Source organism: Phoca vitulina, unplaced genomic scaffold, assembly GCF_004348235.1.
Source record: "Phoca vitulina isolate PV1807 unplaced genomic scaffold, GSC_HSeal_1.0 scaffold2, whole genome shotgun sequence".
In the NCBI taxonomy this organism is placed as follows: domain Eukaryota; kingdom Metazoa; phylum Chordata; class Mammalia; order Carnivora; family Phocidae; genus Phoca; species Phoca vitulina.
The window spans coordinates 10386485-10454265 of NW_022589705.1; the positions used below are offsets into that span (position 1 = coordinate 10386485).

The 67781-nt window shown below is 53.9% G+C and overlaps 2 protein-coding genes across 2 annotated transcripts; one reads left to right on the forward strand and one right to left on the reverse strand.

The window, feature by feature from the left end:
• Positions 1 to 26401: 26401 nt before the first annotated feature.
• On the forward strand, positions 26402 to 36587 carry ALX3 (ALX homeobox 3). Its single transcript, XM_032415917.1, has 4 exons — positions 26402 to 26678; positions 31849 to 32165; positions 34958 to 35086; positions 35475 to 36587. Exons 1-4 carry the CDS (start codon positions 26402 to 26404, stop codon positions 35781 to 35783), a joined length of 1032 nt encoding a protein of 343 aa, XP_032271808.1. The 3' UTR covers positions 35784 to 36587.
• Positions 36588 to 41785: 5198 nt separating this feature from the next.
• Positions 41786 to 59399, reverse strand: STRIP1 (striatin interacting protein 1). The gene is made up of 21 exons (XM_032421880.1): positions 59183 to 59399; positions 56728 to 56797; positions 55901 to 55975; positions 55355 to 55489; positions 55136 to 55256; positions 54791 to 54859; positions 53747 to 53853; positions 53509 to 53636; positions 52223 to 52405; positions 51635 to 51852; positions 50357 to 50422; positions 50170 to 50233; positions 48809 to 48880; positions 48263 to 48337; positions 47987 to 48084; positions 46636 to 46762; positions 46341 to 46441; positions 45537 to 45603; positions 44896 to 45000; positions 44106 to 44310; positions 41786 to 42747 (listed from the first exon to the last, which is right to left on the reverse strand). Exons 1-21 carry the CDS (start codon positions 59360 to 59362, stop codon positions 42500 to 42502), a joined length of 2514 nt encoding a protein of 837 aa, XP_032277771.1. The 5' UTR covers positions 59363 to 59399; the 3' UTR covers positions 41786 to 42499.
• Positions 59400 to 67781: the final 8382 nt, after the last annotated feature.

Consider the following 67781-nt stretch of genomic DNA (forward strand, 5'->3'; position numbering starts at 1 on the left):
TTGGACCCATGGCCTCCCAGCCCCTGGGGACTTCTTGGCGGGTACCTGGTCTGGCTCCCCCCGCCCCCTCCCAGCATAGGGAAGAATGTGTTGCTGTCATCCTATCCTCCCTCCCCGACCCTAGCCCAGTGCAGAATTGGATTAAGAACAAAAATACGAGCTGTGTTTGTTTTAATCAGCTTCAAGACATGGGGGCTTCTAAAGGGAAGGAGAGCAGGCCGGAGGCGGCCCGGGGCAGGCAGGCCGGGCGGTGATGCCATCCTGGGGTCAGGAGCACACAGAGCAGTGAGTGCATCCACGGGTCAGATCCCAGGCCAGATACGGGCTGAGAGAGGAGGACCTGGGGGCCGAGGGTTGGGGCTCAGGTAGGAGGAAAAGGATGGCGGGAGGGAGGGGAGACACAGGTTCCCCCCGACACACACACACCCCAGAGTGCTGGAGTGAGGCGGGAGGGGAGGGGAGGTGGGAGGCCCAGGGAGCCCCTGTGGAGAAGAGCAGCAGGGAGTAATTTTTTCCAGAGGAGGGGCTTCCTCAGGGTCTCTGGAATGAGGGATGATGGGAAGGAGTTGAGGGAGGGTCGACGATGATCTCCACCACCCATTGCAGGAAGAACCCCTAGCGGGGGCTGCCACAGCACCCGAGCAATGGTGTCTGGACTTGAGTTTCGTGCCCAGATGTGCCAGAGCTGGGGGGACACAGGTGCTCACGTTAAGTCAAACATGTGGAATCCAGTGGAAAATGGGAGGTGTCAGGGCCAGATTGAGGGAACCTGCCTGATCCCTGGGCAGATGTCAGATTTGATGAAGAACGGGAGGCTGCAAGGTGTGGAGGAAGGACTCCGAGGTGGGAGCCAGGAACCTGGGTGCTCTGGGACCCTGGGGCATTTAAGGAGAAGCCCCTGTGGCCATACAAACCTACACTTGCTCTATGAGTGTATGTGCTCACATTAGCTCTGTGAGCCAAAGAAAGGGGCTCAGAGAGGTTCAGGAACTGGTCCAAGGTCACACAGCTAATGAGAGAAGAAGCTGGTACAGTTACCTAAAGCTCAGGATACCAGGCCAGTGCTCCAACCCCTGTGGGTTGAACAGCCTCAACTAGTTTTCAAGTCGAAGCATCCAGATGGAAACAATGATGTCAGACAGCTGAGGGCAGAGCTCCCAGAGGTCCTTCCCAGAACCCTCCTGCTCCCCAGCCACCAGGTACCGGGAGAAGGGCCTGGATGGGCTCTGCCCACACTCCAATCGGACTCTGGTGCTTTGGGCCACCCTTGCCTGGAGGTACCTGTGAGGGGGCGGCAGGAGTCTGCGCCAGCCCTGAGACCAGAGCATGGGCTCCCTGGGACAGATCTGGGTCTTCTCATCCAGGTCCACAGAAAGGTTCTGGTCCATGACGATGCTGTTACCAGTTGGAGGTGAAGGAGAAAAAACCAATAGTGAATTCTTTATACGGTTACATTTAGTGAGCTTCTAAATTTGAAATGATATCCTTTTTCTGATTTAAAATGTTCTTTCTTTCTTGTTACAAAACATAATGAAAGCAGGACTTCTAGAAAGTCTATTCTTGGCAAAATAAAAATTGTCAAACCTTTTCCTCCCTTCAGTTAAAAGCAATTTTTAATGGGTCCATAAAAATCCCCAAGTTTGGGAACAACTGTATATTATTTATTTGGTTTTTTTTTACAGATTTATTTATTTATTCGAGAAAGAGAGTGCCGGTGTGCATGTGTGGGGTGGCGGTGTGTGGGGCAGAGAGAAACTAACTCTAGGCAGGCTCCACACCCAGCACAGAGCCCGACGTGGGGCTCGATCTCACAGCCCTGAGATCACGATCTGAGTGGAAACCAAGAGTCGGGCGCTTAACCGACTGTGCCCCCTGGGCACCTCTATTCTTTATTTGGAGACATTCTTACCTAGCCTGAGACACAGTCTGGAGCTCTGCACGCTACAAGTGCTTAATAAATGCGGATCACAGGACTTCTCACGGTCCAGGTCAGCAGGAACATGGATGGGAGGCTTGGGGTGGCTGTGCAGGCCTGAGCAAACTGCTGCATTTCCGCCTCAGTCTCCTCTTCTGCAGAGGAGGAGGCAGGAGCATCCGGTGACTGAGATGGATTTCAGCGGCAACATCCCGCAGCTCAGGGGAGGGCAACTCTGAGTTCTTGGCACATAGATGAGGCCCGTCTCAAGCATGGAGCTCGCAGCCGTGCCCCAGGCCGAAGACTTAAGGGGGAAGACGGAAGGATGGACTTGTCCAGCTGGCCCACGTGAGAGAATTTCTAGCATCAGCAGCGGAGGGTCTGCCAGCCGCGAGAAAACGGTATCACCAACAGCAGCCAGGACTCAGGCCCAGACGAAACGATGGCCCCTTGCCCACTGTCCCGAGCCTCTGGATGCATCTCCCAGCCCCTGCAGGCTGGGACCAGTCTCAGAGCCTCCCCTCCACCATGATCACGCCACCCTCTGTAGGTCAAGTCCATCGGCTCCAGTGCCGCTTAGCCCCTACTCTGATGCCAGGTGTCATGTCATGTCATGTCAGGGGGCGCACGCGTTATCCAGGAAAACAGTGCACACAGTCGTGATGCATCATTTCATGTTCAGATGGGTCTTGGTCAAGCAACAGTAGTCAAGCTTGTTAAGAGGCAGTTGGACGAAACAAAATATGACCAGTCTCTGCCCTCACAGACCAGCTTCTGGAAAACACCCCTACTGACCTGAAGAGAACCCACAGGAGAGAGGAAACCCATTCCGCCCCTGGGGAGCATTCTGGCTAACAGAGAAGGTGGGTGCTCTGCACAGACCCAGCAGTAAGGTAAACCCAGAAGCAGGAGGTGTGGACTGCTGGCCAGCCATCGACAGGGCCTGGACGAAGATGTCTCTGTGAGCGCTGGAGCTAGGTTAGAACGCCGAGGGAAAGGGCCGAGGCCATTCCACTCCTCTCTGAAGCGGGGCCCTCAGCCACTGCGGGAGGCAGGGCTTGGCCTGTCTGGAGCAGACACTGTCTCCGGGGTGTGGGTGACGTTTCCCAGCTTTGGTCTGGTTGTGACGCAGGAAAGAGGCAAGTTTGCCAGGGTCCTGGGGCGCAGGGGGAGAGGGCACTATGGCCTCCACAAAGTGCGGAAGGGACAGGGCAGCTGTGGGGGAGGGTGGGGGCGGCTCTCCTACCCCCTCAGGCAGCTCAGCTCTGCACAGTCTCAGCCCCATTCCCCCGATACCAGGGGACACCCGCTGCTGACACCATGGCATTGGGTTTCCCCTGGGCTGGCTCAGGCTACTGTCACCGGGCCTGCCAGGAAATTGCTGCTGACACTCGGGGAAGGGCCCAGGGAAGGGCCCAGGAGGTGGGAGGCCAGGATCGTGTGGTCGGTGAGTTCCGAGCAGGCAGCAGACGGGCTGGAGCAGGGGCAGACCGTTGTGGCTCTGAGAGGACTGTAGCCACAGAGCTGGGCCCTGCATCTCCATCTTGGTCCCGCTCCTCTCACGCTCTCGCCAGGAGGCTGGGGAGCCTTGGAACTTGGGGCCAGCCTGGTTGCGTGGGGCGAAAATGGAGGGGAAGGGCAGCACTGTCCAAGGTCACAGGACCCCCTCCATTTCCCCACCCCCAAGGTTGTACAAACGGGCGCCTTAGCATCCCTCTACTGCTCCACCCTCACCAGGCCACGTGCCCCTGCTTCACAGGTTCCCCTACCAGCTTTAATCTGGAGAGGAATCACATCCCCCTCCTCATGGGCTGTCCCCTGTCCCACCCTGTCCCACTGGGTCCCAGACAGCCTGCTCTTCATCCCCCCGCCCCGTGCCATCCCTTTCTCTCTCCCTCTCTCCCTCCCCTGCCACCTCTCTATTTTCTGCTGTATCTAGTAAGATAAAAACATGCGCTGGCTCCCAGGTGCTCCTAAGTATTTCAAAAAGTTGGACAGAAACTGGGGAGGGCTGGGTGTGAGTGGCAGGAGGGATCCTTGGACTGGGAATCGAGATCCTCCAACTCTTACTGCCCCCAGAGGTTCTCCACTAGAAAGCGTGTGGTTACATGCTGGGGATGTTGGGGATGGAATGACCAGGGACACACAGCACTCTGTGCTCTCAAGGGTAATACTTATAGGAGGCTGGGCTCAATCCCCACCTGCAAAGAAACATCAGTGGACTTCTCTCCCCTGTCCCACGGCTCACCACCCCCCATCGCAGATGAAAGCCCTCCGTCCGGGACTGTGACCATCCCCCAGAGCTTTGATCCTGGACTATCACCCTAGCCGCAGCCCCAGGTAGGAGGACCCAAAGGAGAAGCAGGCCCAGGGAAGTGCGGGAAGGGGCAGGCCCATCGGAGGAAGCCCCCCAGGGTGCCAGGGTAAGCGTGGGGATGGCGAGCATCCACTGTGAGTACAGGGTAGGGGCGGTGGGAGTCCAGCCAGGGACCCCCAGGAGGCAATGAACAGTAGATGGTACCATGCTAGCAGCCTGGGCCCTCGGTCTCATGGCCCCCGACAATGCAGGCCGCTCTCCGGGAACCCCACAAGGGCGGGAATGGACCATTTACTCAGATGACCCATCCTCGTCCGCGTGCACCTGTCATGGCCGTGACACTGACAAACGTGCAAAGGCCCCCAAAGGCCCACTTCTGCCTCAGTCTAGGACACCCCTTCAGAATGGGTGGGACGGGGGGGGGTCTAACTTGCTGGGTCCCAAACTGGGTATTAACAGACTGTCAAATCATAATTTAATGTTCTTACTTTTCATTTAATCACAAAAGAAAGGTATTTTAACACTTGTTTTGAAAGAAGTGGAGAGGATAGAATAAAAGACCATCCTTCCCAATATCAATTAGTGATAAAGATCCAGCGAGGGGCAGCTTTGGGGGCAAGTGACTGCAAGGGGCACCAGGAGGCCTGGGAGGCACTGGTCAGATGCGAGCCCCGGATCTGGGCGACCGTCACGGAGATACGGTGCACAGAGAAACGTACCGAGCCGTACATCTGGGAGGAGGGCACTGATGCGCCTAAGTTACACCTATGTGGACAAAGTCAAGTAAATGAGGCACAAGTCAGACATTGAGCTCACAGAAGCTCATGCACTTGGGGCCACTCTTCCAAACTCAAATTCCAGCTCTACCCCTTGGTATCTGTGTGACTTTGAACCAAGTGCCTCACCTCCCTATTCCTCAGTCTCCTCATCTCGGAAATGGGGATAATGATACTTAGCTCAAAGAGCCTGTGAGGCGCTCAGGAGTCAATGCATGTGAAGCCGGCCTGCACGTAGCTCCAAAGTCAGTGGTGTTTGCTGTTCTTCCAAGAAACTGCAGCTGCCAACTCTGAACTGAAACATAAACGAGATGAAACAACTTCAAATTAAGAAAACGTAACGTGACATTTTACAGGATCAATCACATTGTACGATACTGCTTTCTTCTACAAGCTTATTAGAGGCTCTATATATGGTTACTCATTCATTATTCAACCAATATTTACCGAACACCACCAGCTTCAGAGACTGTTCCAGACAGTGGGAATAAAGCAGTGAATTAGACAGAGTCTCCATCCTCATGAATTTACATTCTCCTGTGGGAGACAGTCAGTAAACTAAATAAGCAAAAAAATATATAATACAATGTCAACAGAGAACACCAATCAGGAGAAACACCAACAGATCTACACGTTCAAACTGCAGAAAAATCAACACAAAGAACACATCTTGAAAGAAGCGAGAAGGAAAAAAATGTTTCACCTGTAAAAATGGATAAGAACTACATCAGACTTTCTTTAGACACCGTGCAAGCAGGATTAAAGTGGAATGAAATGTTTAAAGTGTTGAAAAAAAATATATGTCCCAATCTAGAATTCCGGATCCAGTGAAATTATCCTTCCAAAGGAAAAGAGAAATGAAGACGGTCTCAGACAACCAATGTCAATAGCGGTAAGTGCTGTGAGGAAAAATAAAGCAGGGTGGGGGTGCCTGGCTGGCTCAGTCGGGAGAGCATCTGACACTTGATCTCAGGGTCGTGAGTTCGAGGCCCACATTGGACGTAGAGATGACTTAAAACAATAATAAAGAAAGCAGGGTGAAGGGTTAGAGAATGGTGGGGGGAGGCACTCTCTCAGGGTGGTCAGGAGACCTCTCTAAGGGGGTGCCATTTCTGTGGAGACCTGAATGAAGTGAAGGATGGAAGCAGGAGCTGTGTGCGGATCAGGGAGAGAGAGCCACTGGCAGAGGGGACAGCAGGGGCAATGGCCCTGAGGTGGGAGGGTGGGCATGTTGGGGCAACAGAAAGAAGTCATCATGGCTGGAGCACAACGAGCCCAGGGCAGAGGCTGTGAGGTGAGGAAGGAAAGGCACAGGGCCCGAGTCATGGAAGGACTTTGAACTGAGAGGTGATACAATCAAGATGTACGTCTTCAAACCCCACCCTTGGCTCTGGTGTGTGGAGAACGGAGAAGAGCTGCAAGGCATCGTCCAGGCCAGAGATGGTGGGGCGTGGACCAGGGCAGCAGTAGAAAGGAGGGGGAGTCACTGGATTCTGGATATGTTTGGAAGGTGGAGCCAATAGAACAATGGATGGATTTGAAATGGGATGCGAGGAAGAGAAAGGGGCCAAGTGGATATTCTGGCCTGAGCAACTAGAGAGCCGCAGTTGAGAGCAGCCTGCAGCTGAGATGGGGGACCTGGGACAGAAGCAGGTCTGTGGCTGGGTTGGGGCGGGGGATGGGGGGCAATCAAGGCTCTGTTTGGCCATGTTGAGTCTGAGATGCCTGTGAGGGCTGCAAGTGGACAGGACAACTGGACAGCTAGACATACCAGTCTAGGCCTCAGGGGAGTAGGCAGAGCTGAAAATATCGTTCGGGAATTGTCATCGGCAGGAAGTGTACAAATGCCCTGCTTGTTCTCATGCTTGGGGCTTTCTCATCCTCATTATGGAAAATTCCCCATTGCTCTGCTAAGCAAAGTGGAAACAGTCTTTCTAGGGTTGTCTCATTCAAGTTGGAACATTCCAGGCAATGTCCGAGGAGGCGAGACCAGCGCCCCTTGTCTCCAGCAACTCCGCCGGTCCTCCTCCTGTGGCCCGAAGAGCACGGCTCTGCCGAGCAGGTGTCTGCGACGTGGGACTCCTGGGAAGATGTGGTTGGAATGAGCGGAGAGGGGTGCTTCGGTTCCTGCGGGGCAGGCCCACTCGGAGCCCCTGGGCGGAACCTGCAATAATCTTCGATGGTGCCCAGAAGAGTGAGAAAATCAGTCCTCTCCAATTCCCTTTCATTTCTGATTACAATGTGTCCTTTAAATAACAGGGGCATCTAACACTGGTCACTAACAATGTGGCCAATGGGGCTCTAATGCCCTCGAACCCTTGCTAACATTCCTGTTGTAGGAAAGAAAGCAAACCTTTGGACTCAGAGCCTTCTACGGGCAACTCTAGCTACAGCGGAATCACACTGCTATGCTTTTGTGTTATTTATCTTTATGGCCACTTCCTGTTTATGACAAGTGCTACTATTGTCCCATTGATGATAAGGATATAAAATTTCCTTTTAAAAGATATCTACGTGTGTGCATATGCATACGCATGCACGTGTGTGTCGTGAGTTCCCGTAAAGAAAACCGTTAATAGTACAAATGTGGCCCAAATCATGAAGGTGCTACTTCCATGACTAAAGTCTGAAAAAAACATGGCTCTCAAAGATGCAGGAATGAGAATAAGAGCCCGGAGCCTCATGTTCATACACAGAGGTTGTAATCCCCCAAGCCGCCCCAAGATCGAGGGTGGGAACATTCTCATTTCCCTCCATAGCCCCGGCGGGCCGTACATGGATAAGACTCCCTCTTCCGTGTTGTGTTTGCCACCACCGGGTTTCACCAAAGGGGAAAAGTCTCTGAACATACAATTCTCACCATCTCAAGGCCATAAAATCGATGTTGTTACCAATGATAGCCCTCCAAGTGCTGCAAATTCAGGAAATGCCCTTTGAATCAGCAAAGCTGGGGCGCCTGGGTGGCTCAGTCGTTAAGCGTCTGCCTTCGGCTCAGGTCATGATCCCAGTGTCCTGAGATCGAGCCCTGTGTTAGGCTCCCTGCTCAGCAGGGAGTCTGCTTCTCCCTCTGCCCCCCTCTGCCCCTTCCCCTGCTCATGCTCTCTCTCCCTCTCTCTCAAATAAACAAAATCTTAAAAAAAACTTTAAAAATGAATCAGCAAAGCTTATGACGCGCCCTTTAAGTATGAGCTGCATCTGGTCACACTTCTAACTCATGGAGACAGACGTTCTGGACAATAACATCCATAAATGGGGCGAAATTCATAAGTGGGTCTGGGCATGACTCGGGGCCTTCAGCAGAGCCTGGCCCAGGCCAGACCTAAGAGGTCTCTGTGTATCGGGGGGTCCACACACAGCTCCCTGCCGAATCAGAGGACAGCGACTGTGTGGGGTCCACAGACCCAGGCAGAGAACCAGCTCAGAATGTGGATAGAAGATATTCAGAAGCCAGTCCTGCTGACCTCCTGGATCCTGTAGAAGCTGCCACTCCCCTTCCCTGGAGCCCTTTGGGCCCAGCGATATTATCCCATAAGTAGGAAGTGTGGGTCCTGGGTTCTCAGCACCTCCAGCTGCGGCTGGGCTGAAGGAGGCACAGCTGTCTGGCCTGAGGCTGTGTCTCTTGTGAAGGAGAAACATCCGGCCAATTCCATCAAGAATGTCAGTCACAGTGCAGGGGAGGAATCGGTCAGTTCAGCCGTCCTGTGTGCAGCGCTTGCATTCGGGGAGCTGGCGCCTGGACCGCCCTCAGCCGGACAGGGAGAGGCCCATCTCCCGTGGACTGAAGCCGGGTCCCAAAGGTCCGCTCCCCCATAGAGCCTAGGGCTGGTGGCCTGCAGCCCGGGGGCGGCACAGGGACTCTGGGACGGGACCCAGGATGTGGAGACTCGAAGGCTCAGGGGGGAAAGATATGCAAAGGTGAAAGGGCAAACCTGTTTCCAGTCTCCTTATCAGGAACAGCCGAGTGAAAGGGAAGCGGGCCGCCCTGGAGGTCAGGCTGGGGGCCATGGCGGGGGCAGGGCCCGGCCCAGGAGACCTGAGAGGAGACCTGCTGGGTGGGGGAGAGAGAGAGAGAAAGGGAGGATGGAGGGAGGACCAGGGAGGAACCAACCGCAAGGCCCTTTGCCAAGGGGAGGAGCCGCTAGGGTGGCCAAGCGTCCAGGTCTGCCTTCCTGCTGTACAGGGCTTCCATGCTGGAGACCAGATGGTTGGTCACCCCGGCAGCAGCCCCGGCTAGGGGACTGTCAGAGTCCCCCACACTGCACACCGTCCCGGGCTCCCCCCACCACCTTGTCTGAATGCCTTCTTACTCCCCCATCCAATGCTAAGGGCTGCCTACTCCACGCTAGGCCTGCTGCCAGGCACTGCAGGTTCGGCCCTGAAAGGACAGACACGCCCCCTGCCGTCCAGAACTTGTCCATTACGCACCTCTCAGAGCCCAGGCAGAAGGCCCACTCCCCACCCCACCACCTACCCAGCCGGCGCACCACACGCGACTCCCAGGGCGGGCATGTCTCTGGGAGACATCTTTTCTGTCTACCCCACCAAACCCCCCGGGGGGTGGGAGGGGGACTGCTTCTAGCTCACGGCTCTACCTCCCACTGTGCCCAGCATAGGCTCCTATGCAGGACAGGTGGTTTGGATTGAGGGGCTAAGGTACTGAGGACGGCTGGAAGGGGGACACCTCAGCAATCTGAACGCCCACAGCCCATCACGCACGCCACCCCACCAGCACACCCACATAAGCACATGGGGCACACCTAGCCTGTGGGGGCATTCCCCCCAACCCAGCACAAGGGGGGCCCCACCCTTCCCAGCTGGGGAGGGGGAGGGGAAACACAGCAGGCCTGAAGGCAGACGCAGCCTAGGTTGGGGAGGATGGTCCCTGAGATGAAAGGTGGGAGGATCGGAGCCAGCTTTTCCCCCAGCTGAGAGGCCTTCTTCCTGGGCCCCACCTGCAGGGAGCCCACGACAGCCGCTGTGCCCCATGTGTGTCTGGGGGCATCATGGGGAGGCAGAGCCAAGCCTAGCCTCCTTCGGCCTCGGTCCTTGCAGCCGGAGAAGCCAGTGGGGACCCTGAGGGGAGGCCAGGCAGCTGGGGCACATCAAGGACTGCTGAGGGTGGTGCTGGAAGAGGCGAGGGGTTCCACTACAACTCCCAACAGACTCAGCTGCTCACTTAAGGAGCAGGGATTTGTACCACCAAAGTCACCATGGGACTGGAAGCCTCTTGCAGGCAGGGGCTGTATTGCATTCATCTTAGTCTTCCCAACAGGGCAGTGCTTAGAGCGGGACTACGGCCAAAATCAAGCCTGGCCCTCAGAGAACAGGACCCCACGTTTCTGTCCTGCCCCCTGGTGGCAGTTTGTTGTATTGCAACTCACAGGATCTAACAAGGGGGGGCCGTTCTGACAGCCGCTGAGCTCAGCCCCCTGGACACCCCCATCTTTGAGATGGCCTGAGGTATCATTAGGATAGGGCCCCTGGGTGTTCTGGGAACAGCTGGAACCCAGCCACTCCCAACCAGCTGGGGAGTTGGAGAAAAGAGCAGGATGTGGGAAGACAAGGCCAGAGAAAACGGCAGCCTGGCACCTGATGTGCGCTCTAGCCACAGGCCACGGACAGACAGGGAACGTACAAAAGGGACTTGGCAATTTTTTCATCGAAACTCAGGTGTCCAGGATCGGATTCTGGCTTAATCACCATCTTTGGTTCCTGATGCACTCCCATGCTTTCATTATATGGTTCACTTAGCTATTTTTCCATCATGCACAAGCACCTATGAACCAGGGATTTTCTTTCTTTTAAAGCAGCACAGCCCCCCTTTTATCCCAAAGGCAATTTTATTTTTTTTAAAGATTTTATTTATTTATTTGACAGAGAGAGGCACAGCGAGAGAGGGAACACAAGCAAGGGTAGTGGGAGAGGGAGAAGCAGGCTTCCCGCTGAGCAGGGAGCCCAATGTGGGACTTGATCCCAGGACCCTGGGATCATGACCTGAGCCAAAGGCAGACGCTTAACGACTGAGCCACCCAGGCGCCCCCCAAAGGAAGTTTTACATGGAATCCCAGTGGAAAAGTGCAACTGCTCTGGCTGCAGCGGGGGTGGGGGCTGGCCGCTAAATGCTTGGCTTCCCCTTTCTCTGCCCCACAGCCCAGAGCAGCCCCTTGGAATTCTGTAGAACTTGATCTATACCAACAGTGCCCAGGAGGGCAGGAACCTGTCTCCTCCATCTCTGTGCCCCAGTGCCCAGCACATGCCCAGTTTGGTGCCGCCGCTTCAACACATGTTGGGTGAAATGAATTGAATGAGAGACATTTGCTCCAATGACTTCCCAGGTCGGGTCTGGGGAGAAAGCACCAGAAAATGCCCCTGCCTCCCAAAGTCTCGCCCATCCGCCCATCACAGTGCCTACCGTTCCCCATTACCACACAGTCTAGCCTTGCATGTCCTCCAGAACCCAGAAGAGGGGCCACCTCCTCCATGAAGCTTTCCCAGATGTCGCCAGCCAGTCATTTTGCTGCCCCTGAGCACCAAAGCCACTTCATCACCCCTCTTTCCCGCATTCTTCACATGCATTCAGCCTTCAGCTCAAGCTAGGGGCAGGCACGTCTCATTTCCCCAGCAATGCAGACGCTGCCCTCCGTAAGGGCCCAGACATGTTGGATTGCCTTTTGCATCCATCCCAGTGCCTTCACACAGTAATATTCAATAAATTTGTTTGAGGAAGAAGGCAAGTCTCCTCGTGCTCCTCAGGGCACTGTGTTTCCAGAAAGGCCTGTTAAAATTCTCCAGAAGGGGCACCTGGAATCAATTTGCCCTACTAAGACATGAGCATGGAGTGGTTTATCCACCCGACAAAGTGTCACTGAGCAGAGCGTGTGGAAGGGGATCCGGTATAGGGAAGTTTGGGTGGAAAGGAGACATTTAGGGTCGTGCTAGTGCCTGAGCCGTGTACAGAGGACGGGTCCCTGGCCCTGAGAAGGATTCAGAGAGTGTGGCCAAGGAAGAGTTGGGGGCAGGGGCAACAAGAGGACAGAAGCGCCCTGGAGAGCAGCAGAGCTGGCCTCCCCACGCCAGTCTCCAGGGCCTGGCAGGCTGCGACACTGGTTCCCTTTCTCTCCCACAGAACATCTGGGGCTGCATCAGACATAACGGTCTGGTAAAGAAAATTGTTATGGAAATATGTAACCGTGAGACGTTATCAAAGGCGTCTTTAAAGTCCCTCTTCAACCCCCAGCCGGGTGGAGGGGATTGGAAATTGGAAAACTGGGAGACAAGCACAGGACCATCAAAGTGGCCGAAATTCAATCCAATCTGCAGGGTTGAGGATGGCTAGCAGACCCCTGCCCCAGCCCAGAAGGCTGCAAACCCACTGTTTAAAAACCAAATCAACAGCATCATCAGATCCGGGTCTGGAGCAAACAAACGGCGCCCACAAAGGCTTCCCTGGATTTCCCTTGCGTTGGGGAAATCTGAGAAGCGAGGCCCTGGGGAGGCGCCTAGCCCTGGGAAGGCTCCCAGCTTCCAGGGCTTCTATCTCCTCCTCCCCACCCACCCCACCCCCAGTCTGGGCTCCGGCTCTTTGGCTCTTTGTCTCCTGTCCCTCCTGATGTCTCTCTTCTTCCACGACTTTTCGTGCTTCTTTCTCCTTCTGTCTGTCTCTTTTCTCTCTCTTTCCACATTTCTTTTTCTAAGAGTGTTTTCTCTTCTTCTCTCTACGGTTCCCTCTTGTCATCCGTCTTTTTGTGACATTTCCATCCTTTTTGTGTCTTTCAGCACTGTATCTGTCTCTACATTTTGTCTTCTTTCTCTTTCTTTTTTCTTTCTCTCTCTCTACCTTCCTTCCTTCCTTCCTTCCTTCTTTCCTCCCTTCCTTCCACAGCAACAACTTCATTTCCTTGGCCTCTCTTTAATTTTTCAGCCCCTTTCTCCGCGTATGGATTTCCTGTAATTTCAGACTACGTATGAGGTGAAATCCTCTTCGACCAGTTTATTTACCAGCGTGAGTCCTGGGTGTTTCCCCCAGGTCTCCAAACACACACTGGCCCTCCATGCATGCCCATCCCTTCTCCCAACCCCTGCACCATGAACCGTCCATCGCTGCCATATAACTGTGCCAGCTCATACAGGCACACCGAAAAGACATGTGGTTTTACCTATGAGCTGGCTCTGCAGACTTGGAAAGTTATGTCTGGAGGGGTGGAATGCTACAGCACATAAAACTGATACACGCAGAGCACTTCCTTAATTTACAGTTCTTTTTTATGGGGGATGAGAAAAAGCGACTGTAATTTTGCTACTAATACAGTTCTCCATATTTATCTTAGAGATGTGAGGGTTTATCTTCACATTTCTTGTGGCCCTAACCTTGGAAAGCTCTTTTAGATTGCAGGTTTATGATCGGACAAGAGCCCAAGTCGCGCGCCTCGCTGGAAACACCCAGGAGTTTCACTCCTGCAGAGTCTCCCAGTGACCACGAGAAGAAAGCTCCATTTTGAGTCATTCACCTTAGAAGAATCATTTCGGGAACGGAAAGGGAAACCCACAGGTCTGTTTCTGGAAAAAATGGAACTGCGGAAGGGCAGGAGAAAACGAAAGCAGAGGCAGGGCGGACGCCGCGGGAGCCCGGGAAGGCACGGGAGCCCGCAGGGCAGGGCGCGGTCATCCGACGCGAGGCAGCCATCGGGGGCCCGGTGGGACCCAAGCGGCCCGCGAGCGGCAGCGGCGGGTTCGGAGCAGCCAGCACCCGGCCGCCTGTCCGGCCGCCCGCCCGTCGGGCCATCTGTCCTTCGCGGACCCCGAGGAGCCGCGCTCTCCGCTAGCGCGTTTCCTCGGCCCGCCGCCTCCGGCTCGGCTCCCGGCCAGTCTGGCCGCGCGGCGGACAACCTATGGGCTGCTGTCAGTTTACCAGGCCTCAAGTTCACGGGCACCGCGTCCGTTCCGCCCGCATGCGCCCCGGCCGCGGTGCTGGAGTCCGAGGCCCCGGCTGGAGAGAAGAACGCGCCGCGCGGCCTGGGGCTCCATCTTCGGGGCTCCCCGGCGATCCGGGAAGAAACCAAGCGCCTGTTCCCTTTGATCTGGTTTTATAGAGATTTGATGTGGACATTAAACTTTGAATGCTTTTATCTATTTCAATCTCTCTCATTCCCATTTTGGGAGGGAATTCCTGGGCCCGCGGCAAACAGTCTCCGCGGGCGGGACGCGGGCACCGGGATCAGCAGGTCCGGAGGCAGGAGGGTGCGGGGTGGGGGAGCGGGGGGGAGGCGACGCTGGGCGCAGCCCCCACCCACAGCCTCACGCAACTCCGGCTCGCCCGGCGTCCCCCCACCCCTTCCCCGCTCGCGCGCCCGGCCGCTCTCCACCGGGCGGGCGCGGGAGGCCGGCGCGCGGTACAGGCTTGGCGGACAGACCAGGGCTCCGGGGGGCGCAGGGCGCGGAGCTGCCGAGGGACTGGGGCGCCGGCGTCGCGCCTCGGTCCTCCCTTCGCAGCCCCCAAACCCAAGCCGAGAGACTGAATTACTTTCAGGTGTGGACCACTTAATAAAATAAATCTTCCGGGGCAGGAGGCAAGTTTCCAGGGGCCCAACTCATATCAGCAGACTTCACATTCAGAAAGAGAGGCTTCCCTAAAATCCTTTAGGGTTTTTGCAGAGCAGGGGGAAAGGAGGTTCAGAAACACAGGGTGTCTCCTCCTGGGCTGATACTGTCCTGAACTTGGGGGGCGGGCGGAATCCAGGGAGGTGCTCTCTTTGTCTCTCGCTCCTTGGGCTCTGGCTCTGTCTGTTCTTGGTACTTAGGAACGGAATCAACCATCTTGGAATCAAATCACTGTTAAACCTGCCAGAGCCCCCCAGCGCAGCGGGGAGACCCAGTGGAAACAGAAAGCTGTCTCTCCTTCCTCTCCCTCACTTCTTTCTCTCTCCTTTTCTCCTTTGTCTCCATCATCCATTGCCCAACAGTTCTCTTGATCTGAGATTTCCAAATCCAGTTTTGCAACACTCCAGGGAAACTCCAATTATCTCTAGGGCTTTGTGAAATGCTCAAAACGAAATAAACTTCAATTAACTTTAATTACTTAACTGCAGGTTACGGACCCCTAGTTGGGCAGGAGAAGCCGAGGAGGATGTTGGGGAATCAAGCAAACCATCCCGGGGTGTCACCACTCTCTTGAAGTTGAGGAATTCCAGCTTCAAAAACTTCAGGGCTCGGGAAAGAATCCTGGACTCAGGCGAAGAAAAGCAAGTTCCCAGGAGGTCAGGGCCTTAGTTTAGTAAGGTTTGGGGCCAGGGAAGGCTCTCTCTGACGGAAGGGGGCCACCTCCCCCCACCCTCTTGCCAACCATCTCCACCTAGGCCTTTGGAGGAGGAAGGGAGCGCATTTCTCCCCCACTCTAATTCCACCTACAATTCTGCTCTAAGGTCCAGTTGACCCTGGACTCGGCGGGTCCTTGACCGTTTGAATTCAGACCACAACAGAAGTTTTGCATGAACTTTCCAGGAATTGGGGCTGATGTAAATATGCTATCTGTCACGGTTCTGCTCTTGTAGAAGAGTTACTCACCCAGAAGTCTCAGAGACCCCCTCACTCTTCACACCACCGGCTCCAGAAAACTGCCCTTTTCCTGAGCTCAGGGATGGGAGCCCCAAGAGGTGACCAGATGGTTGTGATGGAGGGCAACCCATTCTCCCGGCGTCTGACGGGAGCCCACATGTTTCCCGTACAGAGAACAAATCTGCCCCATTAAAGCATTATTCCGTTGGGGAAAACACGGAGGCAATATTGGAAACATGCTGGGCCCACTGCAAGAGCCACCGGAAGGGGAGGCAGGTCTTCTCGCACAGCCAGTGAAGGCCAGTGGGCGAAACTAATCCTGCCACGTCCACCCGCACTTGGCCAGGCAGATGGAGGGAGGGATTATTGACCAAAACATCTGCAGGGAGAGAGCCTGTGGGGCTGGTGGTGTAGTCCCAGACAGAGCATCTGGGGACAGACAGGGGAAGAAGGTGCTGGTGACTTGGGGGGGCAGCTGGGGGGACATGGGCGGGCTGCCTGGGCTTGGGGCCCTACTGGAGAGTCCACTTCCCAGAGCCTGAACTTTATAGCAAATAACTCCATGGTCTGAGCCCCAGCAACACTGCTGATCTAAATAGCTTATTAACAAATGGAAAATATATAAACATAACAATTGCCTCTAAGAAAAAATTTATTAAACACCCCCCCATGTTATTTGCAAAATAAATAGCTGAGAACATATGGGTGATGGGGGGATGTGGCTGTGTCCTAATTAGCTATATGCTCTTGGCAAAGCTTCCCTCTCTAGGCCTCCCTTGCCTCGTTTTTAAATGAAGATGACAGCCTAGATCAGTGGTGCTTGAGCTGAAGACGCCATCAGTAGCGCCCAGAAAAAAAATGTCAAACCAGTTTGCTGGGCCGCACCCCCAAGACTTTCTGGCTTCATAGGTCTGAGGTAGGGCCAATCATTTGCCTTTCTAGCAAGTTCCCTGATGCCGCTGCTGCTGGGCTGAGGACCATCCTTTGAGCACCTTCGGACTAGGTGAGGTTTAGGTGATGCCCATCCTGATCTAGCATTCTGTTCTATCTCCACGCCCCTGTCGTTCCCCCTCACCCCCTGGAGTGTTTGGAACCAAATACGAGAGTCTTGATGTTTCTATACCCAAGCTTGTACCCTCTGTCATCGGTACAGAATAAATCCTTCAACTGGCCAACGTGGGCTGATCGGCCTGCCCCCTGAGGGATTCCTGACCCCTCGACGCACGTATTCCAGTCTGAATTAACCCCAGCTGGCTGCCTGCGGGGCCTCAATCTCCCCACGGTGGCTAACACTGGTTTCCCTTTGTACCAAGCAGGGCGGGGCCTGGTCCTAACTAAATCCCAAGCAGGCCTGTTGTGTGGAGGGCTGCCTTCAGAGGGGCTGGCAGGAGCCCAGGGTACATCTCCGGGCCCTTCCATATAGCCTGGTGTCTGCCAAACACTTGCCCCAACACACACACACACACGCACACGCACGCACACACTTCAGCACACGCGGAACCCGCGGTCGTCAGGAGAGCTAGTTTTACTTTGATGTACCTCTCACTGCACATTTGTTTTAGCTCCTCTCCTGGAGCCCCGGCCTTATTTATCTTCTTGGCATGGGTTCTTAGAATACTTCCATTCAGGCAGCAGCAAAATCACTCAGCTCCACTGTTTTATGAAGTTTATCAAACAGCAAAATATCCGGTCTCTTTGTCCAATGGGTCTGGTGTGAATGTGCCTACAGAGCTGCTTTTCCCCAGACGTCCCGGGGTCTGTGTGTGGTTACAGACACCCTCCCCCGTACGGACCCCGCCAAATCCAGGGCTTGCCTGTTTCGGCTGCAAGGGGCCCCCAAAGCAGATGCAGGGCTTTGAGGCTTCTTCCAAAGAGGGAGACCCAGCCACACACACTCCACACATGCACACACCATGTTCACACCCCACCAACAGAGCCTCAGACTCCCACGGCAGATGCACCCAGACCCCTGGCCTGGCACAGCACCCCCAGCCCCAAAGGCAGGAGCTGCTTCTAAAATCCTCACTGTCATCTCAGTCCCAAAGTTTGGGACCTCTCTGGAGAGAGCCACCTTCCCTGAAGCCGGGGGCTTAGGCTCTCCGCTCCCATTTAAAGGGACCAAGTGTTTCATAATCTTCACGGATTGACTCAGAACAGCTGCGGGCCTGATCTTCTCCACTGTCCTCTACCCGGCGCCCAAAGCATCCCGCTCCTTCGCCAGGAATCATGCCCACCCCAGGACTGGGCTCTCTACCTCTCTACCTCTGGCCCCAGCAGAGGCCTCCCCACCAGGGCCCACACTCTCTGAGGGCCAGGACAGCCAGCCTCCAGACCCATTCGCACTCAGCACCTGGTGCGCCTGGTGCTGTCACCAGGAGGGCAGCGATCACAGGATTCCAGGGCCTGGCAAGTCCACGGGGAGCCTGCCTCCCTCTGCCCCCAAAGTCCAGAGAGTAGCCTTCACTTTGCAGTCGACAATGTGTAGGGAGTGCAGGACCCCCTTCCGGATGGACGTCTGCCTCAGAGGTTCCAGATGTCCCCTGAAGACATATCCCTGTGCCCTGTCTTGGCAGCAGCCATTCTCCGGGCGGCTGGTCATCCATACGCCATACCCCGCCCCCCCAACCATGGCAATAAGTCACTTCTTCCCACTAAATACCTCTTCCCTCTGGCCATCCCTCTTCATCCCCTCGGCCACACCCCAGTTTAGGCCTTAGTCACCGCATGCCAGGACCACTCTCTTACATGCTGTGTCCCCTTGTCCTATGTGCCCCCACTACCTTGGGCAAGTGACTGACTTCTCCATGCCCTAGTTTTCTCAGCTGTAAAACGGAGATAGTGGTACTTGCCTCGTAAGAAAGTTAGAATTCAGTAAGACAGTGTACTTAAAGAGCCCAGCCCATAGTAACTGCTCAATAAATATTAGGTATCATCATTACTATTATTTTTCTGCTCACGCCACCAAAATTCTCTTCCCAAAGCACAGCTCTCCTTCTCCTGCTAAATAACAACAACCATACTACTACTAACACTCCAAACACTTAGTAAGGGCCAGGCCTCCTGCAAGGGCTTCTCACTACTCCCCAGTGGCTCCCATTATCTAAAAGAAAGAAGGCTCCATTTTCCACACCTGCCACATTCCGGTCCTGCCCAGCCCGTCTCTGTCACACCTGCTACTCCTTCACACAACCCTCTGCTGGAGGCAGCCACGCACCCCGTGCTCAGAAGCACCGTGTCTACTCGACCTGGGCTCAGCAACTCCTCTCCATCTGTCTGGATCCTTCACATTTTCTCAGGCTGCAGCCCAGAAATCTCCAGGGACTCTCTGCACGGGGGAATGGCCCTTTGCTTTGGTCCCCAGGGCTGTGCAGCTGGGAGTCCAGCGATGGGTGCTGATATGCTCGCGACCGCACAGCGCTTTTCTTCTCTACCTGGAAGTGACTCGGAGTACACCGCGCCTCCCTGCTTATGTCTGTTCCTCCGCAAGGGCAACCCAGTCTCACACTTAGCGAACATCCTCGAATTCCTGGGTAATTGTTCATGTGTCCAAATCTCATCTCCCCAGAAGAAAAAAAAAAATCTAGTGAGAAGGATCCACCCAGAATTTGGAGTGGGGGTGCATTTTTAGCCCCTCATCTCCCGATTCTGCCCAGCATGGTCTCTGCCCACCCCCCAAGCCCCCCAGGGCTCAGATCCACTGAACAGCAGGGGGGAAAGTGCAGCCCTTGTCGGTCTGAGAAGACTCAAGGCAGCACAGCACGCTGGAGATGGCGCAAGCTGATTAGGCCACCTGCCTGGGGGTCCCTCCTGGTTCCACCATTTAGGAAGTATATGACACCTTAGACAACTGACTTCATTCTCTGAGTTCTGTATTATCAACTGGGAAGTAGAAATGACAGCATCTACCTCCTGGGTGGGTTATATGCAATTTTAAAAAGTACAGTGCCTGGTTCAGACCCAACTCAGAGTGGGCTCTCAACACTGCCCCCCGCTCCCGATCGCTCAATTCCAGGTCTAAGGCCGGGGTTCCCCTTGCTAAGCTGACAGCAATGCAAATAGGATATCCTAGTACCTGCTCAGGGAAAAGGTGCGCCTGCTTCCTTCCTTCACCCACATGAACGAAGAGCCCCGGAGGAGCCCTGAGATCAGCTCACTGTACTGAGGGAGCCCCTAGGAGTCTGTGTGCTGTGGCTGCTGACCACATAGGGCACACCTTGTCCCCATTTCCATATCAGTCTCCCTCAGGACAGGCAGTGAGTGGGGCTCTCACTGCCCACTGGGCTTTGCCACTTGCCTGCCGGGCTCCTCATCCTGTCCCTTCAGGGCCTCTTCTTAACTCTTCAATGTAGCCAGTCTTTCTGAGCCAACACGTGGCCTTCGAGCCTCCCCACGGAGTCAGGCAGCTCGAGCGTGAATCCCAGCCGCACTCCGCAGCCGTGGGATCCGGGCACTTTTCTGAGCCAGTCTGGAGTTGCCAGCCTCCACAGTGGCCCAGCACTGGTGGCATCCTCTCCGACGATCAATCAGAACCAATCAGAACTGTGTGGCCAATCCAATATGGCCGAATAGTGCGTGCGTGCGTGCGTGCGTGCGTGCGTCCCGAGGCTGGGTCATAAACGACACTGCACCTTGCACCGGGGTCTCTCAGATCGTTCACTGTGGGGGAAGCCAGCTGCCAGGCTGGGAGGACACCCAAGCAGCCAGGTGGAGAGGCCCCCCCAAGGGGAGGAACTGGGGCCTCCCATCAACAGCCAACACCAACCTGCCAACTATGGCAGTGAACCACCTTGGAAATCCATCCTGCATGCCACACCAAGCCTCAGAGCCCTGCAGCCCAGCCCAGATCTGACTTGCGGTCATGGGACACCCCAAGACAGACCACTCAGCCAAGCTGCTCCTGAATCCCTGACCCGTAGTCACCGACTATTGTTGTTCTAAGCCCACCAAGTTTTGGGGTGATTTGCTATGCAGTATTAGATAACTGACACACAGACCAATCTCCTTTCTTCATTTGTTAAAATGGGAATATTAATGTCAGCTGTGTAACAACGTGAAGACGCGATGAGATGGCGTTTGCCTGGCACGCTATAGTTTCTCTGTGAGCGGTGGACATTATTATTACCCGGCCCACTACCTCTCCTTCCCGGGTGACTCCAGAGGAGGCCAGGCAGAGGCCCTTTGACCCTTGTCATTTGCTTTTCTCCCAGTCCCTCATAAAGTTCAGACTCGGTCTTGGCTCTCTCTCTCTCTTCCTCCAGCGCAGGAGCAGACCCTGGACTAGAGTGGACGTCTCTGTGACATGGTGGTAAGCTCCTTCCAGAACTCTGGGGTGGGTCCCACTCACATCTCTAAGGGTGTTCAATGGTGTATGTTTGCATTTCCTTTGAAGGGCCCCAGATGTGCTAATTACATACTTGTTAGCCCCGTAAAAACAACAAATCTGGAATCTACACTCTGGAACCAATGGATTTCCTGCTGAAATGAGTTCAAGAGGTGCCCCGGCCAGCATTCCCTGTAAGAGCCAAAGCTCTCCTACAGAGGGGTCTCACGGATCGCCACGCTTAGCCTGCCGCACACAGCTCCTCTGCCCTCCACCAACTCTCCAACATCAGGGCGCCCAGCAGCTAGACATGTTGTTCTGCTTCTTCTCTGCTTCTTCTCTGCAGGCTTTCTTACTACCTGCCTGCTAGGTATGGGTCCTGTGCCCCCCTAAAGTCGGGGACTTCTGGGCCCTGGGGCTTGCTCCCTCTCATCTCCCACTTGCAGATCTGGTGCATGAAGCTGGGCTTGGCGGATGCGGTGCATGGTGCATGGTGCACGGATGGATGCCTGTGAAACCACCCTGCCCTCCCCCTGGAGTCTCTCTTGATTCGGGTGGACTCCTCCGCCTCTGTCTCTCTTCCTCCCACTTCAGCCCGGACTCTTCCTGCTCCAGCCCCAGCAATTCAACAAATCCACATTCCCCAAACGTGGCTTCCTCTTTCCCACCTCTGGGCTGTTCTCTCTGGATGCTCTCTCGCCTGCCCCCTCCACACCCCCTTCCCCTGTTAAGCCCCGCTCAACTTTCTACCTGGAAGTGTTCCATGACCAGCTGCCCCCAGCCCAAGGCTGGGACAGGTGCCCATCTCATGGCCACCACGGCCCCTGTGCTTCCTGCCAGCACAACACAGCCTGTGATCTAAGTGCCCATTGCCCTGTGTCTCCCCTGCCAGCCTGGAAAAGCCCTGGGAGTAAGGCTTCTGTCCTCGGACTCAGTCCTCACCATGCAGCCCCACTGTCTGGCACATGGCAGGCACTCAATACATGTTTGACGAATAAACAAATGCACCATATTAATTGATCAGAGTATTAGAATTGCCAAGAAGTCCAAACCTGCCTCCTTCTGTTTTACACCAAGAATGAGTTCACCAGAAACTCTCCCACAAAATGACTTCTGCTGGTCTGTGTTGGCATTTGCCACAGAACCCGTTTACCTTCACACAAAGGCAGTAAGACAGGCATCAGGCACTCAGGACACATCCCAGACACAGCCCCACCTCGCTGTTCACTGCCCCCATCCCAGCCCGACCCCAGGGTGGTGGGCAGAGAGCGTAAGCAGAGAAATATAGGTTCAGGGTGGAGGCAGGCTCAAGAAACATCTGTCTAAACACTGTTTTGTTCATTCCAGCAAAGCTGAACTACAAAATCATTCCTCTCGCTTTCCAGGGGAGAAATTGAGGTACGGACAGGTTGAGTGGCTGTCCCAAGGAAACAGATCAAATTAACAGAAGCGAAAAAATAGCTCCCTAATGTCTCAGAAATTTCACCCCAAAGCCCAGACTGCAGCCTGGATTGTCAGCCCAGGATTCTGGGTCTCCACAGCACAAAGCTCCCCGCCCCCTTCTTTCTTTCTTTTAAATATCATGGGTGAGGAGGAAGCACTGGATCTGAAGGTTTATTTACCATTCCTTAGCCTGACCTTCCAGGAAGAATGTCACTAATGAGAAACAATCTCCTTGGGCTCCCAAACCCAGAATTTTCATAGGGATCAATTTAGGATTTCAGAGTCTAAACAGGACAAGGGCAATACCAACTCTCTTCCCTTTGAGGAAAAAAAAAAAAAAAAAGCAACTGAGTCTTTCCTGGCTGGAAGGAAGTTTTGTATATGTCAGATCTGAGGTGACATCTTTCCCGTTGTTCCGACCCCTTGCGGCAAAAGGGAGGGGCCTTCGCCGTCCTGTGGTGTAGGCTGAGGGAAGTCAAAAATGAAAGAAAGTAGGAGTTGGGGCTGCTTCCCTGATTCTAGAACCAACCTCACAGGTGAGGCTGAGATGCCAGGAACTCTGCTCTCGAGACCAGAGTCCACCCTAATTCACATCCCAGTGCTGATTTTGTCGTGGTGGAGGAGACATTTCCACTCCAGCAAAGCGTCTGCTCCCCCAAGGCAGGAGGCACGCTTGGTACCTCAGTGCCAGTACACTGTGCCTGTCGCATAGTAGGTCCTCCTAGTGAATGAATGAATGAATGAATGAATGAAGCAATTGGCTGGTGCAAAACAGTTGCCTAGACACAGCCAGTTAGTACCATTTTTATTTTAAAGGTTTTTCTCAGCAGGTGGGAAGTTAGTTGTTGTTGTTTAAGGTTTTTCATGATAGGACCTAGAATGATCTGGATCATCGCATCAGTTCATCTCACTTACTCCATGGATAATACAGCAGTGACAAACACTATTGCGATGCAGGTGATTATCAAACAGCACACATGGTGAATTCGCAAATTCTCTTAAGACTCTGCCCCATATCTGGCTGCATCAGTGGGTCGTAAAACCTCTCAGGGGTTCGCCGCTCTGTTTCATTTGGTCGCAGCTTAGCAGAAACCACCCTCCGCCTACTGTCCCAGCCACCCCAGCATGAGGTACAGAGTGTCTCAATAAACTGCCACTCCACCATCAGGAGTGCAGCAGTGTGGCTCCACCTTGGACCACCTCTGGCCCTAGTCCACTTTGGCCTCAACTTCCTTTTCAGAGAAAACTCCCAACCTTTCTCTGGGAACACGAGGGCGTGCACTGGATGATTTCAGCTTTGTCAAGTTAGCCAAAGAAGAAGGACTGAGGGACGCTCAGTGTCAGGCGGGGGACCACGGATCTGGGCATAAATTCTGGTTCTGCCACGACGTGGCCGTGTCCACCGTGGACGAATGGCTCCCTTCTGTGGCCTCACTCTCTTCTCTGTAAAGTGGGGATAATAGTTGTGCCTACTTCGTGGAGTTGGGAGGATTAAATAAACTCTTGTCTATAGGATACGTTAGATAGTGGCTGGAACACTGTAAGAAGTATTAGCTATTGTTTTTACCTGTAAAATGAGGGCCCCTGTGGTACTCCAGGATCTCTCAGCCCTCCTAAGGGAAAACCTGGACAACCTAAGAGTGCCAATTTGTGTGTTTTCTACGCACCTCTGCCCCATCAAACTCTCCCCATATCCCACACAGATAAAGAGTTTGCACTAGTGGTTTAAAAGGGAAACAGGAAAGCGTACCCTGTGTCGCATTATCCTGGGAAAAAAGCCACCCAGAGGGCAACTCTATCTATCCATCCGATCTGAATGTAAGCTGGGGTTTTCTCCAGCCTCAGTTCAATTGACAGCATGGAAACTGGTTCTGGTCAGAGAGTGAGGAATGGCAGGAAGAGCTTCTGGGCTTGGGCAGGGCTATGGGTTGGTCCCTAGGTCTCTCTGATCAGCCCCAGCCTCTAGCCCATTCAGTCCCCGGAGTCAGGAACTTTCTGCCAATTGCCGTCTCTGGATACCATAATAGTAATAATAATCTCATGAACTAACACAGTACATCACATCCATCAAAACATAAGTGCTTCTCCAACATCCTTTGTCCGCGTGCACAGCCCATTTTTACGATGAGGACACTGAGGCTGAGAAAGATTTATCACCTGAGGCAAAACACTTGGCATTTAAGCCCAGCTGCCTTGTTTAAACTGTTGGTGATGGTTTCCTGCATCCTCCGTGCATCTCTCACAGTAAGCTGCCCGATTCCTTTGTGGAACAGAAGCGGCGTCCTGAGTTGACATTGACATCCTCCGGAAGAGTCAACAATATCCACAGCCTTAGCCCAATAACTATAAAAAAAAAACCTTACTAATGAGCAAAAGGGATCATTGCAAACTGATTGCCCAGAGCTGCGATCCACTGGATCCTAGAGAATGGATCCCCCCGCTCCCCACCATGAGGCCAGAGAGGAAAGCTTAATTCTGAGCTGAACCTCCCTCTTGGCTGGAAATCCCAGCCCCAGGTGCTCCCACCTCACTAGCCCAGTCTGCAGTCTGTGATTAGGGGCCCTAATGGCCATAATACCTCCAATGTGGTGTTTAAACCAATAAGGCTTCAGAGAAATTACGGTATGTTTAATAATGGCTTAATGACTACTTGTGAGATGCAAGGCTTCTGGTTCCTGTTTGGCCTTGATTTACAGCCCAACTCTGGCTGAGGACAGCCAAGAAACCCCCTCTAAGCCCCCAGCGGAAGAGGGAGGTGTTCACACCAGGCCTCTTGGATTCCTTTAAAAATTGAGAATTCAAATGAAATACAAATGATGTTTGACTCCCCATCCCTCTCACTAGTCTCTGGAGGCACTGAAAATAAAAAGCAGTGTAACCCAGACTTGGGGACTCCTCAATCCACAGAAGGGAGCAGGGTCCCAGGGCGCTCAGGAATTTCTTCCCGGATCTTAGGGTGGGGGCTGTTTCTCTTCTCAGAAATTCCAAGCCACCTCCCTAGTCCTATGCTTCCTTTTGGCTGGGGAGAGTCAACTCCTAGGAGATGCCACCCTACCCTCATCTCCCTGCAAAATGGCAGGCCTGGGGCAGCACAGCCCTGAGGTCTGGGCTGCAGCCAGCCTCTCTCCAGTGGATCCCCATGCACTCCCAGATCATTTGAAAGGTATTCACTCCACACCTGCTGTTCAAACCTCAAACCCTCTATGTACCCCTCCACCTGCTCCAAAGACAGCCTCTGCCGGACCCTGTTCAGTCCTCAGCTGTCCCTGCAAGTCTCCCTGAACCCTCTGGTTCTGCCTCTGCTTCTCAAACCCACCAGGAATACACAGAAAGCCTCCAAGGATTGCCTTGGTCCAGACTCCAGAGTCAGATGAAGACACCAGTGACAGTTCAAGGTCCCACAGCTAATTAATGATAGTGCCCAGGCCCAAACTTCCTAGCCCCCATTCCCGGATTAGAGCTGTTTCCACACACCTCTTCCCACACACCTCTTCCCAAGGACTCCTGTCCCAGTGAGGAACAAGGGATCTGCAAGGGAGGTGTTTTTGCAGAGGCAACGTTTTTCCAGCTCCCAGCCAAGAGTTAGGTAAAGGCCCAGCCCCTCCCCCACCCCGCCCTTAGCCCAGGCTTATGTCGGGAGACCAGGCCTAAGAGTGTTTGTTGGTCGTGCCTCACGCCTCTAGGGGCCAGAACCTCCAGGCTGGATGTCAGGCCCAAGGGTGCTGCTCTGAGCAAGGGACTCACCAAGATGGGCAGACAAAAGGGACCCTGCCGTCGAGAGAAGGTGGTTTCCTCCCTCCGCTCGAACTGCCTCTGATACGCGGCCTGGGGTGAATCAGGGGGCTCCCGGGCTCCGAGGGGTTAACCCGCGCGGGGCCGCACGTGACGTGGATGGTTCCAGCATTAAGTCAGAGGCGCGGCCCCCTCCCCTGCCCCCCGCCCCCCGCCCCCCGCGGCGCGCGCCGCTCCCGGGGGCTCCGCGCCCCCGCGCCCAGGTCCCTCCCCCTTGGCGGGCGCTCACAGGCCGCACGGGCAGCGCGAGCCCCGGAGCCCCGGCGGCCTGTGCGCCGGGAGCCGGCATGGACCCCGAGCGCTGCGCGCTTTTCGGCGTGGGGCCCGAGCCCGGTCCCTACGCGGCCGCGGGGGACGAGCCACCCGGCCCCCAGGGGACCCCCGCCGGCGCGCCTCACCTGCACCCCGCGCCGCCCCGCGGCCCCCGCCTGACCCGTTTTCCGGCCTGCGGGCCCTTGGAGCCCTACCTCCCAGAGCCGGCCAAGCCGCCCGCCAAGTACCTGCAGGACCTCGGGCCCGGCCCGGCGCTCAACGGCAGCCACTTCTACGAGGGCCCCGCGGAAGGTAACGCGCGGCGCGGGCGTAGCGCGCAGCCCCGACCCGCTCTCCTTCCCTTCCCCGGCCCGCCCGGGCCTCCCTGCTTCCCTCGCCCGCTCGCCCAGCTCTCCACTTTTAGACCCTCTAGCCCCTCGCCACGGCTCCCTCAGAAGCCCCACCGGCGCTGGCCCAGGCCGGCGAAGCCAGCGCCCCGCGGGAAGCAGAGCCCTCCGTGCCTCCCGGGACGGGAACGGGAGGCGGGAGGTCGCGCGAGGGTGGAGAGGCGACGGCGACGGCCCCGGGCCCAGTGAAGCCCGAAGGCGACCGGAGGCGGGAAGGAGAAATCATGCTTGGCCGGAGTTGGCCTGGAGCTGCCACTGACCCAGAAGCCCGGACCGGGCCCAGGGCCCCGGGCGCCACGCGGAGCCCTCGGTCCCGATGCGGGGAGAGAAGCGCGGCTTTTGTGTGTGGCGCCCGTTCGGGGCCCTGAGCTTGGGCCCCGACCTCGAGTGGCCCAGCAGGACTCAGCCGAGGGCTGCGGCCTGGCCTCCGCCGGCTTCTCCCCCCCGAGGCCCAGCCTCCGTGGGGAAGGCGCTGCCGGCGCGTTAGGCATTCGGCGGCGCGGCCGCGGCCGGTCCCGCAGTACGTTCTCAATACGGAATAACTGTGTTCTTATTTCTCAGACTAACCTGGCCTCCCCGTCGTTATGCACGGTGATGGCCGCCCTTCCCGCAGTCTTGGCTTCCTCGCACTGGATCGTCTCGGCTGGGGCCGTCGAGAGCACCCCGGGCGGGCCTATCCCCTGGGCGCCTCGGGCTCCTGGGCCAGTGCCCCATGCGCCAAGGCCAGTTGGACCGCGCCATCTCCGGAGAACGCGCCTGAACGCCGGGGCCTGCCACACGGGCCCGCAGCCTTGCCGCCGCCCAGTGCACCGGCTGACCTGCAGGAGTCTGGGCGCCCGCCCCATCTGCGCTGCCACATCCCGCACCTTAGGCCCAGGACTGGATCCTCTGAGATCGGCCCCAGCCCGCCTCCACCCACTGGCGCCTCGCCGGCCTCCACCGAGTGGCCAGGCAGCTCGGGCCTTCGCCCAGCCGGGGCAGTGGGAATGTGTTGGGGAGGGCGGGGAGGTGTGTGGGGGTCAGCGGAGGAAATGAGCGAGTCCGCGGAGCTTCGTGTCTGTGCCCTTTGAAAGAGGCTCTCCTGATAAAAACCACAGTTGGGACTTAATGAAAAGCAGTTGGCCTGGCTCCTCTGATCCCCGCCAGACGGCGGCGGCCGCGCAGCCACATGAGCACCGCCGGGGACAGGTACCCGGGCTGGCTGGGCGCGCCGCGTCGGGCGGGACCCACCCCTCGGGCCCGCGTCCTGCTGGGCGCGCGGGATGCCGCACGCACCGCGGGGCCGCCAGGAGGGGCACACTGCGGAGAGCGCTGGGGGAGAACGAGCGGCGGGGCGTGGAGGGACCCGGCGACGGCGAGGGTGTCAGCAACGAAATGCGTAAAAGTAAAACCAAAGAGTGTTAACCACCAAAAAGAAGGAAAAGGAAAATGAACAAAACAACGGAGGAGAGAGACGAGGAGAGGTAGACGAAAGTCGGCAAGCAGGGCAGAACGTCAATAAATAAACGGAGAACGAACAGAAGAACCAGAAAAAAAGCAAGTGCAGGATCAAACGATCGAACGAAGCGGGTAAATGGAGAAGGAGGGAAAGGACGAAGAAGAGTAGAAGCAGGGAAAAAAATGAAAGGAAAAAAGGGACATCCTAACGGAGCAGAAAGCAGCAAAATCAAGTGGGAGAGGAAAATTAACGATTCAAGTTGAGCGGAGGACCGACCAAACGAAAAACAGGAGCAGCGGGTGCCAGCGGAGCCTGGGACCCCGGCCGCCTCTCGCCTCGCGGGTGCCCAGGGCCGCAACTCGGCGGGCGCGGGCCGCTTGCGTCCCTGCGGCGGAGCGGGGCTGCTGGGGAGGAGCTGCCCTGGGGAACTCGGGCCACGCAGTCTACGAGGTGGGCAGTGGCGGCAAAGGGGGAACCCGCCTTATTTCCCTGCTTCTAACTTGACGGGCTCCGAGCGTTTCCAGTTCAAACCAGTGAGCGTGCAGCTGCGCCCCATCTGCGGCGCGATCTCGCCGAGGCCGGACAGTCCCGCGCTGGAGAGCCTGGCGCGCTTTCCCGCTCTTTGCGGCGCCCTTGGCCGAGAGCGCCCAGCCCTGCCCTGCACCCCGGCCGCGTCCTGGCGGTGCAGCGCGGCTGCTCAGAGGGCCGGAGAAGTGCCAGGCCGGTCCTTCCCGCTCCGCTCCGCCGCGGGCCGCCCGGTCCGCTCCCCGGCTTGGCTCTCTGACCTGGGAACGCGCCCGCCGCCTCGGAGGCCCAGAGCGGAGCACCGAAGGCCGCGCTCACCGGACCGGCCGCAGACCTCGTGAAGGATTCCAAGTCAGGAGCCCCCCGCCGGCTGAGGCGTCTAGGCCAAAGCCGGAAACTCTAGGGAGAGCACCAAGGCCCCGCGGGGGTCCCGCGCACGGCGTTTATGCACACGACTGCTTCAGCCGGAGCTGCGGAGCTGCGGAGCTGCGAGAGCCCAGGCCTCTGCGAGCTCTGCGCATCGCGTGGAAAACGGCGCGCAGGCCGAAAGCCGGGGGGTGGGCCCGGCGGCCTCAGTGGACGCCAGCTGAGAGGGCAGTGGGGCTCCCGGTTGGCGTCCGGAGCGAGCGGTACGGCTCGGGGCCGCTAGCGGGGGGGGGCTCTGGCGGCCCCAGGGTGCGGGCGAGCAGCGGGGCGTGGGAGCCGGTCAGGGACCGAGCACTGTGGCCGCCTCCGAGGTTTTTGTCCTGGCTCCTGTCTTTCTGGCCCGCCGGACCTCTGCTGTGGTGCTGCACTTGTGCGGGCTGTGGAGCCCCTGGTGCTGAGCCCCAGGATTCCAATCTCTACCACGAACACTCCCCTTTCACCACCCAGTGTCCCCACCGGGTGCAGGTGACCCCCAAACACAGCCTGCGTACACCTGGAAAGTGCTCGGGGCCTCCCGGTGCACCCTGCTGTTTACAAGCTCAGACTCAAACTTGGGGCTGCCTTTCCTTCCTTTCCTTGACTGCTGCCCTTCGCTGACCCCACCTCCCCTCTTTTCTCCACTGCGCCTTGCTCTTCAGGAGACATTCTAGGAGGTGTGCCCCTATCCCCCCAAAGAGGGGGATGCCGGCTTCTCCCCGGAGTCTTTCAGGTAGATGGAGGTTTCAGGGCCATGGCGATGAGGAGGGGACAAGTACCCCGGTCCCCTGGGAGGGCTGTAGACTGGGCAGGCGAGGGAGGCCAGCGGAGGCCAGCAGCCTTTTCTGGGTGGCTATTCTGAAAAGTCCTGCTGTGCTTTTATCTCTTACTCTGGTCGCTCAGAGCCCAGAGCTAGTCACTTCCTCTGGGCAGATCCTGTTTGGACAGACACTGAGGGCCCAAGAGCCAGATGAACAAAGCCTCAGAACTTTGGGGGGCCCTCTGTAGTGATGTCAATGCTCCCCTCATCCCCATCCCTGAGCCACCCTCACCCTTTTTTGCCTTGAGTCCAGCAGGACCTCCCTTTGAACCCAGAACTCCAAGACCACCCCCTCAAACCTGCTAGATGTGGGGTGTCCCCTTCCAGTCTCCCACTCCCCCTGACCATTTTCAGTTATTTGGCTCAGCTTCCATGAGTCCTTCTCCCTAAGCTGCTGCCCATGGAACTACCTCTAGAACCAAAACATGTGGGCCAAGAATGGAAGTCAGTGGCTGGCGCACTTTCTCCTCGATGCTCCGCCCAAGCTGTGAGCTTGGTGCCCGAGGGCAGGTCCCCTGACTCTGCCAGGCCTCCAGGACCCTCTCACAACGTGGAACTTCCTGCACAGCCTGGGGGGTCCCTGACCACCTTCCAGCTGGGGGGGACCTTGCCCGACTTGTCCTCCATAATGCAGACAGGGACTCCTCAGAGCCAGAGCCTGAGAATCCCATCTCCCTGGTCCCATGCTTCCCTGATGATAGCTGTGATCCTGACACCGAGTCCCAAGGAGGAAACAGCCTCCTGGTGCCAGCCTGCTGGGCCTCCGGGGGCCCAGGCCCCTGCTGGGGATGGGCCAGGGCAGGGGCCAGGCTGCATGAGTCAGTGGGGCGTCTTTGTGGCAGGGCTCCTGCTGTCCCAGTGGACTCTTGGAGATTTCATGGCAGTGCCGCTGGGGGCCTCGCCAGAGGAGAGGGCAGAGCAATTGGGGTGACCTATTTTTCACCATGACTGGGTTGTGGCAGGGCTCCACCAAGCCTGCCGAGTGAGGGTTAGCGTGTCAGAGTGGGGCTGCTGGGAACTGTGCCCAGCTGCAGTCAGGTCCTCCCTCCCTGCTTGCTCATCATGGGCAGTGGGGGGGCCATTGGAAACTGCCGAGGAGGGAGGGGGCAGTCCATGGCCAGAGTGATGGGGTTGGGAGCTGGGTCCTGTTTCGACACTGGTCCCCCAAGCCCTGACTCTCCTCTGCAGATAGCCGACCTCCTGCTCTCTAATGCTGGAGCTCAAGTCTTGGGCCCAAACATCACAATTTTTGGAGGAATGAGACAATCTTTTTTTGGACGCTTCTTTGCCCCATCTTGCCCTTCATGCCCCAGGGCTGGGGGATTTGACATTGCCCTGAGATTTGGGATCCAAAGAATGAGGCACAGCCAGACCAGCCAAAGGGGAGCTGAGTGTCCCTGTGTGTCCCCTGCCTGGACCTGGGACCAGAGGCAGGGGCATGAGGACCTGGGAACCACGTTCCCTCCCCCCACCCCCAACAGCCAGGGCCAAGGAGGCACTTCCTGGCAGGGGCGGGAGACGCCCACCACCCCCTGCTCACCCCCTCCTCCCGCCCCTGCGCCAGGCCCTGCCATGGCGCCAACCTGGCACCCCACACCCTGTGGGACGCACCACCACAAAGCGCTTCCCCGAAATGAACCCTCGTCTGGCCCCAGCAGATCCGCCCAGACCACAGAGCACATGGTTCCCCAGGGCCCCCTCCCCAGCTGGAGGCTCAGCAAGCAGGCCTCCGAATGCCAGGCTCCCATGGAGGGTGGCTGCTGGGACGAGGGAAGAGAAAGGAAGGGGGAGGCGGGGACTGAAGCGTCAAATGTCCTGCCCCCTCCCCCAGTCCACCCACAAAACCCCCTGGTTCGGTTTCCATCCTCCTTTTTGTGTTTTCCATTGCAGCCGAGGAGAAGGCCTCCAAAGCTGCCAGCTTCCCCCAGCTGCCCTTGGACTGCCGAGGGGGGCCCAGAGACGGGCCCTCTAACTTGCAAGACTCCCCAGGCCCTTGTCTGGCCAGCCTGCGTGTCCCTCTGTCCCCGGGACTGCCTGATTCCATGGAGTTGGCCAAGAACAAGAGCAAGAAGCGCCGTAACCGCACGACCTTCAGCACGTTCCAGCTGGAAGAGCTGGAGAGAGTCTTCCAGAAAACCCACTACCCTGATGTGTATGCCCGGGAGCAGCTGGCTCTGCGAACGGACCTCACCGAGGCCCGGGTACAGGTGAGGGCACCCCGGGCGTGGGCCTCTCTGGCTGCCTCTCCCACCCCGACCATGGGCCAGGCCATGGAAGGGCCGGGAGAGGTGGGTGCTGGTGCCACGCAGAGCCGCCTTTCCCAGGTGCCTGCCCCCCGGCCTGCCTGCCCTCGGCTCCCCTCCATGCCCAGCTCTCCTGCCGCCACGGGCCTGCAGCCCAAGTACCTCATGGGGGTGGTGGCCTCTGGGAGTCCAAAGACCTACCTGTCTGGGAGTCCTTGCTCTGCCACTTCTAGCTGACCAGGTGACTTGGGGCATGTCCTTGGATCTCTCAGTCTCACTTTTCCTACCTAGGATGGTCTTTGAGGATCACAGATGTGACAGCCTTTCGGAAGCAGTGAAATGCTGAACACATCGGGCTACTCCCGAGGTAGCTGCCCAGAACAGGAGGGTCCCCACTGGGGGGGGGGGGTCTGAGACCCAGTGATGCTCAAAGCCATCCCAAGCCAGCGACTGTCAGGCCCGCCAGCTCCCAGACCCCAGCCTGGAGAGCCTGGCCAGGGGCCCTTCCCCAGCCAACCAACTCTCCCCAGCAGAGATCAGGCCGCAGGGCTTCCTGGGTAGGCTGTGGCCAGCTTCAGGTAGGGGTTGGGGGTGAAGGGACGGAGGGATGCTGAGAACAGGGGAAAGGGAGAAGGGAAGTCCACATCCAAGACATGTCGGAAGTGAGAAAGAACATGAAGGTGGCAAGCGGAGGGTGGGGATGGGGAAGGAGCCTTCAGTAAAAGCCTGGCCCAAGAGGAAGATGGTGGTTGTTTGCCTTGCTTTGACTTTGAACTGGCATGATGCACAACAGGCTCCCTGAGGCCAAGTAGGAGGCACTGGGAGAGGGGTGGGATTTGGGCTTCTCAGGAGAGGTGAGGAGGTGACCTCTAGACAGAGGAGATTCTCTTTCCCACCACAGAGGAGACCTAATAGGGACAGAGCTCATACATAGCACACCCTGTATGGGGCCTCCCTCTGGCCGAATATGGGGACTGGCAGGCCAGTCCACGAAGAGGCCAGCTGCCTTCTAGCAGAGAAGGCCCTACAGCTGGATTCAGCGTAGGAACAGAGGGGCTTGGGCTGTTTCCCCTTCTCTTCTGGGTCCTCCTGCTTTCATTTTCCTCCCAGGTGGCACCCAAAACACACTTCTAGGACTGTCCTCCCAGGGCGCCCCAGGACCTGGGCCAGCAGGGTAAGAGACCGAGCATTCACAACAGTCCCAGAGTCCATGAGCCACGGAAGTCCAGAACATCAAGTCTCCGGACCCTCTGCGAGCCTCTGGATAGCCGTGGCCATGGAACTGCCTTGGAGAGGCGGAGCGCAGCCCCCCACTCCTCTCCCAGGCCTTTTCAACGCCGAAGGGGTGCAGGGGCGGCCACAAGGCTCTTTTCTCTGACAGGAATGTGACAGCCACCTGTAGGCCCTACCCCATGGAGAGCAGTAAGCCACCACACAGAACAGTGCAGAGGGCAAGGCCCAAGTGCAGGCGGAAGTCTACAGTGGGGGCTGCAGAGACAACCAGGGATGATGGGGAGGAATGCCCGGTGAAGCAGTCCAGACTCCTTCATCTACCCGGGGGGGAGGGAGGATAGAGAAGGAAAGGCCCAGCAGCTGGGCAGGTGGGATGGTCCGTCCCTGACCTTGCCCCAGGCCTGCTCTGGGATCTCTGCATCTGGGGCTTAGGGGGCTCGGGGTCTGCCAAGCTCCTTAACTGTCGTGGCTTCACCTGTCTTGAGTGGTAGGAACGGCCACCGTGGGGGCGTGTGTGAGGGGCCGAGGTGGGGTTCCTTTCACACACACACACTCTCACACACACACACACAACTTCTTTTGTCATGGCTCCCAGCTAGATCCCTGGAAAGCAAGGGGATGGTTTGGTTTGGTTTGGTTTTGATATTGCCAACATCTAGCCCAGAGCCTGACACAGAAATGTTTATTAAATGACAGAAATACAAAACGCATGCACTGGTACCATAAATGTAACAGCCGCAGGGCCTCTGCCAAGTGACCGATTCGGCGCAGATAGGTACACAGATACGCATGACACAGGGAGGCCACCCTCACCTGCCAGGAGCTCCCAAATGAGTGGGAGACACAGATTGCAAAAGGGACAATGGTAATAGGGTGTGGTGAGTACGAGAGAGATGCCAGCGCATCACCCAGGCCAGCGGCGACATATGCGTGTGTGTCGGGGTGAGGCGGTAAGCCGAGGCAGGGGAAGGCTGAGGCGAGGCAGGGAGTCACAAGGTAGCGGATGCGTTCAGAGGCAAGTTGGCTTGAGGGGCAAGTAGGAAGAATCAAGCCATACTGCCTGGCTGGGGGTGAGGCTGCGGAGAAGGGCAGGGCTCAGTGCCCAGGGGCCTTCTTCAGGAGCTGGGCTCTGACCTGAGGCTGGGAGGTGGGGAGCCTGGGAGCGGAGATGAGGCAGGGGGGCTAGAGGCCTGTGCCCTGGTACGCCTAGCCAGTGCCCAGAGCCTCTGGGGCCACAGATCCCACAACACCCTTAGTGGCACAGGCAGGCTGGAGAACCAAGAGAGTGACTCAAGCCTGGTGACTGGGGGGTGAGGGTGGCCCAAGGGACCAAGAAGCCCCCCCCACCCCCCGGTTCCCCTGGCCCGGAGAACAATAGGGATTTACAGGCTGCTGCAGCTCAAGCTCCTCCAGCCAGAGCCAGCTCCCCATCCTGCAGGACACCCCCACCCACTCTCTCCCCAGGGGGCTCTATTCCTCAGGGCCGCTTTGTCACTCCCTCAGCCTCTCCCCTCGTTCCCCAGGTCTGGTTCCAGAACCGCAGAGCGAAGTGGCGGAAGCGCGAGCGCTATGGGAAGATCCAGGATGGGCGGAACCCCTTCACATCTGCCTATGACATCTCTGTGCTGCCCCGAACAGACAGCCACCCACAGGTGAGACCCCAGCTGGCCCTGTGTCAGGGCCTGGCCACATCCCCCAGGGTAGCGTGGGCCCCAGGGAGACCTGAAGCAGCATTAGGACTCTGCGGGACCATGGGTAAATCACTTCTCCTCTGCAAAGTGGGGCTCCTCCCTGTCTCGTGAATGAGGCATGCCGAACAGCTGGTACTGAAGCAAACCTCATTTGGAGGTGCAGTGGCAGGGGGCTCCGGAGATGCCATTTCGAGTGTCGGGGGTAGGCGGGAGCAGATTCTAGACCTGGGCCAAGTGGAGGTTTCCTGCTAAGTTTCCGGAGCCCTAAGGGCAAAGACAGAACCCCCAGGTAAGGGAGGCAGCCCCTGGGCTATTGATTCATGGGCCTTTTTTCTGTCTCTCTTTTCAGCTGCAGAACTCCCTGTGGCCCAGTCCAGGGTCCGGGAGCCCCCCCGGCCCCTGCCTCGTGTCTCCAGAGGGCATGCCCTCCCCGTGCATGTCTCCATATTCCCACTCTCATGGGAATGTGGCTGGCTTCATGGGGGTGCCAGCCTCCCCTGGGGCCCACCCTGGCATCTACTCCATCCATGGCTTCTCCCCTGCCCTGGGGGGCCACAGCTTTGAGCCTACCCCAGATGGCGACTATAAGTCTCCAAGCCTCATCTCGCTCAGGGTGAAGTCCAAGGAGCCACCCAGCCTACTGAACTGGACCACGTGATCGGTTGCGTGGACATGCAGACTAAGCTGCCCACCCCCCTTTTCTGTTCCCAGCTGCTCCCACCCCACCCCAGCCTGGATGCCAGAGAGGGCACACCTCTGCCTCCAAGCCCCAGTCGGATCCTGGAGGCCCAGGCAGAGCAGCTGGGATTCTCAGCCTCCCGCAGGGAACAAGCTAGAGTTTTTTTTTTCTCTTAAAATAAGGTGGAGCTGCCCGGGACAAAGGGGGCTGCAAAGCAGGTAGGACTCTTCCTACCACACACTGGGTCCCTTCATCCAACTCTGGGCTGGAGGGAGGAAGACACTGCCCTGCTTCTGCAGACTTTGTCCAAGTTTAAGTGTCATCCCTCCAGCTGAAATGGCTGAACTGGTTCCTCATTCAGGGAACCCAGGAAAACAAGAGGATGACACAGGTTGAACCAGGAGAAGCTCTTTGTGACTAAGGGGAAACCAGTGTTGCAGCATGAGCATCTAGGGCCAGCCTGACTCCCCCCTCGCACCACCAGGGGGCGAGCGCTCGGCGTCCGGAGTTCACAAGGGCCTGAAGGCCACTGGGGAAAAGGTGCCGGGAGCCCCAGCTCCAGCCACCCCTTACTCCTGCCCTGTGCCCCCGCCCCCAACATGCCATGGAGTCCTCACCCCCTCCAAGGGGGCAGAAAGTCCACCAGAAACCACTAAATATTTGGATTCTCTTCTGTGGGCTCAGGCCAGAGCTACGCCATAGAAACTGTAGGCTCCCCTGGTTTACTCATTAGATGTTGGTAAGAATAAAACAGACTTCCACAGATTCTAAGCCCCTGAGATCTCAAACCCCACTTTTGTAAAAAAAAAAAAAAAAAAAAAAAAAAAGTGTGCTGCCCAGCATAATAATAAAGATGGCAGTATTTTTTAGACCAGGTGATTGTGTATCCTCAGGGTTTGACAATGGGTTAGCTGGTCTGTGCCCAGGGTTCAGGCTGGGCCAGGCCCTCCTAAGGGGCCAGCGGGGATCCTGGGGGCTAGGGGAAGGTGGGCCTGCAGCAGGGCCCCCAAGGCCCATAGACGCCATGCCTGGCCCTTGCACCTGCCTAGGATCGGGTCGAGGGCTGCTGGGCCCATGTGGAAGGGAAAATGGGGAGCTGGAGTGGGAAGGCGGAGATAAACTTGTGGCTGAACTGGCAGTGGAAGGGGGGCTGGAATGAAAGATGGGGGAGTCCACTGAGGGCTCTGAGCTCCCCTGGGCCAGAACCGTGGGGGTGGGGCAACCCCCTTCTCCCAGATGCCCCAGGGCATGTCTGAGCTGTGGGGCAGAGACGAAAGCCAGGACTCTTTCTTGTGGTTTCAGAGTATTAGCCATTCTACCCTTCATCCCCACTTTCTGCCTTATCTCCGCAGCCTGGAAGGCAGGAAGAAAGCAGGCCTGGCCCTCCCACCCTCCCAGTAAACACAACCACATTGCTCAGAGCTCAGCCTCAGCTAGGAGCCTCTTCCAGGCACAGAGAAACCCGAGCACACAAAGACACCAGTGCTGCGCTCGTTCCCAGAGGGAGCAAGTGCCCCATCAGATCAGATTTTCCTCTAAGACAGTGTGACCAGGCTCAAGCTCCCCTCAGAAGAAACCAGTGTCTTCCTTCCCTTCCCTTCATTCGAGGGCCTGGCTGCTGGCGATTTCTCTCCTCTCGGTACTGATGCTGGCTCTGAGGTCCACGCGAGAGCCCTGTGTGCATCAGGAAGGAAGAGTGGGAGCAATAGGGAGAAGCAGCCCCAGCACCTCCGAGGAGCACAACCCCCTTCACACAGCTGGTCAATAATGACTGGGCCTCAAACCCACACTTCTAACTCAGGGCTAAGACCAGTGCACTAGAAGGTTCTTCACCCAAGGAGTGGTCAGCAAGATTTTGGAGTTCTGTGTCACAAAGTCAGAGAGATGCAGAAAGATTAGTTTGTTCTACAAATATTTATTGAGTGCCCACTCTGTGCCAAGCATTGTGCTGGGTGCCAGAGATAGAACAATGGTCAAGAAAAAAACAATTCCCTCTCTCACACAGCTCAGTGGGGGGGTGGGGGGCGGGGCGGTGCACGGGGAAGAAAGGATCTGTGAAAGCAAAGGAAGCAGAAGTGGGGGAAGAGAGGGATGAGAGAAGGCAGTAAAGCCGAGAGAGAGATCCACGCAGCAGGAGTGGAGGCAGGCGGAGGCTGGGAGCGAACCATGCGGGAGGGAGGCCCTGGCGGAGGAGGGCACGGGGAGGCCAGAGACCAGCTACTGGCTCCCATCCAGGGGCATCTACCCACAGCTCATATTTCTCTGTCCAGTGACAGCTAAATGAAGAGAAAGCTAACTTTACAACCGCCCACTTCACACATAATGAATATGAATGGGCATCCCGGAGCCTGTTCCCTGGGATTATCTGTGAGCTGATGGCTTCTCCCACTGACTGGACCATCCCAGCCGGCCTGTCCCTCGGCTGGGACACAGGCAGCCCTTCCACCTGCTTCCCATTAGCCATCCTCCCATCCTCCCCTCCTCCCCTCCTCCTCCACACCCTAGGCATCTCACCCCTAAGACTCAGCCCCCAGGTCTTCAGATGCCCCTGCCCCCAGCCTCACTCCAGAGGTAACTTCAGCTCTCAACCTAGGCCCCAGGCCAGGCTGGGAGCTATGCTCATCCCCTTCTGGAAAAGGAAAGGGGAAGTGGCCCCACCCGAAATCCCAAATTTAAGAGAGTTGCTAGGCTCAAAGTCCTTTTGCTAAGGCCCCGCTCTGCCCCAGTGAGGGCCACCCAGAGAAGCCCTAAATCTCGGTGCTGGCAGGGGCACAGACCCCAGGCCCAGAGCGGAGAGCCCTCGCTAACGGGCCCTTCAGTCCGGGCTTCTGGGCTCAGTCCGGTGTGATGAAATGCTTCTCATGAGAGGCATTCAATCTTCCTTCCCCACCTCCCCCCAGGCATTTACACATCAACCTGAATTACAGCCCTGAAGTGCAGACCCTCTGCAGCCCCAGACAGGAACCAGCCGGCCCCACTTCGCCAGGAGCCGGGCATTCCCTGTATCAGGCCCAGCCTCTGCCCCAGGCGCATCCTCACCATTCTCCCCAGGGGCAATGCTCTCAGAGCCCCCGCGCTCGCCCCTCACCCACGGCAGCCTCCCCCGCCCAGTCTCTTCTCCAGGGCACTGGCTGGGGCCAGTAGAGCCCGGGTGGCCCTGAGGCTGTCTGTCTCGGTGCCCACCACGTTACTGCTCTCGCTTGCTCTTGTAGCCACCTGTCTATCGACTGACAAGGAAAGTGAGAGTGTGGTGTTCTGTTCATCTGGACGCCCAGGGCTTCTGGAACGAGGCCTGGCCCAGAGAAGAGGCCTTCAGGGTAGGACAGCAGGGTGGCTGGGTGAATGGCTGACTTCTGAAAGCCTTCTGTATATAGAGCAGTGAGCTCAGGAGGAGGGACGGGAGGAGCCCTAAGACATTGTTCTGGCCCTTGAAGGCGGGGGTGGTCTCTTTTCCAGGGGATTCAGGAAGTGGAAGCAAATCCAGAGTGGGCTAGAGTTGGAAGGGCCCTTAGCAGGACTACGAATAGCTGTCACTTACAAGCCGAATAGCTGTCACTTACAAGCCGTGCTGTCCCTCCTCAGCCAGGTCCGTAGAGCCATTATCCACTATCTTATTCAGCCCTCATGACCACCTTGCTGTCATTAAACCAGTTTTTACAGATAAGCCAACCGAGGCGTCGAGCACGATGAGCTCAAGGTCCTTCAGTGAGTAAATGCGAGCCTGCAGCCCGAGGCTGACTGTGCTGAGTGACAAATGAATGGTACAAGTACTGCTTCCCCGCATCCGTTCATGAGAGGACAGGAAGCCAGCCTCCCGGGACAGAAGCCTAACAGGAACGGTGGGGCAGCCACACGCGAGTCCTCTGGGACCCAGGAGAGCAAGACACCCAGGCTCAGGCTGAAAGGGAAGGTGGCAGCGACAGCCCCCAAACTACCTGGACGAGGGCACATTTGGGGCACATTAGAAGCCAGGGCAAGGCCTAGCGGACATTTGCCAACAATCTCCTTGCCAAGGACCATGCTTGAGCAAATATTAAGTACTGACTAAAGGGAATAAAAGAGCAAATGAATGCACTGATGGTAAGTGCTGGGGAATCAAAATGATTCATTAGAGAAAGGGTGTGTGTGTGTGTTGGGGCAGGGGGGCCATGGGACATACACTTTGCAGAGACGTTGGTTGTATCCAGGCTCTAGCTCTCATTATTTTGTGACCTTGGGCAAGTTCTTTACCCTTTCTGTGCCCACTTCTCATGTGCAAAATAGGCCCTGCAACGCTGGTACCTTTCAGGGTTATTATAAACAATAACATCAGAGTACTGGCTGGCACTACTGGCTGGCTCCTGTGTGGAAAATGAACTTTCAAGAAGCATCGGTACTGGGCCTGGTAACTGTGTGACACCCAGTAAGTGGTAACGCTTTTGACTGCCAGTTCCCTCAGATGATACGGGCACAAGGTAACCCATCCCTCAGTGGATGGAAGGAGCCCTGGACCTTGAGCCTGGTTAGCAATAACCAACATTTTGTGTAACTCAACTATTTACAAAGGGCCTTCATGTACCCTGCCCATCTCGGGACCCAGATGAGAAAGAAACCACAGAGATGGGGTGGCCACTTTACCTTTAGCACACTCTGTGGCTGGGAAAAGGCTCTTCCTCTCCTGGGCCAGCCCTGGGCCTACAGATGCAGGGATTCACCCGCCCACTCAGGCTTCATGGCCCTTGCAGCTTTGATAATCTGTGTTCTTTTTTGTACAAACTGAAATATAAACTAGATATATAGGCATTTACAGACCTTTGCAAACCAAGATGAAAAAACTGCACCTCTGATTAGGTGAAGCTTCAGAAAAGGGGAAGGAAGCAAAACTTCAGACAAGCTAGTTCAATGAGCCAGGCTGCCTGGTGGAGTATGAATGTGAAAATCTATCTTACCCAAACTAAAATCTCATGATACATACTTCCTATCGGTCCTGGCAAGGAACAGTAAAAAACCCATCACGCACACACAAATCGTGTCAGATTCCCTTGTCTGGTGCAAGTTACTGAGGAGCAAAAAGTCAGTCAGTCACAGGGACTTCCCACCTCAGAGGCTGTGTGACTTACAGAAAAAGGACAGCGCTGGCTTTGTCCCTGCTGCTCCAAATCATACAGACTTATCCTGGAAGCCCAGCTTGGGACCTACACTGAGGCTCAGCGAAGACCCAGGCCAGGCAGGCACTGAACCAACAAAAGGGAGATTTTCCCGAGAGTACATTTCCTTTGTAAGCCAAGACCCCTCAGAGACTTAAGACCTCATACACATGGCCTACAGGTAAGATAAGGGACCTTCAAGTAATTCTGAAAAGAGAACAGTCCTATCATATCACCCGCATCAGAAACAGCGCCTCCAAGATGGAAGTAGGTGAAAGCAGATGTGTCCAGGGATCTGAGGGCCAGGTGCAGGATCCACGAGACCTCAAACTGACACCTACCACAGAGAGTTTCCTTGCCTCTTCTCCAGCAACGTGGGCTCCCCCAACACACTCCTTCCCACCGTGAAGCTGACCGCTGCCCCAGGCTCTGGGCACAGAGGTTTCCTCTTAGTCCCAACCACCTACCCTTGCTAGGCCTATAGCAGCCAACCCCCCTCTCTGACCCAGCCCCTCCCTCCCTAGCACTGAAATTGGTTTGGTGGGGGCCAACTCCGGAGTGTGATCCAGAGATGCCTGGGGCTTCTACTGCAATTACATCAAACCCAAGGGTACAGGACAACTTGTCACCCCAGCAGCCCGGAGCCCTGGAGCTGGGCTGAAGTGATTCCAGATTGATGTGGGGAAAAAACACTCTGGATAAGTGCCAACTCCCCATTTCTCCCCCTCAGGTGGAAAAGGCAGGCAGCCTGGCAGGGAACAAGTGGGTGACCCATCAATGCTGGCAGGAAAAGCCACTTTCTAGACCTGAGGAGATATTCAGGGGCCGTATTTCCTGCAGACACGGCAATGGGGATTGGTTTTGCTTCCTTTTAATGTAAACAGAATACACAAACACGTTAAAAACCCCAACATGACACAAGAGAATACACAGAGATTTATATATAGGTATTTACAGACCCTCGCAAACCAAGAGGAAAAATGGCACCTCTGGTTAAGGGAAGCTTCTCTTCCTACCCCCTAACCCTGCCCAAAATCAAAGCACTGAGGCAGCTGTAGGAGCCTCTGCAATTGCTTCTGGATGAAACTTAGCAGGAGGCTGGAATGACATCAGAAACCTTCAAAGCAAAACCAAAGATTCCGACTTTCTGGCCCTGACCCTCCTCCTTGGCAGGCTGACATGCCAAGGATTTGTGTGTCTTGGGAAGAGTCAGCACGACCCCTGCAATTCAGATGCAAGAGCTTCCCAGCCCACCCCAGCTTTTCCCAGCCTTGGCCTGAATGAGAAATGAGCTGCAACCAACCATGTCCAAGAGAAGAGGGTGGGGAGGAGTGAAGGAAGAGAGGACCCCAAGCAGAGAGCAGACTGCACTCGGAGCAGAACGCTGGGAATCAACGAGGGGCCTAATCTGGCCTCCCCTCCGGCAGCCCAGCTCGGCCTAGGGAGGGCACGGTGGGGCTGTGCTGCCACCTGGAGGGAGGTGGGAGCACTGCAGCCACGGACCAGGACAGCCCCTGGGGCACCTCCAGGTCAGCCCTTCTTTCCTTGTCAGTCCCCTGCCCAGAAGCCTCACTGCAGCAGCTCCTCCCAAGAAATGGGCTTGGAGAAGACCTCCCTTTCTAACCAGAGGTCATAGTTCATCTGGAAGTCCTCAGGGAGGTCCACCCGCTGGCCCAGGACACTTTGCAGGCAGTTGTCCACAGGCAGGAAGTCTGGGTTGCTGTGGGCCCGGTCGTACCGCCGGGCGTTGAAGCGTTCGATATTGGCACGGAGGGCACATTCCTCTGCCTGGAAGTCCCAAGGCCGGGCATCAAGATCTGGGACAAAGCGGGAAGACATGTTTAGGAGCCGAGCCCTCATGGCAGCTCCCCTCTGGGTTCACCGAAGCTCAGGGCCAGGCTGACCCTGGCTCAAAATGCTGTCAGCCCCAAGCAGGAGACCTCCAATCCCCATCCTCAGGAAGACTGACAGGACTTTTTACTTCGATACAAAGGAAAATCAGGTGAAAAGAGAGAGGCCAGATCCACAGAGAAAGAGGCCACACTGCAGTTTGCGGGGGGGGGGGACCCAGCCAGGGAGAGCCACAGGAATGACACGCTTCTCTGAAGTCACATTCTCCCTGGCTCTCTGGGATGGATGGCAGGAAGCCGCAGAGCCCCTCATTTGCTCATTCTCTCAGTGCCCTGGCCACTCCGGCTCCACACAAATTCACAGGGCACTGGGGTGCTGATGTGGTTATTTGGCCGTGCGGCCGCAGGCAAAAAACCAGAATGACATGGCAGCGTGTTCGGGAAAGCCCAGGAAGAGCCCACTTTGCCTGGAGGCCGAGGCAGCCGCCCAGACGGGAAGAACACACGCGGATACCAAACAGTCACAGGTACGAGGGAGGCGCCCTGCCAGGAGCAAGAAACATGGGGGACAACGCGGCTAATGGGCCAAGATCCCTGCGTGTGATGGAGGCTGAGCTGAAGAGAAGCTGTATCGGATTACGCAGGAGGGGAAGGGACACTGGGCCAGCCTCACATGCCTTGCTTAAGAGTTTGGCTCAAATTCTAAGGGAAATCAGAAGCTAATGAAGGATTTTCCTCAGGGAGTTAGCACCACAGGATCTGCTTTTCAAAAAGATCACTGCGGGGACACCTGGGTGGCTCAGTCGGTTAAGTGCCTTCGGCCCGGGTCATGATCCCAGGGTCCTGGGATCGAGTCCCACATCGGGCTCCTTGCTCAGCAGGGAGCCTGCTTCTCCCTCTCCCCCTGCTCTGCCTGCCGCTCCCCCAGCTTGTGCTCTCTGACAAATAAATAAAATCTTAAAAAAAAAATTTTTTTAATAAAGTAAAATTTTTTAAAAAGATCACTGGGGCTCAGTTTGAGGCACTGACAGAGGGGAAGAAAAGGGGGCCAAGGAAGCCATCAGGGTCTGTGAGAATTTCAGTGATCAGAACCGAGGCAGTGGCAGTAGGGAGAGAAAAGATGGGCAACTGTCTTGTGACAGTTTCTGGAAAAGGAACACCTTCCAGGGGACAGAGGAATGGGGGGTGATCACGTGCGCCAATCCCAGGCAGTTTCTCAAAGTCGTTCTTGGAGCTCCTATCCGGATGCTAGAGAAGCAGGAACTGGACTCCGTGGGTTCCTCGGAGAGAAAGGCGCCCCCCTCAGCTTCGCGCCAGAGCCTTACCATTGCCATATGCCCAGTCGTCGTTCAGCCGATGCCGCACCTTCTGGTAGATGGCAGACATGGTCTTCATGTTGCTCTTCCGCCACTGCCGTCCCAGGTACTTGGTCTGCACCTTGAGCAGCTTCAGCACGTACAGCTGCATCATGGCCTGCTTCACCTTCAGGGCCCGCTTCAGGATGGGGGCCGACTTGAACACCACCAGCATCTGGAAGGGCCAGAGAGGGCCGGATCGAGGGCAGAGATCAACACCTGCACGACCACCTTGCTGCTTACCCCTTCTGGGGTTACAGGCAGGGGAACCAACCATCTCCATGGCCCCAGACTGAGGGGCTTCCCGGGACGTGGACTCCCACCACTAAAATCGTGGGTCATCGTGAAATCTGAGGGAAGCTGTGAACTCGCTCACCGGGAACGTTCCTATGCGCATGTATGTAAAATTTCCGAGGATCCACGGACCTCCCCACCCCAAAGGCATCCTCAGACTCAGGGTTAAGGGAGACTCCCAGAATCCTGGTTGTGTTACCACTGGATATTAAGAGGATATAGAAAAATCCCTTCTGTAAGTGTCCAGTGGCTTCAAGGCATGACTGAGCCTCTTCTAGCTTCCAGTTCAACTCAGCGAGGAACCAGGAATGAGCCGTTAAATGCAAGGACGTGGCAACAGTGAGTCGGGTGAGAAGGGGGTAGGGGCAGCAGCAAGCCTGTCCTGGGGACACCCTGGGAGGGGACACGGGGTGTGGCCCTCTGTCTCGACTTCCAAGTTGTGTGCCCGCTGACTGCACTAGCTCACCATGGTCCTCGAATGCTTCCATTTTGTCAGCTTGTTCAAGATCCGAAGCAAATTGATACAGGAAAAGAGGTTCCTCCAGCAGAACTGGTTATTGTCACCTGCCTCCTGCAGGGAGAACCCGGGAACAGTTATAACCCTCACGGCTGCAGCGTGCTCAGCAGTGTCCACGGCCCACACGCCTCTCTCGGAACTGCCGGGCCTTCCGCTCCTCAGCCCAGGAGGACTTCCATCCCAGAGCTTGGCAGGGGAAAGGGAGCTCCCTAGAATTTTTCTGCAGGAAACGTGGAGCATGATTTTGGGGACTGTGCCCTTAGCCCCCACAGCTGGGGCATCCGCACCCAGCTCCCTCAGAGCTGTGCCCCACGGAGATCCAGTGTGGGAGAGCAAAGCCACCCGACCAGGTGAGCCCTGGGTCACCAGCCCCTGAAGACCACGCTCCTGATGAACCACTCCCTATATCCACATCTTTCCCCTCGGCAAGCTCCCTCCTCTGGCCCTTCTATGCCATTTCGGTGCTTTAAAAGCCAGTCCTCAACAGTGACCTCCCATGTGAACACCTCTATCCCTGTGTCAGGGGAGGCAGGCCGTCCACCACCACCCCTCAGCCAAAGGAGTGGCCGGGGAAGCATACAGCCACTCACCAGACTCTCAGCGGTCAGCTCCGGCAGCTCGTGCACCACGCAGTGGGGGTAATCCAGGACAGAAATGCTGCGGAGAGCAAGAGAAGCTGGGCGCCCACCCTGAGCAAAGGCTGCGGGCTGGTGAAACAGCTGCGACAGGGCTGGCTCCCGGCCTTCCTCCCTCACTTGGGAGTGGAAGCAGGACTCTGCCTTGTGTGCACCCCCCTCGCCCCCCCAGCTACAGGAGATGAAATCCCTGCTACCAGAGAACTTGTAGGGTCCCTCTATGGCCAGAGACCATCCCGCCATCTTGTAAGGTCCGGAAACCCTGCCTTCCCCACAGCAACGAGCCTGGGGCCAGGGGGAAGATTTCTCAAGGCAATTAATGTACGCCAAGCCCCTAGTGGGGACAGTGTCTGGCCGAGAGCTCACGCTGCGGTGCACCATCAAACACAGCGGGCCCAGGCGAGGGGGGCAGGGGTAAGAGCAGATAGGGCCTTACAGTGCACATGGCGGAGGCCCTCAGAGAGCAGGAGGCCTGGCCAGTCTCCTCAGAACACCACCAAACAGTGAGGCCAGTACTGGAGCCCTGGATGAGAACCCTCCCACGTGGGCACAGACTGAGTCACCTGTGTCACTAGAGTGGCTACACTCAGACTCGACACACTGGCATTCTCCACAGCAGGGACCGTGTCTCGTTCCTCTCTGTGTCCTGAGGCCTGGCAGAGCGCTGGCTTGTAGGGGCTGAACGGGCTCAGGAGAGGCCAGCCAGGAGCCCTGCCATCTGGCCATACCCACCCCTTCCTGCTCCCTCATCCTTATCACCTGTTCTTGGCGGTGATGTAAGACATGATGTTTTGATTGAAGAACTTTAGGATCAAAGGGATGCAGTTGGCAAACACCAGGTGCTGGGCCATGTATTCAAACTGGAACAAACAGAAAAGAATAAGCATGCCCTTTAGGACCTCACCCTCTTTCCTCCAATGATAAAAGGGCTTGGTCAGAGGACTGTGTCTTAAAACATTCACGCAGAGCTCAAGGGGGTTTGAAGGTCAAGGCCTCGGTTCTTCACTGTCTAAGGCCCTGGCCCAGTGAACGGGAAGGAAGGCCCTGCAGGTACCTGGTAGACGTGGTTCAACTTAAAATGCTTGAGCAGCAACAGCAGGACAGCAGAGATGGCCTTAACAATGACCTCTTTGTGGCGGTTCACATCCACCCCCAGCTTCATGCTCTGCAACACTGTGGTGCTGGAAACACAATTCCCCGGGTGAGCCACCAGTGTGTACAGCACGGCCGTTCCTGGTGCTCACAGGAGAGATGGGATTCCTGAGCCTTCCCTGGGCAGAGGGCCCCGCTTCACCCCCCACCCCCACGGACATCTCAGAGATCAGGCCCGGGGCTCCTTCCGCCCGCCTCGCAGGCAATCCAGCTCAGCACAATGTATTTCTTGTGAGGCCCCTAACACATTCTTAGCCTGCTTCCCTGATCTCTCACAAAATGAACTTCTCCTTTTCAAGTTCTTCCTAAGCTTTTGCTACCATATGAACTTGGGTCCCTCAAAGTGTATTCTGTGGAATACCAGTACATTGAAACGTTTCATACTATGGAGAAAAAAGGGCTTTGGAAGTCAGATAAATTGAAGAAGCACTGAGTTAAATCGGTTTCTTAATTCAGGGCTTCTCACTGTAAATCTCTGTAAGAGGAGATTTAGTATTTGACTTGGGAACCCTTCTTCCAAGGATCATCATGATGGCCTAGTGTTCTCGGACACTCCCTTTGGTATTAGCCAATCCCTGCCTCCTCCCTCACCTGGCTATCACTGCCAGACTCAGACCCGGGTGGTACTGGCAGGCAGGCGGGAGGTCAGATCAAGGCCCAGGTCCTTCTCAAAGCAGAAAATGAGCTCCGTCTGTACTCTCATATCAAAGCAAGGTCAGTGCCACAGGGAAAAACAACCCCTAAGGATTTCACTAGCGCCCTGAGATACCCAAAAATATTCTGCATGCCAAATCACCAGTGAAGAGGAAAGAATCCACACCCAGCTCAGGTTCAGCTGTTGGCTGGTAAAGTGTCCAGAAGTTAAACCTACACCTCCTGGATGTCCTGATCACACAGCTTTCGAGGGAAGGTTTCGGGAAATGTCTAACACCACCTGATTCATTTTACAGAGGAGGAAACGACTTTTCCCCAGGTTCACTCAGTGGCAGACTTTTCCCAAGTTCACTCAGCGGCAGAATCCATACCAGAATCCAGGCCCACCACACTAAGCCACTTCCCCAACCGGTAAAACTAAACATTTAATCTGATACAGTTCCTTTCTTCTGAGCCAGGAATACCCTAAACTTAACCTACAGAGAAACTGAGCCAAAGAGAGAAACAACCTAGCAAGACTGGGACCGAGAGGAAAACACTTCCCTTTCCCCTCTACCCTGCGGCCTCTGACCTGCTCCATTCACGGGGACACTACTCACGGCATCTCCTCAGGCAGGACATCTGCTAGGATGTTGATTGAGTCCGTTTTGGCCTTTGAGGTGGGGGCTGCGGCCAGCAGGATCTTCAGCAGTGCGATCTGGGGAGAAGCAGAGCTGAGCCCTGAGAGGCAGACCTTCCGGAGGAGCTCAGGTGGGTGGCAGGAGGGGCTGAAGGACACTGGCAGGGCGTGCTCTCAAGGCCAGTGTACTGGGAACAGTCCCAGACCCAGAGTACTCCTGAGGAGGAGGCAACACCCCAAAAGCAGGAGCACTCACCATGTACTGAGGTAGGCTGGGAAGCAAGCCTTGGTAGAGGGTTTCTGCAGGTACTTGCTCGACTTCCTCTTCTCCCTTTCAACACAATAGGTACAAATACAAACCCCTGTCCCGACTGGTCTCCTGAGCCAGCTCGCTAGGTGGCTAGAGGAGCATCTGTAAGTACCGATGTAAATAACGACAGCAAACCTTGAATAATACAACGTGTGAGGCACTTGACCTGTAGTAACTCAGTTAATCCATACTACAACTCTGTGAAGAAGGTACTATTATTATTCCCATTCTACAGGTGAGAAAACTAAAGCACAGCGAGAGCCAGTAACTTGCCTAAGTGGCCACCTACTGAGTGGTGGAGCCGGGAGTCAGGGGCAGGTGATAGGCTCAGAGTCTGCGCTCTGGACCCCCACACAGACACACGCCACCCCTGCAGTGGGAGCGGGACTGGGAGCTTTGAGGGCAGGGCCTGGGGCAGCTTTGCGGTCTGGGCCCAGCGCAGTGCCTGGGAACGGCTGGGGGTCCGGTGGCTAGAGAAAGCCTCAGACTCACCCCCGAGAGAGGAGAGCGAAGGTACTCCTCCTCCATCTGTGCCTGGACCTCTGCAATCGACGTGTACTTGTGCTGGAGAGAGAGCAGAGAAACACCTCTCATTCTCTGGCCGAAGCCCCACACCCTGGCAAAGACCCCACTTGATTTTCTTCAGACACAATCTCCTCAAAGAGGGCTAAGTCACCACAAAGATCCCTAACTTAAATCCTGAAATATTTTTCTAAGTGGGCACATATTTCTTTTTTTTTCTTTTTTAATTTTTTCTAAAGATTTTATTCATTCACTTGAGATAAAGTGAGCATGAGCCAGGGGCGCGGGGGAGGGGGCAGAGGGAGAGGGAGCAGACTCCCCACTGAGCAGGGAACACAACGCACAACCCGATCCCAGGACCCTGGGATCATGACCTAAGCCCGAGGCAGACACTTAACCAACTGAGCCACCCCAGTGCCCCAGTGGGCATATATTTCTTAAACCCAGTCTAAAAAGCACACGATAGATTAGAAAAAAAAAACAAAGGAAAGGGTCTTTTCAGATAACCATAGAGACGGGAAAACTATTAGAGGGAGGGTCAAGGATTCAGAAATGCCTAGCAGCACAGGGCCCACCTAACTCACTTATACTACAAATCTCAAAAATAGATTTCAAAAACATATCAAAATTTCCACTTCTGACATCTTGTCAGGGGAGACACCTCTTCCCCACTCTTGATGTTTCCTCCCACATGGAGGGATATGCACGTGTAAAAAACCTCCACTCTCCCCTGCCCCTTTCCACACACCCACTCCTCCCTTCGCCGACTAGTGAGTATCGGGGAGGAACAGGACTTTCTGAGCCCAACCACCTTCTCTTTTCGCTTTAGAAAAAAGAAAAGCCTATGTTCTTTTCTGCTCCTCAACCAGGCTTAGCAGGGTTCCAGCACTGCCTGACCCTGGGTAGATGAGTCCACCTAATTCTGGAAGTAAAGCATTAGGGTGCATATCATTGCTGTGTTCTTATGCCTCATTGTCCAGTCACTCTATCAGCAATAAAGCTGATTTGATTACCATCTGCCTACTCCTCTATCTCAACTGTCTTAGAACTTGGACTTGGAAAAGGGAGAGTTATTTATCAGGCCCTTTAAAACTCCACCTATCAAGTACTATCTTTAATAAACTCTCAGTTAAGTCCCCAACAAAAACTCAGCTAAAATAAATAGAACTTACAAAGAGCTGTATTAAAGGGTATCGCCATGGTCCACCTATGCCTCCACCCCAGGTTCCTGCAGGCAGACAACAGTCTTCAAAAGGTTTCTCCCAACAGACTGCTCTCACTTTACTCACTTGGGACCAAAGTAGGTCAAAAGCTCATCCAAAGCCACCTACCTGTTTCAGAGTCTTGATGCTTTCGTGGATTGGCCTGGGCAGCCCCACCACTGTGTTCGTGTCACTGGAGAATAAAGAAAACCCTGTGTTAAGCCTAGACAGCAATTCGCCTCAATCCCTAAACACCAAAGGCCAGGAGAATGAACTCCCATTACCTTTCTTCAAAAGGATGTCAGATCACACTCACCTGCCTAGAGTGTAACCTATAAACTTGCTGCGGCTGGACTCCAGGAACATCTCAATGTCTTTCTCTCTGTCAAAGAGAAAGAACGAGGTTTTTATTAAATGTTATTTCAAGGTGTCATGGTCAATAAAACATAGAATGCCCAGAAACTGTGAGGCCAAAAAAAAGGTCTCCCACCATTGTTTTTCTTTTTAGGTAAAAAAAAAAAAAAAAAGGAAAGATAAACAGAAAAAATGAACAAATGAACTAAAATCTTCAGACTATTTTAACATCCTTTATAATATTGTTGGATCAATAACCTGAAACTATGTGTAACTAGTTTACCTGTAAAATTAAGGTGCTACCTCAAACTGAAAAGCATACTTTATTCAGCTAACAAGTCTGTTTTCAAAAGAATTTCTCAAATATTTAAAGTTACTACAACAATTAGACCTATCAACTACAGATATTTTCATGTGTGTCCTGGGTCCGTTTTCAACAACTGGCACACCCTGCATGAGGACTAGTTCTGTACTGCCGTCACAGATCACTGAAAACTGGGGTTTCAGATCGAGAAACTGACTTCTGTATCCTTTCACGTGTCCACCTGTTTCTTAAGTTGGTGCCTCTTTTTTTTTTTTTTTTAAAGATTTTATTTATCCATCTGAGAGAGAGAGCAAGCGAGAGAGCACGAGCAGAGGGAGGGGCAGAGGGAGAGAGAGAAGCAGGCTTCCCGCTGAGCAGGGAGCCTGATGCAGGACTCGATCCAGGACCCTGAGATCATGACCTGAGCCGAAGGCAGACCCTTAACCGGCTGAGCCACCCAGGCGCCCCTAATTGGTGCCTTTTCAAACAGATATCATTTCTATATATCCAGGTACCTTCCCACCCATTGATTCATGCACACATATCTCAAACAACTTAATTATGATTCTAAAAACTCTTCCTTAATCTTTAATTTTTCTGTTAAAAACCACATACAACTCCACCATGAGTGGAGATGGGTTCAGTTAAATGTCCTGGTTTTCATTTTTCCCTATTCCCCCTTCATGATAGTACGGCTAACCAAGAGTTAACTCATTATTACTGACTCAAGAGCCATACATGGGTCTCTCTGAACAAGTCCAGCACCCTGAGACCTCTGGGCCAACAGAGGGTACTTTAAGAGAGCTCCATCCCAGAGCCAAAGTCAGCCTGGCCCCACAGAGAACCTCCTGTGGTGACTCAGACCAGGTGCCAGGCCTGGGGGTGGGAGGCCTCTGGTTTCAGGAGCCAGAAGCGTGCCAGGAGTCTGAGCCTCACCTGACCTTGGGAGCCCACGGAAGCCCTTTGGGGCAGGTGAGCCTGTCAGTCTGAGGGTGCTGTAATGGGGGAGGCATCACTTCATCCCGCTCAAGGGGGAATGTCTCCCCCTCCAGACTGTTGTCATCATCATTCTCCTCTTCCTCTTCTCGAGAGTCATCAGCTTTGTAGGGATCCCGCTCGTTGAAGGCATCCAAGTTGTCCTGTTTTATCAGCGCCTGAAAATGGGTAAGGGAAATCAGACAAGCGCCAACCGAGCAACCATAAAGGGCAAGGAGGCTAGAGAGGCTGTAACACAGAAAGGTGGTAGGCAGAGCCAAGGGCAGGGGAAAAACCTGAGAGGAAGTCAAGGCTGGGCCCAAAAGACAAAGCCTTTCTTGCCCCAGTGCCTCAAAAGTGCCATGTTGTGAGTACCCACGATAAGCTGGACCCTGGGCTAGAGACACAGTGTCCCTGGCCCAGAGGCCTTCATTTGGACTAGCTGGTCAGAGATGATTTCCAACAACCCTGCTCACCCAGGGATCATGCTGCCATGTGCCGTGCACCTTGAGACCCTCGGGACTCACAGGGGACATCCGTCACCCTCACCTTATGCTCCCGACGGCCCCGCTTCTGCTGCTGCTCAATCAGGTCCGAGGCAGATGCCGGCGGAGAGGCAGCCCTCATGTTGCGGATCACCTTGATGCTGTCCTCAGGCAGCGGGGGGAGGCCCAGGATGGTGCGCTTCTCAGCCTTCATGCTCTGTAGCTCCTCAAAGCCACCCAGTGTGCACTGCATCGTGGACAAGGGACGGGGCCGGGCTCAACACCTCCACGAGTGGGTCGCCGAGCCCTGTGTGACACCACAACCCGCACCAATCTCTGAACAAGGGATTGATCACATGAGGATCCAATGACGCCAACGTGAGAGCAGAGAAAACAGACCAAGGGAAGGAGACATGCAGGCTGACTGAGCTAGTGGACATGCTTAACTCTGTATGTATGATATACTCTTGGTCGAGAAGGCAGACTGAAGAGCCTACCCCTTCAGGTTCCTAGACAAGTCTGTGAGACTCACATGCTCCAAAAGCTGTACATGCCAGTCTTTCAAATTGGGGATACACTTTTAGATACTCCAAAAAAAAAAAAGCTTCCTCTCAACATGCCCCTAGAAGCCAAAACCCCAGTGGTATTCAGCTTTTTCTCTGGCTTCAGTGAGGCTTTGTGAGGAACCAAGAGGATGTCTGACCAAAATAAAATGTGCACACCACTCTAAAGAGGGGCCAAACTCACTGAGCCTGGCTCCGCAGAGTTGGCCTGCTCTGCAAGGAGGACGTGAGCCCCGAGGGGACAAGGAATCCCGCCTACAGCTCCACTCTCTGCTGAGGTCACTCCTCCAAGTGGGAAGGGTGCTGGGCTTCGCTACTGACAATGGCCCCCGAGCCAAGGGTGCTAGCCAATCCTTCCCCAGCCAGAAACAGGCTCTACACCCTCCCCGGGGGAGACGGCACTAGCACAAGGCTCGCTCTTGCTTCCTTCAAGTGACCTCTGACTGAGGGGACCCAATTACACCAGCTCTACTTCTGCCTCCAGTGACTTCATATACTCCAGGTTCGGAAGCAGCCTGTCTGGGGAGAAGGCGTTTTATGACTAGAGAAGCAGCTTGCAGGAGTCGGGAGCCAACAGTCTATTCTGACCCAAGGGCCAAGTCCTCTTTGGCTATAGTGAGGCAAAACTGCTGTTTTGTTTTGTTTTAAACCAAAGTTTATAGGTTAGTTATATATTAAATTATATATAGTTTTTCACATAATTCAACATTTAAAAGGATATGCAGTGCAAAGTCTCTCTCCTGCCCTGATCCCTAGCAGCTGAGTTCCCCTTCAAGGAGGTGCTCACCAACACTGTCTTCCAGAGCAGCAAGAGAACTTTCTTCATGGGGAAGTGAGGGGCATGGCCGCTGCAAAATTTGGTCACCATCCCAAACAGCATGATGGCAAATGGTTCGTTGTTGTACAGGGGGGAACCTAGAGGTAACACAAAGGGATCAGGACCAGCAGGAACAAGTCCCTCCCCAAGGCCAGGAGCCTCAGCTCCCAGGCAGGGCCTCAAAACCCCAGGATCTGCAGGGCCCTACCCAGCTCAGCCCTGAAGGTCTGTCGCATGGTCCTCCACTCAGCCTTATCGCCCTCACACTCCTGGTGAACAGTCTCCACAATCAGGTACATGATGTTAAGCAGGACCCTGGGAACAAAAGCCAACTCATAATGGTGCAGAATGGGGAAGCAAGGGAGTGTCCTGGCTTCTCCACAGTCCAGCTAACAGGAGGAAAGCACGTGCACAAAGGCTAGTCGGTGGCAGAGGGCTGTGACGCAGAGAAAACTAAAAGTCCCACAGAGCGCCCCGTGGGGTGCCCTTTCTTGTCCTCTGCTATTAAGGGCATGACCAGATCTTACTCTGCTTTGCATTCCAGCATCGAGCTAAGTGCTTATCAAAGCAGGTGCTTCATCAATGGTTGAATGGATTAATATGAACAAGAATGGCCCAAAGCATTTCTGGCCCTAAGCTTCCTGGAGCAAGAGGAGCTCAGAGGTGGGAGTGAGCTGCGGAAGCAGGTTCCGGATCAGATGAAGCAGTGCAGGGTCAAAGCAAGAACAAGCAAGTGCCACCGTAATGGAGCGAAAATCGGGAGCCAGCAGGCAGCGCCCAGGGACCCGACCGCAGTGGGGAATGCCACGAACGCCCGGTCTGAAAACTCCCAAACTCACAGAGACAGATGCTAAGCCTCACAAAAATGGGATCTCACTGTTCAGCAGTTGCTATTACTTCCTGTGAGGCCACAGAATATCATGAAGGAGATAGGGGTCAAGCTGTGCACCCGAAGGTGGAGCCAAGGAGCCACGTCCTGTGTTTCCCCAAGCACAAAGTATCGCCAGCAGCAGTGTGGGCAGGAGGCCACATGTCACTGTGGCTCTATCAAGTGGCTCACCCTAGATTTCCTGTGGGTGGGGTCTCAGCCCGGAGCCCCACCAAGGGAGAGCCCCCTGCGGGGCCGACTCAGGGCAGATGGAGATCGGCATGCGCAGAAGGCGCGCACACACAGCGAGGGCCCCCGAAGACGCCCTCCCGCTCCCGGCTCTGATCTCATTCTCAGGAAGCCCAGGCTTGCTGCCTGCCTCACCTCAGGTCTGTGCTGTCGGCCAGGGAGATGGCCGGCTTCCTCACCGCACTGCTGCACGCTGCACTGTTGCTGCAGGAGAGATTTGGGAGTCAGGCCTTCCCCCAGGAAGGAAGATGAGGAGTTGCCCTAACAAGGGCCGCCCAGTGGGGGGACTGAAACGCTATGATGAGTGCTTCGACCGCCCGAGAGGCCACAGTTCAACCTGAGTGGTCAGAATAGAGCCTGGGACCACACCGTCAGCCCCAGTTGGCCCATTCACCCTTCTCAAAACCACTGAGTTCTGCCAGCTCTGTGGCCTCACCCCCTGCCTCCCCTTCCCTACTCCAGCTCCTCAGAACAACTCACTCTATCTCCATGTTCAGAAGCTCCACCAACGCATTGAACGTGCCCACCTCCAGGAGCAGAAAGATGTTGTAGCGCATCCAGGACTGCACGTCTGCCTCCGAGCTGCACTCTCCAAAGGTGCCTGCAAACACAGGGCACAGCTCATGGAGTCCCTCCCACTATCGGGCTGGACAACGTCACCGACGGTGGCGTCAGAGGGCCTGGGGGCCGGCTCAATACCTTGGGCGACGTAGAGAATTGCTCGAGCCACCTTGAGTCTTTTCTCCCTGGCAGTGACTTCCAGGCCATCCAGGAGCCTCATGGCATGGGTACGGTGCTGGTTGGTATCCAGCTCGGTCCATTTCTTATCTGTTACTGCAGGGCAAGAGACCAGTTACACCTGAGCCCAGAAAAATCCTCACAATGGAATGAACACAATGTTAACTCACCAAATTCAAGACTGCCACAAGACCAGAAAACTCAGAAAGAAAAGTTACTCTCTAGGTCACGCTGCTGCTCTACGAATTTCCAGACTGAAACACTGCTATTTTTGGTGCAATTTTAATCACAGAAAGCTTTTCCCCCCAGTACTCACACTCTGAAAAGCCACCACCAGAGCACCAGCAAGCCCCCCCTAAAGGTCACATGCGGCCTGGAGCAGTCATGGTTCGGCAGGTTTCTCAGGCCAGGCCAGGACGACTCAAGGCACTCGGGTGACCAAGAGAAGCCCTGCAGCTGTCATGGCACAGGGTCAAAGGAACCAAGAAGTGCGGAGAATCATCTCACCGTGGATCCGGAAGTCCTCCTCAAAGCATTTTCGATTCATCAGGAATTCTGGCCCTTCTGTGTAGCTGTAAAGCTCTATCAAGAACAAAGGCTCATCAGCTCCATGTCCACGTGCCATAGCAGGTCTCGTACGCAGCAGAGAATATAAGGCATTTGCCTCTAGGCCCCACTCTGTCCCTGAGTCACAGTGACTCCTGGACTATCCAGTTACTAAGGGGATCTTAGTGCTCCGACGTGCATAATGGAGAGAGTGCTGACTCCCCTTGCAGCAGATAATCAGAATGCCCGTTACACATAAATCCAGGCATTTCCAGTCCGGTGCACATCAATCCCACCATGCCACACGAGGTGGACTGCCACCATGGACATGTGTCTCTCAAGTGGCCATGACCTCCTAACTAGGACCTGCACTGTGGAGGCCTGAGAAGCAGCTCAGGCTAGCCTCACATGACACGTGAGTGGCAGCGGCAGACGTGCACAGATGCAGGCATGACCTACTGCTCTAGGAGAGACCACTGTCGCGCGGATAGCGTATGGCCAAGGAGCGTCACTGTCTGCGACTGGGCCACCGCCGACTGAGCTGACCACACAGCAGAGGTGCTTCACCAAAGTAAAGGAAAAGCCAAAGGTATGAGATACACAAAGCTTCAATCCCATAATTAACATGTTTATATACACATGTTTATACGAATGCTATATATGTATATATATCATTACTAGCTAACCAAAGGAAAAAATGAACTCCAAAATGACATTGCCTCTTAATTTTATTAAAGACCAATACAGAAAACAAACACCTCCAAATAGTAAGAAGGTCTGTGCTTTACCCGCGAGCTCTGCAGCCCACTTGTCTGTGTCAGCATATTCAAACTCGAGATCTGGCGACTCGGAATAGCCCTGCGGAGAAAAGCAGGCAGTAATGCCAAAGACCACTGTGAGTGCTTTCCAGAGGAAGAAATACATACGCGTCCAGAGACGCCGCTGTGTTACAAGACACCATTGCCTCCCCTTTCTGAGGTTTTATCACTTTTTGTCTCCGGGGCTAGCTCAGGTTTCCCTATTAAGCCCTTGTAGAGCACCTTCCACTTTCCTTTAAGAGCACAACTTCTCATTATGTACCAGCATGGGTATGTGTTTCCTGTCTGCCTCTCCATGAGACTGCAAGTTCCTTGAGAAGGAGAACTTTGTCCACTCTGCTCACCAGTAACTTCACAATGCCCAGCATGCTACCTCGCCTGAATGAATGAATGAAGAGTTTATAGTCAAATAAACGCTTGTTAGATAAATGAACACAGAGCTTCTATGTATTCTGCGCAGTGAATGACCCGTTCCACATGGTGCTGAGATGCCGGAAGCCTCACTTCTTTCTGGCTAGTAGTAGGCCATCAACAGCTCAGGACAATATGAGTACTGACATTCTCAGCTTTCCTGCCCTTCTCTCAAATTTCAGTGAGAACTGACAGAGAAGGCGGCAGCCTAACAGAATGGTCTCCCTCCCACACACAGGAAAGAATGTGACAAAGAGAATCTTTTCACTGCTGGGGATAGGTGATCACCGAGAACACACCATCTTGAGAGCCTTGTGCCGGGAAGAGAGAAGAGGTGATGAAGTAGGTAAGGTCCTCAGGCTTAATTACAAGCTACTTGGGAAGACAAAGACCAGCCACAAAATGACATAACAAACCCACAGACACTGAAAAACATGAAGAACTCTACACTGTCAGAGGCAACAGAGTGTGTATACTTTCATAAGTTACTGAGCTTCAGTTCATTTATGCAATGGGGATGACGAAAATCTATCTTGAAGGTTTTTAAGGACTAATCAGAATTATGTAGTGCAAAGGGGGCTCTCATCAAGAGACGGCTCCCAAGCATTGCTCAAGCTCCTAGCCTACTGATTCCAGCTAGTCCCCAAAGAGCTGAGTGCAGCACCGGCATCTCTAAGAAAATAAACTGAAACAGATCTCTCAGCTTAAATGTGTTCACTGGCTGGCCTTCCACATGTTGTATCTATATGGAAATTAAACGGTAGAAGGAGAAATTTAAATCGCATCAAAGGGTATTTATTTGCTCTTTCAAGGCTACCTAGGAAAATTTTAAACTGTTTTTAAACTGTAACTCCTCTCCTGATGAAGGCGGGTTCACCCCCACCACTTTCATAATCCTTCATCACCCCACCAGGCAAAGGCTCCTAAAAAGTCAGTTTCATTGCTTTTTCAAATAATTCACCTTAAGCTCAGAGTACCTCTATTTTGGACTTGCCAAATTTTGACACGTTTTACCACAGCTTTGCACTTGCCAACAAAATACAAAAGCTTGAGAGGAAATGATTTCACATATCAACCTTTGGTATGACCTGGTATACTGCGTCTGGACAAGGAGGAATTCCCTCTCATTAATAAGCGCCTCACTGCTGATCAGCCTCTGAGTTATCGCTGGTGAAGGAGACCTCACAGTAAATACTCTGGGAACGTACTGATTAAGAAGCCCTAAAATGCTGCGACGTGTGTGTCTTCATTCATGAAAACTACATCGGGAGGGAGTGGGAGGAATTCTTTAACTCGGGGTGAGGTGACTAGTCAGCTTCAGACAACCGGAGGAACAGCCCACTAGCAAGAAAGGGAATGTTGAGCCCTACTGCTTGATTACAGTGTGTATTTGTGATCGTTAACAGTTCGGCATCGGGCGCACTAGGCACTGTCAAACTACGGCCTGGACCTGTAAATAGCTAAGGTCAGACTGAATAGGGAATGGTACTCCCCCCTACTCGCAAAATCTCCGGGCGCGTAGTACTATTAGTGATAATTAGCTCCGTCCGGCTTCCAGCTCCCTTCCCTGCCCACACACGCAGCCCACCGCACGCTGCGGAGCCCACAGGACAAGCCCACAGAGATGATTAGGGGTCGGGGTGCAGCCGCCCGCCCCCTGGAGCGCACGCAGACCACTGACTCCTCACCCCCGAACTGGGGCCGGGAGCGGCTTCCCCAGGGGCTGGGGCCTGGAGGCCGCACCCTCAGCCCCGGCCCCAGAGAAGCAAACGAGGAGTCGCCGGCCCCGGGAGGTTCTGGCAAACAGCGAGCTCGGGATGGGACCCCGGCTTCACGCCCCTGGCACCGGGGCTGCCAGCCTTGCTTCCTGCTCCTTTCGCTGTAAAATGACAACTCTCCCACCGGGCCCTTTCCAACCCTCCGGGAAGCCCAGCTGGAACCCGAAAGCGGCCCCGAGCCCGGGTCTCCCGCGGCCACCCGCCCGGTGCTATACGCGCCCCCCGAAGCTCCTGACCTCCGAGTCTTTGCGCTGGTTGCGGTTGAACTCCCGGGCTTTGCCCCCGGGCAGGAGGCCCCCGCCGGCCCGCGGGGCTCCGGGTGGAGGCTGCGCGGTTGCCGGTGGCGGAGGTGGTGGCGGCTGGGGCTGTTTGTTGTTCATGATCAGTGGGCCGGGGCCGCCGGCTGCCGGCTCCATCTTGGCTGCTCCACACCCCCGGCTCAATTCACGGACTGTAGCCGTGATGCAACTCTCGCGTGATTTCCTCCAGGAACCCTCCCTGGTCGCCATATTAGGTGTGGCGGCAAGTGCTGGAAGCCATCTTGGCTGCCCAACACCTCGCGAGATTGCCTCGGCCGGGACTCCTACCTTTCTCTGTCCTCTTGGTTTTCGCCCCTTTTCAGTACTTGTTTAGGTGCAGTTTTATCTGTGAGTACTCCCATAGCTCCTTAGGTCGGTTTAGTTGCGCCCACCTCGCTTTAACATAGCTTTGCACTTGTCACTGTTATAGCTCTGTTCAAAGCTTAGGGGATATAACAGTGAACAAAATGGACACGATCCCAGTCTTCACGGAGTTTACACTCACCTGGGGGAGATATGCTAAACAAATGAATAAATCAATAAAATAATTAGTGTTGTGACAAGCATGCATTCATCATTCATTCAACAAACAATAAACGTCTCTGTGCTTCCAGGCGGTGCGATAGAATGGGGCACACATCAAGTTCCTGCGCTAATGGTACCTGACATACTAGCGAGTAGGACAGAGACACAATGAACGATGAGCACGCAAATAGGATATTAGAGAAAGAAGTGCTGAGAAGAAACAAAAGGAAGTGTAAGGGATTAGGAAGTGGCAGTGGTGATGGGACGCATGGCTATGTTAGGTCGGACGCCCAGGTGAGGCAGGCCTGAGAGTACGATTTAAAAAAAAAAAAAAATGAGCTCTGAAGAAGTGAGAACCATGCAAAGCGCCCTGGAGCAACTTAAGCAGAGGGACCTGTGGTCGGTGTAGCAGGTGAGTGAGCCAGGGGAAGAATTGGAGGAGGTGAGGGCCAGATAATGCAGAGGAACATAAATGCAGAGCATGAAAAGAATTTTGAATTTTATTCTAAGTGAAATGGAAAACCATCAGAGGGTGTTAACCAGGGAGCTGTCATGGTCTAATGTATACAAGACCAATCTGGCTGCTTTTTGGAGAAGGGATTAGAGAGTTGAGAGTGGATGAGGGTAGGCAGGTTCGGAGACTTTATAGATGACAATGACGGTGCTTGCACCAGGATGGAGTTATGATGTTTCTATATTGTGTGGGTAGATTCTAAAGGATTTAGTGAAAGGCTGGAATCCTATCAACAAGATAGAGTGGAGTAAAGGATGAGTCCTAGATTTTTGGCTTGAGTAACTAGGTGAGTGGTTGTGTTGCTTATTAAAATAGGGAAGTCTGAGAGAAAGAAAAACAGGTTTAGGAAGAAGATCAAGATTTTTGTTTTGGACATGTCAAATTTGAGATGCCCAAATTTAAAAAAATTAAACTCCTTAGGGGTAACGTTTGATAATTACCTGTTACTATGCTGTGAAGTCCTTAAAGGCATTTTCTCCATCTTTGTCTCTCCGGAGCTCCATCTTGGCTACTCCAGCTCAATTCTCAGAAAGTCTCCGTGATGCAACTTTTGCGAAATTTCCACCACCCAACTAGTAGGTACTTTACAAGTCTTTGTTGTAAACTAATAAATAAATCTAAAGCCACTGTGTTGCTACTTACTCGTACTGATCTTCCTGTCCTTTGCCCCCTTCTTCTCATATCTAGTAATATACTTTGTAAATTAGCATTTCGTCCAAGCTGGGCTGGGCCAAGGTGATAGGAAAAAAGGAATTTGCAGGAAAAGGACTAATGTACCAAGCCTTCTTAGATAAAACCAGCAGGTCCCATAAAACCCAACACATAACTGCTATCTAATTTTAGTGACCAGTTTGGTCAAGTACTAAGACTGACCTACCACAAGCTGGGGGAGTGGGTGGGAATAGACCTTTAAACATCCTATACTGTTTCAGCTCTATTCAGAATAGGGAAGGTTTAAGGTTTTAGTTCAGTAATTCCACTTCTAGTAACAGATCCCAAGGAAACAAATATTTAGACAAAGATATATATATGATGATGTTCCAGCCAGTGGTATTTTCAGTTGTGCAAAGTTGGGACCAACCTAATTTGAGAAGTAGCCAATAAGAAAATGACTAAAAATGGGGGCATGGATAAAATTGAATATACAGACGCCATGAATATTTGTGTTCAATATTAAGAAGAATTTTTAGTGACACTTAGGAGAATGGTTATGACTTCCTTCTTTCCTCATCTGTAAAATGATGATAATCCCATCTGTTTTATGAGGCTGTGGATCAAATGAGCTCGTTTATGTGAAATCATTTTGAAAACTATAAAGCATTTAAAAAAAAAAGAATTTTGGGGCACCTGGGTGACTCTCCCACCAAAACCTGTCCCCACGCTCCCATTTCATGAACATCACTCCTATAGTCTCCCTCACTTCACTCCCTGCTGTTTCCCTGACTCTCCCAGCAAGCCAGGCTGGGCTTTTATTATTATTTTTTAAATATTTTATTTATTTATTTGATAGAGAACACAAGTGGGGGGAGGGGCAGAGGGAGAGGGAGAAGCAGACTCCCTGCTGAGCAGGGAGCCCGATGCGGGACTCGATCCCAAGACCCTGGGATCATGACCTGAGCTGAAGGCAGACGCTTAACCGAGTGAGCCACCCAGGCACCCTCAGGCTGGGCTTTTAGAACCCCAAAGCAACTTGTGTAACTTATTTGCTCCCAATCTGCCATGGCTCCCCACCTCCCTTAGATTTAAATCCTAACTCTTCACCCTAACATCCAAGGCCCACGTGGGCCCAGCAGGGCCCTGCCTGCTTCTCTGACCTCATCTCCTGCTGCTCTCCTCCTTTGGCCTCATGCACCCCCACCCCCACCCCCCACCCCCGCTCTATCTCTCTAGCATGCCAAGTTTGCGGCTACCTCAAGATCTTGGCACTAGCTGGTTTGTTGAGGTGAGGGGAGCAGGGAGCTTGGAATGTCCTTTTGATAGATAATAGAAATAATAATAACAGCAACTATGTATATGTGCTGACCGTATGGCAGGCCCCATGCCAAGGACCTAAACTCATTTAATCCCCACAACAATGCTCTGGGATGGACACTGGTGTTTCTCCCATTTTGCTGACAAAGAAACCAGGATAAAGAAAGGTAAAGTATTTGCTCAAGGTCACATAGTGGCTTCCCTGGGGAAGGGGTATATCTTTTAGGCAAGGTAGTTCTCTTTACCAAAGGCAGTCACTGGAGAAAGACTTCTGGAAACAGCGACTGCTAAGCAGCCAACACTCCAGGCAATGGAAATAAGAGAGCCCCAGCTCCGAAAGGAGAGTGTGAGCACTATACATTAGTTTCTAGTTCTGCATAGCAAGTTACCCTCACATTTAAGGATCAAAACAACAAACAGTTATTATCTCATCGTTTCTATGGGTCAGGAGTCTGGGGATGGCTTTGCTGAGTGCCTCTAGCTCAGGGATGTTAAAGCACAAATATTCTGGCCCTTGTTAACGTGGTAAGGAAGACTTCAGTAGGACTCTTGCAATAGGTGTCCAGGCTATCACGAAGTGAGAAAGATTGGGCTCAACTCTAAATCCAGCAAAGACAGCTAGGGACTTATAGGCAACAAGTGGAATGAGGGGGTTAGCGGATGAAAAAAAAAGATATTACTAAGAGGAGACACCTAGGGTAGGGCGGTTCTTGCTAAACTGACATAACAGGATTCTTGCTGAAGGCAGTCCAGGGTGATCGGATATCAAGGGTAGAGAATGAAGAATATGATCAGATATCAAGGGTGAGGAGATTCTTGCTAAACTGACTTAGCAGAATTCTTGTTACACTTGGGCTATGCAGGCCTGGCAAGGACAGGGGACCAAGGTCAAGGCCTCATCAAGAAAAGGGCTCAGAGGAGGCTTACTGAAGTTTGGACAAGGACAGCGTCGTTGTCAAGGTCTCTCACGAGGTTACAGTCAAGCTTTTGCCCGAGGCTGTGGTCTTATCTGACAGCTTGACCTGGGGCGGGGGGAATGGTGGGACATAGTCAAATGATATGTAAGTGTTAGGGGTTGCAGGGAGAGGATTCTAGGAAGATGGCAGAGTAGGAAGCACCAGGAAATCTGTCTCCCCACCTAGAGGACAATTGCACTGGCAGAATCTGTCTGATGTAACTGTTTTGGAACTCTGAGGTTTGCTGAAGGCTCTGCAGCTTCCAGGGGAAGACCCAGAGAATAAATTACCTTCGCTTTGATCAATTTCAGCTGTTAGCCCAGTAGCAACTCCCCATCCCCCAATGGCTTGTAACTGTACCTTTTGTTTTCTACATGAGACTGATACATTTAAAGAAAAAATTGTTAGTGTGAAAACTAGCATTACTGTATCTTTGGTTTGTGACTCCACACTTTGTATTCTACATAATTTAGAATAGTGAATTTAAAAGAATTGTTTGTTTTTGGGCACACAATGTGTAAAGATGATATTCTGTAATATCAGTAACCAAAAGGGGTAAGTACAGAGCTATAAAGGAGCAGAGTTTTTGTATGTTACTGAAAGTATAAATTCAAATGAGAGCATTATAAAGTTAGACTCTTAAATGTAATCCCATGGTAACCACAAAGAAAATAGCTGTATAATATACACAAAAGGAAATGAGAAAGGAGTTTAAACAATTCACTACAAAAAATCAGCTAAACACAAAAGACAGTAATGCAGGAAATGAGGGACCAAAAAAAGCTATAGGGCATATAGAATACAAATAGTGCAATGACAGAAGTAAGTCCCTCTTTATAAGTAACTAAGTGTAAATAGATTTAACTCAGCAATCAAGAGACAGAGATTGGCAGAACGGACAAACACACGACCTAACTATATGCTGTCTATAAGAGACTCACCTGAGATCCAAAGACACTATCAAGTTGAAAGGGGAGGATGGAAAAAGATGTTCCATGCAAATAGTCACCAGAAGAGAGCAGGGGTGGCCATATTCATATCAGACAATTGGTTTTATTTATTTATTTATGTATTTATAGAGAGAGCGCACGCAAGCGCAAGCATGAGGGTAGGGGCAGAGGGAGAGGAAGAGAGAATCTTAAGCAGACTCCATGCTGAATGCGGAGCCCGACACAGGGCTCCATCTCACCACCCTGAGATCATGACCCCGAGATCACAGCCTGAACTGAAACCAAGAGTCGGTCGCTTAACTGACTATGCCACCCAGGCGCCCCAGACAGAATCAATTTTAAATCAAAAATTTAGAAGAGACAAAGAAGGACATTATGTATTTTTAAAAAAGGTTTTTATTTATTTGAGAGAGAGAGAAAGAGTGCATGTGAGCGGGGAGAGGGTCGGAAGGAGGGGGAGAGAGAATCTCAAGCAGACTCTGTGCTGAGCCGGGAGCCCAAGGTGGGGCTCGATTTCACGACCCTGAGATCACGATGCTGAGAGCACAACCCGAACCAAAACCAAGAGTCGGATGCCCAATTGACTGAGCCATCCAGGCGCCCCAAAGGAGGACATTATGTAGTAAGAAAAGGCTCGATACAGCACAAAACTATAATAATTATAAACATTTATGCATCTAATGAAGACCGTCAAAATGTATGAAGCAAAAACTGACAGAATTGAAGGGAGAAACGGATAGTTCTACGATAATAGCTGGAGACTTCAATACCCCACTCATGATAATGGATAGAACAACCAGACAGAAGACAAGCAAGGAAACAGAGGACTTAACATAATAAACCAACCAGAGCTGACAGACACACAGAACACTCTATCCAACAACCAAAGCACACACATTAGTAAGCCCACAGCATAGATAGGAAAAAGCCACCGGTGATGGGTTGTTCCCCATTGTACGCGTGACAGAGAAAGACACTTCCCTTCTTCCTCTACCTTACCATTAAATTTGAGGTAAAGCCATCTTTGCTTGAAAGAAAATTCACACACAGCTCTCCCCTCTGTCGACAGATTTGCCTGAAAGCAAGCGGTAAGAGCTAGTGCCCCTCAGAAAAGGCTGTGCTCAGTTGACCTTCAGGAGAGCATTGTGCTCATATTTATCTAGTTCAAGCCCCTCATTACGCTTTCCCTGGCGGGAAGACACCTCTAAGTGGCCCTTCAGAAGTACTTTGCCCAGATAGAAATACAAAGGCAAGAGAATCATTGAAGAGAAAGCACCTTTCGTTTGGTGTTTGTGCATGAAAATAGTGGGGTCGGTAATGAATATGTGTGTGAACTTTTGTGATTGAACAACCCAATGCAGAGCACAAGGGCCCAATGGGTCATCAGGGGATCTGTGAGGCCCGGAGAGTGGGTGACTTTGACCCAGTTTGGCTCTGGCTCTGGGAAGCAAGAGTTCTGTGCACCCGGAGGCAGCAGGTTCCCTAGGCGGTCAGGGCTTGCTATTCAGGAAGCATCTGCCAAGTCACAGCATCTGCAGTGTGGGGCTTCATGCCCATGCCGTTTCTTCTGCTGAAAGGATCTTTGCTAAGAAATGAGAACCATAGAGAAACTGCCTCAAAGTACCCTTGGGGAGCTTCAAGGGAACTCAGAAGAAAGGCCACAGGGAGCCAGAAAGACTGGAGGTTAAATCCTCGGTCTACCTATCAAGTGCACTAGGACTCGAGGTATTTGATTTCCTCTTGGCCCTGAGTTTGTTTCAGTGGGTCTGGGACAGGATTGGGAATTTATATTTTTAACCAGCTCCATATGTGACTCATACTAGAAACCTGGTTTGAGGCTCTTTCCTACAAGCCATATTGCCTAGTGTTTGTTAAGCGTGGACCCTGGAGCCAGAATGTCTGGGTTAATCTCAGCTCCACCAATTTAGGAGTTGTGTACCCTTGGGCAAGTTACTTAACCCCCCTGGCTCAACTTCCCCATCGGTACAATGGGGAGATGAGTCATACCTGTTTTATGGGGTTATTGTGAAGATCAAGTATGCTAATTGTGGAAAGCGTTTAGAATGGACCCAGTTACAACACTGTGTTACTCTTAATATTCCAGAGCCACAGACCATTATCCACAACTCCAAAATTTTTAAAAAATTCTAAAAATCAAAAAGTTTTTCCCTGGGACACCTGGGTGCTCAGTCGGTTAAGCGTCTGCCTTCAGCTCAGGTCATGATCCCAGGGTCCTGGGATTGAGTCCCGCATCGGGCTCCCTGCTCAGCGGGAAGCCTGCTTCTCCCTCTGCCGGCCGCTCCCCCTGCTTGTTCTCTCTCTCTCTGACAAATAAATCTTTTAAAAAAAGTTTTTCTCTGAAGTTTGGCACAAATCAATTTGGCAGCAAAACCTGATCTGTACTGATGGGAGGCTACTGATAGTCTTTATCCCTTATTCTGTGAATATTAAAATTTAATTGAAGAAATATCAACACATTTGCTTATGGAATGCTGCCCCACACCCCCAATAGGTATTACATGATATACTGTGTATTTGTGTATTTCCTAAAAATCTGAAATACTCTCAACTTCAAAACACAGGGGTTTCAGAGAAGGGATTGTGGAGCTACATCTCATTATCATTTGCCGGCCAGAGACCATGTGTGATAACCAGACAATGTGAGAAAACTCGCCCTCTGGTGGTTGCAGTGGAGAACCACGCCACAGGAGGACCGGATGAGGGGGAAAAGCCCCACCATCATAGACTTGTATCCTCTGGCCCACAGTTCAGAAGAAAAATTCTTTTTAGAGGACATTTTAAAATATCTTCAAGGGCTGCTGTATGGGCAGAGAAGACATCACTTCAGTCAAAAAAAATTAATATTCAATTTACTCGAGTGACAAAAACATTACATAAGCTTTTTAAAGTTTGGCTTCTAGATCTTCTATTTATAAATCTGGCAAATGTTAATTACTTTTAATTAAGGAAAATTTGAATATCCAATTTATAAACTTAAACACCTTTAAACATTTCCTATTGCATTTATGTATTTAATATATTCAATTTCCTTTTTGGAGTACTTTAATTATCTGGCAAACCAAACACAAACAAAATAATACTATTAAAAGTTCCAGTAGTGGAGCGCCTGGGTGGCTCAGTTGGTTAAGTGACTGCCTTCGGCTCAGGTCATGATCCTGGAGTCCCAGGATCAAGTCCCGCATCGGGCTCCCTGCTCAGCAGGGAGTCTGCTTCTCCCTTTGACCCTCCCCCCTCTCACGCTCTCTCTCTATCTCATTCTCTCTCAAATAAATAAATAAAATCTTTAAAAAAAAAAAGTTCCGGTAGTATAGTTTCCAATACCATATATAGAGAAATGGTTGCAATTTAAAACTGATTACGAAGTCTAAATTGATTACTCAGTCACGCACTCTAGACCGGAATCACAAATTATCTTCCCCAAGTAATTTTTAAGTTGCTTTATCGGTTTGCTGAGATTTCCTAGTACCAGAGGGACTCCTGGCCAGGATGCAGATGGATTGAGCATCTGCTACCTGGACTAGAATACTCTGTTCAATATCCTTTACTTTCCAATGCTTTCATTCTCTCAGCTTCTGCTCTCAGACTCCCTCTCTTACCTA

Bases quoted from the DNA above. Each gene is read 5' to 3' on its own strand.
- STRIP1 (XM_032421880.1), bottom strand. From the start codon at position 59,362: ATGGAGCCGGCAGCCGGCGGCCCCGGCCCACTGATCATGAACAACAAA. The intron at 55,490-55,900 runs GTGAGATGATTC...CTTGCCCTGCAG, and splicing joins GGAGGACTTCCGGATCCACG to TAACAGATAAGAAATGGACC. The intron at 53,854-54,790 runs GTGAGGCAGGCA...TTTTGTTCCCAG, and splicing joins GCCGACAGCACAGACCTGAG to GGTCCTGCTTAACATCATGT.
- ALX3 (XM_032415917.1), top strand. From the start codon at position 26,402: ATGGACCCCGAGCGCTGCGCGCTTTTCGGCGTGGGGCCCGAGCCCGGT. The intron at 26,679-31,848 runs GTAACGCGCGGC...TTTCCATTGCAG, and splicing joins CTACGAGGGCCCCGCGGAAG to CCGAGGAGAAGGCCTCCAAA. The intron at 35,087-35,474 runs GTGAGACCCCAG...CTCTCTTTTCAG, and splicing joins GAACAGACAGCCACCCACAG to CTGCAGAACTCCCTGTGGCC.